General features: G+C 55.7%; 2 protein-coding genes across 3 annotated transcripts; one reads left to right on the top strand and one right to left on the bottom strand.

Annotated features, from left to right (window-relative positions):
- Positions 1–597: 597 nt before the first annotated feature.
- SGCA (sarcoglycan alpha) lies at positions 598–10,573 on the top strand. Of its 2 annotated transcripts, XM_032872126.1 has the most exons (10): positions 598–696; positions 1,748–1,867; positions 1,969–2,123; positions 2,285–2,357; positions 2,693–2,891; positions 3,290–3,452; positions 4,589–4,797; positions 5,006–5,032; positions 9,978–10,170; positions 10,428–10,573. In XM_032872126.1, exons 1-9 carry the CDS (start codon positions 663–665, stop codon positions 10,156–10,158), a joined length of 1,161 nt encoding a protein of 386 aa, XP_032728017.1. In that variant the 5' UTR covers positions 598–662; the 3' UTR covers positions 10,159–10,170; positions 10,428–10,573. The 2 variants fall into 2 exon arrangements, with proteins under 2 accessions (XP_032728017.1, XP_032728018.1); XM_032872127.1 differs by lacking the exons at positions 3,290–3,452; positions 4,589–4,797.
- An 8,471-nt stretch (positions 10,574–19,044) lies between these two features.
- COL1A1 (collagen type I alpha 1 chain) lies at positions 19,045–35,222 on the bottom strand. The gene is given in 52 exon segments (XM_032872121.1): positions 19,045–19,243; positions 19,362–19,604; positions 19,923–20,113; positions 20,228–20,510; positions 20,606–20,713; positions 21,009–21,062; positions 21,367–21,474; positions 21,590–21,643; positions 22,039–22,146; positions 22,235–22,288; positions 22,395–22,502; positions 22,620–22,727; positions 22,814–22,975; positions 23,126–23,179; positions 23,309–23,362; positions 23,451–23,465; positions 23,467–23,559; positions 23,792–23,845; positions 24,018–24,071; positions 24,269–24,376; positions 24,817–24,924; positions 25,203–25,301; positions 25,394–25,438; positions 25,881–25,934; positions 26,036–26,089; positions 26,194–26,247; positions 26,446–26,499; positions 27,098–27,196; positions 27,285–27,338; positions 27,508–27,606; positions 27,879–27,932; positions 28,012–28,119; positions 28,259–28,312; positions 28,443–28,541; positions 28,639–28,683; positions 28,773–28,871; positions 29,132–29,185; positions 29,353–29,397; positions 29,513–29,566; positions 29,685–29,729; positions 29,831–29,884; positions 30,134–30,187; positions 30,308–30,361; positions 30,872–30,925; positions 31,128–31,181; positions 31,347–31,391; positions 31,659–31,730; positions 32,804–32,905; positions 33,011–33,046; positions 33,154–33,188; positions 33,275–33,469; positions 34,993–35,222. Coding segments are annotated over 52 exon segments (4,383 nt in total). The 5' UTR covers positions 35,084–35,222; the 3' UTR covers positions 19,045–19,096.
- Between the last annotated feature and the right edge of the window lie 25,726 nt (positions 35,223–60,948).

The raw sequence follows: 60,948 nt of genomic DNA, 5'->3' as shown, positions 1-60,948 counted from the left end.
CCCTCTGCAGTGCTGTACCCGGGGGCCCAGCGGGCACCCAGCTGGGCCTAGCAGAGGAAGTCAGCGCAGAGAGCCTGCAGGGAGGAGAGGAGGCCTGTGTTTGCCAGGTGCGTGGCCGTTGGCTGGTCTGATGAGTGCAGGAAAGGAACTCCAAGCAGCGGGAACAGCTTGTGCAAAGGACTTAGTGGTGGGGGTGGTGGAGGGGGCAGCAGCAGATTGATGCTGGGCAGAAGCCTGGGGTAGAGTGTGTGTGTGTGTGTGTGTGTGTGTGTGTGTGTGTGTGTGTGTGGTTGGCAGGGGTGAGAGGCAGGGATTCTGGGCAGGATGGCCAGGCCCAGGCAGGGTCTAAAAGCCATCAACAGCTGGGGCCTCAGGGCAAGGGGAGCCCTTAGTGTTTCCAGGGAGGACTGAGGTTTTCGGATTGGTGGTTTAGAAAATGTTCTCAGGCCACCAGGAGGGGATCCCTGGAGGGACAGTGTCCTATGAGGACAGTGTTCAACCTGGATTCAGTGCCTGTTTAGGTGGGGATGGGGAGGGACCCACTGGCAGAAGCTGGGGCCAGCTGCTCTGGGCCCTCCCTTCCACTCTCCCTCCCTCCCTCTCTCCTCCCCCCTGCTCCTGTCTCTGTCACTCACAGCCGGGCAGGGCAGGCTGGGGCAGTCATGGCAGCCGCTCTAATCTGGATTCTTCTTGCGGGCAAGTTGGGGCGTTCTTCTGGGCGAGGCTCAGGACGAAGGGACGGGATGTCCGAGTGGAAAGAGGTGGAAAGACAGAGGTAGCTCAGGGGAGGGGTCTGGGGCCAGGACCAGAAGGACCTTGGGGTGCTCATGCTCTGTCCAGCGGGAGGTCCAGGGAAATGGGGCTGGGAGCAGGGCTCTGGGATGTGGGGGGCACGGAGAGCTTCAGAGAGCTCTGAAGGGTTGGGCGTCCTGGGCAGAGGTGGGTCTGACTGCACAGGCCCGGAGTGTCTTTGGCCCTTTAATGGGCTGGCTGGTCGGCCTTCTTGCTAGGCCTAGGCTAAATTTGGCCTTGGGAGGGTGTGGGGGCCCGCTGGGGCAGGTCCCTTCCCTGGGGCTTAGGATCCCTTTTGCTCAGCATTTATTGGCTTCTAGTGTGGGCCCCTTCCCCCCTGTGTGTTAGGGGAGTTGGGAGGGAGTACCAGAATGGCCACCCACCTCCTTCAAAAGTTCCTTCCCTCTCCCCCTCCCCTCCAGCCTTCCAGACGCAATGTGTTCTTTTTTTAAAATTTCTATTTATTTATTTATTTTTTTTTTGAGAGCGAGAGCAGGGAGAGAGACAAAGCACTTGTGGGGCAGTGGGGAGGGGCAGAGGGAGAGGAACTGAAGTCAAGGATCTAATGCTTAACTGACTGAGCCTCCCAGGCGCCCCTGACACCCACATTCTTAGAGTTCTTTCACAAGTGCTCGTAACCCGCATCCACCCCCCACACCCCCACACCCCTCTCAGCCAGACAGCAGCCCCTGCCCAGTGTGACCCCTCAAAGGGAGCCTAAAATGTGGACTGGGGGTGGGAATTCCCATGAATGGGAAGTGACAGAAATGTCTGGGACTTGTCACTGATCCCGGTGTGTGTGGCATAGCTAGGACCCCACCAACGTCCTTTCCTGGGAGCCCCCCGTCTCTTAGGGGCACTGGGAGCTTCTCCCCTGCTCTAAGGGGAGAGCACTGGGAGCTCTCCCCTGGACTAAGGCTGATGTGTGTCTTTGGGGGATATGGGGTCCCCACAGTTCTCCTGGCAGGGCTGGGGGATGCCGAGGCCCCACAGACCACCCTGCAGCCTCTTGTGGGCCGCGTCTTCGTGCACACCCTGGACCAGGAAGCCGTCCTGCGTCATCCTGAGCACATCGGTGAGAGGGGCTTGGAGGGCATTGGTGGGCTGGCGAGGCCCGGCCAGGGGCCGGTGAAGGTTCCTGTCACTTCTCCCATTGCCTCTCCTCCCTTCCACCAGATGTCCCCCACACAACCCCTGTCACCTACCACGCCCACCTCCAGGGACACCCAGACCTGCCCCGGTGGCTCCGCTACACCCAGCGCAGCCCCCGCCAGCCTGGCTTCCTCTACGGCACCCCCACCCCCGAAGATCGTGGGCACCAGGTCATCGAGGTACCGGCAAGGACCCCAATGGCTGTGCCCCCTGTGGACAATGTGCATGCTCATTTACATAATTTAAATGCTCTTATTTGAGGGTGTCTCAGTCCCCCTCAGGTTTCCTCCGTTACCCCCTCCCTCAGCCCTCTTTTGCATCCCCCACCCCCCTGCCCCAGGTCACAGCCTACAATCAGGACAGCTTTGACACCACCCGGCAGAGGCTGGTGCTATTGATTGGGGATCCAGAAGGTACCGTCAGCCCTGCCGAACCCCTGCCCCACCACCCCGCCAATGCCAGTCTTGGGGGGAGGTTCCCTTGGAAGGAGGGATGGGGGTGCCGAGACACTTGGGAGCAGTAGGAGCAGGGGCTCCTGGGAGGGCTCCAGAGCTGTCTTCTCAGCCGTTCTGCCCATGGTCTGTGGGGCCTTGGGGAGTTGCTGAGGCTGTGGGAAGGGCATTTGAGGCCTGTGAAGGATGGGAAATTAGGGAGGAAGGGAGGAGTCTGAGGGGGCATGGGGAGGAGCTTGAGTGGGGGAGGCTGGGGAGGGTCCCTGCGGCTTCAAGTGCCAACCTGGTCTTTGCAGGCCCCCTGCTGCCATACCAAGCTGAGTTCCTGGTGTGCAGCCACGATGTGGAGGAGGTGCTGCCTTCAACGCCTGCCAGTCGCTTCCTCACAGCCTTGGGAGGGCTCTGGGAGCCGGGAGAGCTCCAGCTACTCAACATTACCTCCGCCTTGGACCGTGGGGGCCGCGTCCCCCTTCCCATTGAGGGTCGCAAGGAAGGGTAAGTGTGCAACCCAGGAGGACTTCCTGGAGGAGGTAGCAACAGCTGGCCTTCCGGAGGGGTGGTCATGGAGCACCGTCATGCACCTTCATATACCCACGTGTATCTCCCAGTTTCACATTACCGTCTGCTTTCCTCCAGCCACACCCCTTCATCTTCTTGCCTTTCCTGGGCCCAAACCCTAATTACACTGAACTCTAGACTCCCCGATAGCCCACGAGAACATAAAAGGCCCAGCTATCAAAAGACATTCCTGGGAGTATAAGGCCCCCCAGAAGAATAGGGTGCTCTGTGTGCTCTCGCCATAACCCAGGTCTCAAGGTGGTCCTGCAACCCCAAATCTCCAGTGTCCAGCCCTCCCCCCACAAATGCTAACTGTGGCTTCTGTCCGGGCCCAGGGTTTACATCAAGGTGGGCTCTACCTCACCCTTCTCTACTTGCCTGAAGATGGTGGCATCTCCAGACAGCCACGCTCGCTGTGCCCAGGGTCAGCCTCCACTTCTGTCCTGCTATGACACCTTGGCGCCTCACTTCCGCGTTGACTGGTGCAATGTGTCACTGGTGAGGAGGGACCCTGGCTCCGGAGGTGGGAATGGGGCATGATCCCCATCACAGTCTCCTCCCTAGCCCTGTTTCCACCCCGTCTCTCCGTTCCTGTTTCTTTCTGTGATTACACACACGCACGCACGCGCGCGTGCGCTGAAGTTCCACCTCATTCCACAAGAGGGCGACAGAGTCCATAATCCAGAAAAGCGATCCCGGGGTCCAGAAGTCTCCTATGCGCCCAACCCAACAGCTAGAATAATCACTCCAATTGGGGGCAGTTCCAAAAACCCTTTCCCCACTAGGGGACTCTTTGGGACATCTCTGTCTGCTTCCTTCTAAGGTGTCACCTAGCAAATCTGCCTGCAATAAGTAACAGATAGCTCTACCCCAAGTTCTTTTTTTTTTTTTTTAAAGATTTTTATTTATTTATTTGACAGACAGAGATCACAAGTAGGCAGAGAGGCAGGCAGAGTGAGAGAGGGGGGAAGCAGGCTCCCTGCTGAGCAGAGAGCCAGATGTGGGGCTTGATCCCAGGGCCCTGAGATCATGACCCAAGCTGAAGGCCAAGGCTTTAACCCACTGAGCCACCCAGGCACCCCTCTACCCCAAGTTCTAAACCAAAGATACTCACTACTGCGCTTGGGGATACTGAGCACAATTACTTGGGGTCCGTAGAGATGCTGACTCCCCGGGCTGGGAACCACTGGAATACTCTGTTCCTGATAATTGACCCAGGGACTGATGAGGCAGGGACTGATCCTCAACAATGTCCCTGAGCACGTGCTGTGTGCTGGGCTCTAGCCAATCAACATGCTTTACCCTCGCCCCCACCCCAGAGACAGGGGCCACCATCAGCATTCTGCCTTTCCAGGTGAGGGAAAGGAGGCACCTGGAGGGAAGTCACCCAGCACAGCCCTTGTCAGAATCAGGATTCAAACCCAGGCAGTCGGGCCCCAGAGATGTGCCTTACCCATTGTATGGACCTGCCCCTCCTCGCCCTTCTCTCCGGGTTCCTAGTCCAAGGCTTGTCCTGTGAGCTCACCCAAGCAGGGGGAGACAGGCAAGAGGAAACCCTGTGGTAGTGCCCCATCCCCCGGGGGTCTCTGTGTCCAGCCGACAGCTCCTCGGTGAGCCCTGGGCTCTCTGAGCAGGTGGATAAGTCAGTGCCAGAGCCCGCCGATGAGGTGCCCACCCCAGGTGATGGGATCCTGGAGCATGACCCGTTCTTCTGCCCACCGACTGAGGCCACGGACCGAGACTTCCTCACCGACGCCCTGGTCACCCTCCTGGTGCCCCTGCTGGTGGCTTTGCTGCTCACTGCATTGCTGGCTTATGTCATGTGCTGCCGGCGGGAGGGACAGTGAGTGCGGGGGACAGAGAGCAGGGAGGGCACTGTGGCTCATCCCCCACGGGGCTCCTTGTGGCTGCTGTGCTGCCTGGGGACACAGACCCCTCAGGGAGTGGGGTCCTCAGCCAGGAAGTGGATGGGGACCTCTTGCCTAGCCTGGCACCAGGGTGGGGGGGGTGTTGTGGGTAATAGCTAATCCCCCTCCCTTGGCTTTCCACAGGCTGAAGAGAGACCTGGCCACCTCAGAGTGAGTAGGGGAAAGCTGGGGGGCTGGGTGGGAGCACCCCTAGACGGCCAAGCTAGACCCCACCCCCAAACCTCCATGAGCAACACACATTACTCTGGGCTGATGGGGGCCACACCTGGCCTCTGAGCTCCAGGTCTCAGCTGGCTGGTTGCTGGGCCTGACCTCTCCTGGCCCGGCCTTCTTATTTTCTGGGTCTCCGTGGAGGACTGTAATCTGGGGTGGGGCACAGGAGGGGATCCCTGCCAAGTGTGCAGACCTGTGGCCACCCTGGGGGAAAGAGTTCGAGAAGCCACTGAAGAGGCTGTGTTCACACACGGACACACACACGCACACACACGCACACACGTACACTTCCCCGAGTCATACAGTAGGTATGGTTCCAGGCTGGTTTCTGCCACACCATCAGCGTGAGGCTCTTGGGCCCCGGGTTCCTCCACCTGCCAGATGACGGGGTCATTGAACTAGTTAATGTCTGTGGTGCTCCCAATTCCTCCAGCCCTGACCCCAAATCCATCCCACTCTTCCTTTGCTCAGGTTTGCACTCCCCGACGGCCTTACCCCCCTTCCCAGCCTCCTTCCACTCTCACTCCCTTTAGCCCCAAAGATTCCAGGAGGCAGGTGTGAAATAAGTTAGGCTCCTTTTATTTCCACTGCACTGAGCCTGTGGCGGGCCTGGCACCCCTGCCTTCTTGCCTCGCCTGCCTCATTAATTGCGGCGGCCTCTGGCCACCCTGCGGCCCTCCTTGTGTAGCCGCTTGTGCCCTCTTTGGGAGCCCATTAGCAACTGGCGCTGCCCAGGCCGGCGCTGCCCAGACCGGCGCTGTCTCTGGCCCCTGAGCTTGATCTTGGAGGCAAACTTCTTGCCCATGCGGAAGGAGCCCGAGGCCCCCTTGCCGGTCACCTGCTTGAGAATGCCCTTGTCCACCAGCCCCTTGAGCACTCGCTTGAAGCGCCAGGCATTCCGGGTCATGTCGTAGCCCATGGTGGTGACCGCCTTCTTCAGGGTGGCTAGACTCACACGGTTGTGCATGCCCTTGTCCGCCACCACCTCCAGGATCACCTTGGATATGCTGAGCTTCCGTCGGGTTTTGGGGCTGGCGCGGCGCCCAGTCACATTCTTGCTGGGGGCCCCGGAGGCGCTGGCCTGCCGGCCTACACCCTGCGGTGGGTTTGAGGCTACCAAGGGTGCAGATGGGGGTGGCGCCGAAGTGTCTTTCTGCATCTCTCCCTGGGGCGGGTGAAGGGAACTAGGTGCGAGGACCTCCAGGGTGACGGCTGGACGTCTCCACTGGGTTGCTCTTCAGTGGATGAGGCGAGTCTCTGGTCCTGGTTCCCTCAGAGGCTCCCGCGGAGGGCTCCAGCCCCAGCCTCCCCCTGGGTGGCCAGAAGTAGGACCAAGGATGATCACCCACGGCTGGCCTCCACAGATTTGTGCCTCAGGTGCAGGGGGTGGCAAGGGTTACCTTTGTGGTGACCTCAGGGGGACATTGTGAGGTCACCAGAATCCTATGAGGGTCACAGTGGTCCCATTGTTCTTTCCTGGGAGGTGCCCAGATAGTGTGGGCATCTGACAAGCCAGGTACCCTGGGAAGGAGGGCGGAGGCCAGGTGGGTGGACGGCTGGAGTCACGTGGTGTGTCAGGCACGGGTGCGAGTGTTTAGAAATGTATGCATCAGAACCAGCAGATTTCAGGATGCTCAAAGACCCCAATTTTTTTTTAAAGATTTTTTTTTTTTTTTTAATTGAGAGAGAGAGAGAGAGACTGAGAGTAAGTGGTGGCGGGGAGGGAGGAATAGAGAAGGATAAGCTGACTCTGCCCTGAGCAGGTAGCCTGACATGGGGCTCTGTCTCAGGACCCCAAAATCATGACCTGAGCTGAAATCGAGGGTTGGACCCTTAACTGACTGAGCCACCCAGGCACCCCATGAGACCTCAGTTTTAAACCCACCGTTTTGACGCCACCACATCAACCCATTAAGTTGAGGAATACGAACATTTTTAGCATCAGAATTATACCCACATTTCTGAATCGTTATGGGAAAATATTTTCCAGAGTAAGCAAACTGTCATGACTTGCTCTACCCAGGTCAGTTTGATTCCTTGGTGAATTTGATCACAAAGCCATGGAAACACTCTTTTTTTTTTTTCCCCCTATTTTCATTTTTATTTGATAGAGTTTTTTTCCCATTTGGAATGAGTGATTTTCCATGTCCGTTTTCAAGGAACATTTTATTCCTCAATTTTTTTGGCTCGTGCCAAATTTGATCAATTATACCTTCTGCTATTGTGGAAATTCTCTTCTGACCGGTGATTTCGAGCATGGCCTGTTCTGCTGGCTGGGTTCTGGACCTCGGAAGCGCTCAGGAAAATCTGTTTCCTCCATCAATGTTGAATCTATCAGCGGGCTTACCGTGTGCCCTATCAGCCCTTGTTGGTTTTTTTGTTTGTTTGTTTGTTCAATGTCTACCATTTTTCAAATTATCCACAACTGTGGCCTGTATCAGAATTTGCTGGCCAGAAAGTCCCCCTGCCTGACCCTCTTCTGTGGTCTGTGTGTCAGAGACAGGGCTCCAGGGCTGTGTATGTTGGAGGTGGGGAGTGTGTGTGTGTGTGTGTGTATGTGTAGGAATGCCTGCCTATTTGTTCGTCTGCCCAAGTGCTGATGTGGAAGGGCTGTGGGGGAAGGCAGCAGTGGGGCTGGCTTCGGCTCCTGCTCTGGAAAAACATCCCCAGAGCATTTTCCACCTGTGTGTGTCGCCAGAGTAATGAGACCCAGATGCAGTGCCGAGGGCGGGGAGGGGGCCCCCTAAGGCCCTTCCCTGGCCAGGGCATTACCTGCCTGGCTGTCTCTGGCCTGAAGCAGCCCCATGCTTCTAGCTTCCTTTTTCTCTCAGCCTCCCCTTGCCTGGGAATGGAAAATTGCGTTTTGGACTACTCTGCTTGCCAAATTCCAGACTCAAGAGCTCATCTTGATCCTCCCCTGGCCTTAGAGGGGGACTCCACCTCCTCCCGCCAACCAGACAGGACTTGGTCCTGCCCCCCTCCCTCCCTGCCCCGAGGAGCAAAGGGGCCCATTCAGCCTGAAGCTCGAAAGTCTGACCTGGCGTCTAATCTCGAGGGCTCGAGCTGGTGTTGGTGTCCGTTAATTGAGACTCGGACAGGGGTGGGGATCATTGCCCCTCCCTCATTTGATCAGTAAGCCAGAGGCGAGTAGGGTATCTTCCCTCTGCCTGGGGTCCCCACTCCTTTAAGGAAACTTAATTCTTTTTTTTTTTTTTTCTAAGACTTTTTTTATTTGAGAGAGAGAAAGACAAGGGGGGGGGGGGGCGGCAGAGGGAGAAGCAGACTTCCCGCAGAGCAAGGAGCCCCATGTGGGGGTCGATCCCAGGTTCGATGGATCATTCATGACTTGAGCCGAAGTCAGACACTTAACTGACTGAACCACCCAGGCTCCCTTTTTTTTTTTAGACTTTATTTTAAGAGTTGGTGGGGGGAGGGGCAGAGGGAGAGAAGCAGACTCCTGGCTGAGTGTGGAGCCCCACTCGGGGTTAAATCTCAGGACCCTCAGATCATGAACTTGGTCGAAATCAAGAGTCAGATGCTCAACTGACTGCCACACAGGCGTCCCAAGGAGACTAATTCTTATTGTTCGTAATGAAGAGTCCCGTTTGGACCCAAAAATGTTGGGGGGTTCGTGTAAAGGGGATTGGAAGAACATCCCTTTACTGGAGGCCAAGTACATCGGTGCGCTTCCTATAATAAAACAACACTGATGATAACGATGGCCGCATCACGTTCCTTGTAAACTTAGCTACCTCTGTGATGCTGACCAGGAGACATCGAAGTGTGTTTCCTGTATTAACTCATTCAATCTGTACCCGAACTTCATTACAATGGAGGAAACAGTGGCACGGAGAAGTTAAGTGACTTGCATAAGTTCACATAGGCAGTGAGTAGCAGAACTCACACTCAGACCCAAAGCAAGTCCCTGTGCTTGGTTTCACTGGGCTATTGTCCTTCTCAGAATGAACGGAAGCTTGTCCTGGACAGCAGAAAGCAAGCTGTGAGGATCTCAAATGAGAATGCGGCTGAGCTTTCTGAGAAGAAAGAAGAAAGTCTTCTAGAAAGACTAGAGCTCAGAAAGGACTTCCTGATTGCCCTGGCGATTTCAGGCCCATAGAGGGCGGAGCTCAGGGCTGGCCTCAGGGAGCTGTGGTCTGGGAGAAAGCCAGAGAGCAGACAGTCCGTGTCCAGAGCGGGTCCTGGGGTCGGGTGGGAGAGGTACATGTACAAAGGCCAGGGACGCTAGAAGGGAAGAGCCGGAAGAGGAGATCGTGGAGGTCTGGCCAGAAATAGCAGGAGCCGAAGTGGGAGGTGGGAAGAGATGGAATGGGGCCATTTGCCAGACTCCGAGGGGGATGAGACAGGGAAGACTGGATGGTCAATGGCAGGAGAGAGTATTAGTGGAGGAAACTGAGTGCTAGAAGGGACCTAGAGGGTCATGGGAATGTATGTCCAGCAAATGGTGACCTCCTCAAATACAGATCCACTGTGGGTATCATGTCGAGCATCTTGGGAGCTCTTAGCATGCACCAGGTGCTTTTCTAAACATTTTTCTCACTTAATTCCCACCACAGTGCTAGGAAGTAGGTTCTAGTATTATGCCCATTTTACAGTTGAGGACACCGAGGCACAGCATGGTTCAGTACCTTGCCAGGGACACACAGCTTTGAATCCAGGCTGTCTGCTCCCACAGCCTATGCCTCGGTCACTGGACGCTGAGCCGGCACCAAAGACCCTCCTGTTTGTCCTCCCCCTACGCATCCCAGCAGGTGGAGGACGGCAGCGTGTCTCAGATGCAGGGGCACAGGGAGCCTGCAGGGCGGGGTGGGGCGTGTGTGTGGTTGACACCCAGAGCTGATGACTGCCGGCCCTGTGCCCCCAGCATCCAGATGGTCCACCACTGCACCATCCGCGGGAACACAGAGGAGCTGCGGCAGATGGCATCCAGTCGGGAGGTGCCCCGGCCACTGTCCACGCTGCCCATGTTCAACGTGCGCACCGGCGAGCGGCTGCCTCCACAAGTGGACAGTGCCCAGGTGCCCCTCATCCTGGACCAGCACTGAGGGCGCAGCCAGGTGGGCCCGGGAGTCCATGCCAGCCTCATTTCTGGGGACAAGGTGGCTTCTGACTCGCGGCTGGGGCAGATAGTGGTGGGCAGGGAAGTCAAGGGACGGGGCACACAGCCTTGCCTGCTCCTCTGAAGGAGCTGGCGTGGAGGTGCTCAGCAGGGCCAGGGCTATGCCCCCCAGAGCCCAGCACTCGGGGTTGGAGGGCTGGGCTGGGGAGGCAGGAGCCCCATCACAGTCCCTCAGCCCTCCCTCTGCTGTTCCAGTTCCAGACCCAGCCTCCTCCTCCTCTCTCCCCACACGCGTGGAGCCGCGGATCCACAGCCACATCCTTCCTGGGGATTCCGGCTCCTGGCCTGAGGGCCCCCAGGCTTGGAACCAGCAGAGAAATGGCGGCGGGGGAGGTGAGGGTATCTGGGGTCAGGACCCCCGAATAAATAGTTGCTGCTCTCCTCACCTGTGGCTGCCAGCTCCTCCTCCTCAGCAGCCTCCCACCAGCACTTGCTTCCTCAGTTTCCCTTTCTGCTCCGGGAGCTCTCAGAGTCAGCCAGGGGCTGCCAGCCTGCCCTTCAGACTCTTGGCATTTTGCTGTTTTCTCATCTTCTCTGGAAGAAAGACGGAAGGATCTGATCTGTGGCCCAGGTCTTAGTCCTTGGACAGAACCTGACTGTGGGCATTACTGGGTCATCAGCCCCACTTTACAGAGGAGGAAATCAAGGCCCAGGGAGAGAAGGCAACTTACCCAAGGTCACCGAGCAAGCAAGGGGCAGAGTTTGGATTAGAACTTAGTATGTCCACCTCCGCACTGCCTTCTGGAGGGCTGAAGGGTTCTGGAAGCAAGAGGTCCAGGCTCTTATCTGTCTGGACCCCCTAGAGGAAGAGCCCCTTTGTAACTCATGCTGCAAGGAAGCCTATCCTGTATGTGGAGAGAGCGGTTGGGATACGGGACCCTGAATGCCTGAGCTCAATGACCCAGTGGGCTTCTCCAGGGTCTGGGCAGAAGTTAGGGGACACGGCGTGACCTGGCGCCCTTGTTGAGCGGAGTGTCACCAGCCTGGCCCTGGAGAGCTCAGCTGGCTAGGACGAGGCCTGAGCTTCTTTCTCCCGGACGGCTCCAACCACGCCAGACCAGCTGGGCCCTGCCCACTGCCGCCCTGAGCCACACCTGGTCTCATGTCTGACCACTGTCTTGGGAGGCCAAGCCAGAGATCAGGCCCAAGAGGGGACCCAGATAAAGGAGGGGTGGCAGAGGAGCAGGGACTTATGGCCTACGTCTCAGGCCCCTGGATCTGGGTGGCAACTCCCAAGAAAATCCAAACATCCTCCATGGTGACCTTGAAGTCCCTTTTTGAGTTTGACCCACCAGGCCTGGGATCCACCCACTGCCCTGGGATGTGGGTGGATCCTTCTCCCTTCCCCCAGGGGGCAGTGGGTGGTGGTGGGGGCCTCTCCTGGCCCCAGGCTTGGGGCTGATGAGGAGGGCCAACACCATGGTGGTGCCTCCAGGGCCAAGGGCCCCTGAGGATGGCTAAGTTTCTGAATACTGTGTCCAGGTGTTCCAAAATGTACTGGCAAGGGGGTGGTGGGTGCCCCCTGGGACTCCTCCCCTTTCTCTCATTCCCCCGAATCCCCACCTTCCAGTATGTCCGGAATCCATCCACTTCTTGCGGCCTCCACTCTGATCCTGGTGCAGTCCCAGGGTCTCGCCTCTGGGCCCCTGCAACGGCCTCCCCGTGGAGCCCCGTCCCTTCTGCCCCTCCAGCCTCAATCCAGCAGGAGCCCGGCCCACCCTTTCAGAAGAAAGATCAGGGCATCGTGCCCCCCCAGCTTTTGATTCTCCAATGCCTTCTAGTCACACTGAGAGTAAGATCCGCGCTCTTGACCGGACATGCTGGCTCTGCCCAGCCCTCTGAGCTCATGTCTACCCTTCACACGGCACTGCTCCTGCTTCTGGGCCTTTGCCCCTGCCCTTCCCTCTGCTGGGATCCCCCACTCTCTCCCCCGCCATCCACACAACTCCCCCCTCACTGCCGTTTTGGTCACTGTCCAAGGGGGAGCCCTCAGAAAGCTCCCAACAGCCCCCCTGCTTCCAGGGTGCCCCGCACTCCCTTCGTGCCCTGTTCCAGGCTGGCTTCCCACCCTAGATAGAAGATCCAAAAGAGCAGGGTTCTAGGGCCCCCTCTGCGGAGGGGGGCAGCGCCTGTGCACAGTGGGTGCTCAGGAAAGATGTCCTGAAGGGGTGCCCAGGTCTGGGTGTGCTCAGAGCTCTTAAGGAAGCTGTTCCTCTTCTCTGGTCCATGGGGGTGGGCAAGGCCAATGCTAGTGCTTCTACCATTACGTTCACGTTGCCCTGCCTGCTGGGCATCCCATACCCCCTAGTTAGTTAGTTAGTTGTCCCATAAGCATCTGCAGAGGCGGGCAGAGGATCAGTGCTGGCACAGGGCAGGTGCTCGGTAGATGTTTTGGACTGACTGCCTGTTGGGGTGGCTACCCCCCACCCACACGGGGCCTCTAACGGGACTGTGTCTCTGTCTCTTCATTTCCTCCTTTGCCTCGAGGCCCCTCATCTGCCTGAAACCTGGAGACCTGGAGTTGCACGGAGTTGGCCTGTGCTGGAGGCTCTGAGCCACCAGCCGGCTCTCCGGGGTGCCCCTCCTCCATCCCTGCCCTCTCCAGGAAGGGGCTGCCTCTCCTGGTCTCTGCGCTCCTGCTCCTGCCCCGGCCAAGGCTGGGAGTCTTCCCGGACCCTCGCTTCCCTCCGCTGCCCAGCTTTGCCTTGAGATCTTGGCTCCGAGGAGCACACGGGAGCCTGGCCGCCGGCCTGGGAGGAAGTGGCCCAGACAAGTAGCTGGAAGGATGGCGTGACTGCGGAGGACGCCGAGCCGTGCCTGGGCACACACGCGCGTGCACTCAAGGGGCCCCTGGCAGCACACGAGAAAGGCATGGCTGTACTCAGCACCTCTGTCCTCCCCGAGGGGCAAGGTCCCCCCTCAGTCATGCCCAACCCTCCACAGTCACGGAAGACCAGCCACCGTGGCCCCCCAGCCCCCACCACCCTGAGATGCGGCCCCATGCCCTGCTTTTTCACCCTCAGCTCCTCCGGTCCCACGGCCACCACTGCTCCGGGACCTAGTGCATGGGGCCTCTGCCGTCACCCTCAACAGGGCCCCACCGTGGCCTGACTCTAGACATTCCCTCAGTCTGGGAGGAGGATGTCTGCCGGAGGGAAACACAGGGCCCTACCTACAGCTGGCCTTAGTCCTCACAGGGCCTGTGTCTCCCCAGTTTTGCACACAAACACAGCATTTACAGTGTGGGTTTGTTGGGGTTTGGGCTCAGAGCAAGCAGAACTCGAATCGTGGCTCTGACCGTTCGTTTGCTCATAAGACGTTAATCGTAATTGCCTAGGGCTGTTGGGAGAATTTGTGAGCCCCAGACAAATGCCCGGCATCTGGCCGCTCCCAAAAAAGGAGACATTATTACACATGAAACCTCCTGTGAGCACAGCCAAAACAGAGAGGCCCGTGGGGTCCCCTCGCCCCCCGAGGTCCAGCTTAAGTGAGCTCCGTTTACATTCTGTGCCCTGTGAAGGGTTCATGCTCTGCCTCTAGGTTGGGGGTGGAGGCTGAAATGCCCATGCTTCCCGGTGTCGGTCAGCTGGCCAGTGAAATGATATTTTGAGGTATACTAGGTTAAATAAAACATGTTATTAAAATTAACTTCGCTTGTTTCTTTTTATTGCCTTAATATAGCTGAAATGTAAAATTACATCTGTGGCGAACATACTGTTTTTCCTGGGCAGTGCTGGGTTCACGGCTCTTCCTTTATCTCCACTCCAGATCAACCCAAACCCAGAACCCAGCCCCTTTCCTCGCTTTCTCCAGAATATCTGTTTGCACCAGACCTCTGTGCAGGTGTGAGTTTCCCAAAGCCTGAAGGAATTGTGGGGGGGCCGGAGGTCTGCCCCACAGCAGTGAAGTCACCTAGAACGTGAATATGTGGCCTCCTTGTTCTACAATGTGCTTTGGTCCCCGTCCCACCCCATCTTCCTCTCCCTCCCATGGCCTTAGGCAGAGAAAACCCCAGTCTCCCGCATCGGCGTGCACGAAACTCACCTCCCTCTGGGCCTTTCTGTGCGTGCACGTGCTGTGCGAAGTCTTCGAAGTCTCCATTGTAGAAGGGTCTGATTATCCTGCTAGACCACGGCCATCCTTCTTCCCAGGACTTGCCCCCTGGCCCGTGGACATCTCTCAGCTCTACTTGGTACCCTCTGGAGCGCATACCAGGAAGGGAACGGAGACACGTGCTCCCCAGCACTTGGCCTCTGCGGATCCTGACACTTTAGGTCTGTGGTCTCTCCCCACACCCAGCCTCTCCTGGTTTTTCCCCAACTCTTCCCTGATCAGCCACCCCTGTTCCCCTGCAGGCCTTCCAACGCCCTCTGTCGCCCCTATGCAGACACAGGTCCCTACTGCTAGACCCTTTCCATCTCCTCCTCTGCCAGGTGTGTGGGGGAGCAGTCCTCATACCCACAGACCAACCCCTCCCCAACAATCAACCCCAGCACACCTGCACGTGTGTGGGGCCCTTTGAATACAGCCCCGTTTGTTGATGGGTGGACGGGCCGCAGAGAGTGGGACACAGGGACGTGTGGGCGGCACCCCCCCACCCATTCACGCAGCCTCCCACACTCACAGCCCCGAGCAACCTTCCCCTGGGGGTTCCGGTTTTGAGAGCAGCCCCACATTTCTTCTCCTGCTCACCGCACAACCCTACGTGCCCCCCTTGCCTGAGGCTCCCACACTCCAGCTAGGCGGGCTCCCTGCCGCCCCAACAACCTCTCCCCTCCTCAACCTCACCCATGTCCATCCAGGAAAGTCTTGGAGGCACCAGGGCAGCTGAGGGGTAAAGAGATGACCCCAGAGAGGAGGGGAAATCTGCCACGTTTCAGTCAGGAAAAAAATCCTGCCAGGAGATGGACTCATACCACAGAAGAGACCCAGGATGCTGAGAAAGCAGCAAAAAATATAAAATCCAAATGAAACCTCCTTCTTTTCTAGAATGTTCCATCTGAAGTTGACCAAGAAATCAACCTTAGGAATGTGGCTCCTCACAGAAAAGACAAAGGAAAGTCCTTGGAGCGGCGGCAGGAGCGGCCGGCCCTGTGCCATGACGCAGGGGGGCAGCCGGGCCTGGGGGAGCGGGTCCCTGCAGCTCTATTTAGGGCAGCTGTGATGTCAGCGGAGAGGAGGGCTTGAGTCAGGAGTGTGGCACAAAGGCCCCTTTGTCCCCCTCCCCTCCTGTCCTGCACACACACTGCAACCACATTCTGGCCTCGCAACCAGAGGATCCGAGCTGCCCGGCACAGCCCTGCCACATGGCGTTACCTCGTGTGCCCTCAGACGCATGCACTCGCGTCCCCGTGTGTAGATTGTGCCCACCTAGTGAGGGGCATAGTCCCTTGTTTGTCTGGAGATGCCCGACGCGGTGGCCACTAGCTGCTTACAGCTTTAAAATTAATCACTGTTAAATACAACGTAAAGCTGAGTTCTCCAGGGGCACCACCCACGTGTCAAGTGCCCCTGAGTCACGTGTGGCTAGCGGCCACGCTAGTGAGACCCCCAGAGAGAGTGCGCTTTGAGGGTGCAGAAGGCACTGGCCTTGAGCCTTCCACGGCTGCCTCTCCCCCACGGGGGCTGGTTTTCATTGCTCTTCCTCTTGCTCCTGTCCACAACAGCCTAGAAAGCTCCTCCTTGCCACCTCACCCCCTTCTCACTTTAATCTCCCCAGTCTCTAAGCCTGGCCTCTGGCCTTAGTCCGACCGCTGGGCCTGAAGAGCATAACGGGGGGGGGGGGGGGGGGGGGGGGGGGGGGACGGCGGGGGGAACGAGGGGACACATGGCCGGGAGTGGGGGACGCTGAGCTGGCAGAGATAAGGGCTGTCAGTTCAGGCAGAGGAAGAGGTGTAAAGAAAGGTCTGGATGTGGAAAGTGTGGTACATACGTGGGAGCTGTGGTCACCCTTTCTGGCTGGTGTGATAGGTGTGGCAAGAGAGAGACAGGGAGGGGGGACAGGTGGGTAACAGCCAGGTAGAGCCTTGGTTGCACCCGGATTGAGGGGGGTTGGATGCTGGAGGCCTGGGTAGCCAGGAGTGACCAAGGCATCACCCATCCATCACCACGCAGGTCGGGTAAGCTGCCTATGAAGAAAACCTCATTTACATGTCATAATTTCTTAACCGCTCAAGACTAATTCCCTTTCTACACTGTCCAGATTGTGGTAGAAGTGCTAACAATGAATTATTAAAAGGCACAATTAGTCGTCATGACCACCTGATGACAGCAATGGCATTAGCATGGCTGCCAGTGGCCTCTTAGACTCCGTCTCTCTGAGACCTGAGGGAAGCCCGGGGGGGGGGGCTTTTTTTCCTTCCCGGGGGGGTTTGGGCCCCGGGACCTTGGGGGGGGGGGGGGGGGGCAATGCTTCAGCTTCTCCCTGTCTCCAGGTCTCTGGGTACCTGGTCTGCTCCAGAATTCTGGAGACCTCTGTGTCCCAGTGACTGCTCAGGGCTGTTCCTCTTCCCTGGGATTGGGGATCTGACCAGTCACCTTCCCTCCAGGGACCACAGGTTCTTAGGCAGGCAGGGGGAAGGGGCAGGCAGAGGGAGAGGGAGAAGGGAAGGGAGGGAGAAGGAGGCAGAGGAAGCAAGCATTTTTTAAAAAGGATCAGGCATGGGCAGGAGGCAGAGGCTGGGCAAAAGGACCTGCCAGGCCACCCGGATCCCAGGTGTGAGGGGGACTTAGGAGGCCAAGAGGGACCTGGTAGCTCCCAGGGGGGTCAGGGCCTGTCACCAGCAGAACAGCTCCCTATCTGTGCCTTGACTGCAGCTCTCTGAGGGTCCTAGGGAGGCTCCCTCCCTCCTTCCCTGGGTCCGGAGAGCCAGAGCCCTTCCTCTCCTCTGGGCCCTCAGGGACCCTTCTCTCCTTCTGTTCTGCTTGTTGCTCCCTTGGGGGAGCTCAAAGTGAGCGAGGAAGGAGAAGCCAGACAACCGTCCATGTTTCCTCAGGGCAGAGGCCTTGAGGAAGGGGTTCCCAGGGAGTCCTCACCAGTGCCCCCCCTCCCCACCCCCCCACAGTGCTTCCCACAATGTCCCCAACCCTCTGCACCCCCAGCCCTGCAGGGTGCCCCCACCCGCGGAGAGCGGAGTTGATGGTGTTGATGCCTGAGGTTTGGGCAGCCCAGGAGCTGAAGCGAGGCATGTGCGCTCTTGCTAAGGGTTGCTAGGGTGCGTGTGGCATCCTAAGGAAGAAGGACATTTGGGAGACAGTCTGGGAGGACTACATGAGCGAGGGGGAAAGCGTTTAGGTGTAAGAAAGGCAAGAGGAAGTGGGGAAGCCACTGCAGAGGGTGCTAGATAAAGAGGAGGAGGGAAGGCGCAAAAACAGGAGAGTTCCGCACTCCCCCACCCCTGCCAAAGCAAGCCCCCCCCAGGCTCCCCGCCCCCAACCCTAGACTCCGAGGCAGGAAATCAGGAGGCCACTGCAGGTATGTTTGGGTCATTTCCACATGCTTTATTCCAGCAATCAAAATAATTAAAAACATCTCAAATTATTATACACATACAAAATAGGTACAGAGTCTTGCTTCCTCCCACCCCTTGGGGGAAAAACTGCTTTGTGCTTTGGGAAGTTGTGCTCTGAAACCCAGAGAGAGGACACAGGACAGAGAGGCCGAGAGGATGGGGAGCCGCTGAGGAGCGGGTTTCAGAGAGAGAGAGGTGGAGAGAGGCGGCCAGGGGGGCGGAGAGGGGGGGGGAAGGGAGCACCGAGCTGAGCTACGACACTCTCTCCCCCCAAGTTAAGTAGCACCTTTAGAAAATTCACGAGTCCCCATCCGCAAGGAAAAAAAAAAAAAAACAACCAAAGAATAAAAAAAGACTTTGAACAAAAAAGGAACATTTGCTGGCCTGGGGGTGGGGGGCCTTGACTTCCCTAGCACCAGTGAATCCTTTCCCCGCCCCACCCCGTCACAGAGATGTAGCACCTTTGATATAAAATGGGGAGCCCCTTCCGCCCCGCCCCCACTCCCGCCCCCACGCAGTTGTCCCGGTGACACACGGAGACAAGAAGAGGTAGTCCTTCAGCAACACAATTACACAAGGAACAGAGCAGTCTCTCCCACCCAGCCCTGTCGCACGGGGGATTGACACGTGTCCCTGAATGAATCCGATGTTTCCTTCCGCTTTGTCGTGGCCCCTCCTGACTTTCCTCCAAACCCGGCAGGCAGCGAGGGGCCCGTGGGTCCCCCAGCACGCCCCCTCGAACACGAAGAGTGGATTGTTGCAGGAGCCATGGGGAGGCCAGATGGTGAGGCTTCTTTGGCAGTCTGAGAACCTCAGGTCCCCCCAGGGTTTGGGGGTGCTGGGTGAGGGGAGTGGGCTGGGAGTGTGGGGGTCACTTGGGTGTTTTAGCATTGCCTTTGGTTGCTGGGCAGACAATGCATTGTTTCCTGTGTCTTTCGGGGAGACTTAGACTTGGGGAGCAGTGAAGGGGAGGCCCCAAGGAGGGATGGAGAAAGGAGCAGAAAGGGCAGTGTTGGGGTATGATAAGCCCAACGGGCAGAAAAGGACTTACCCCCATATGGGTCTTCAAGCAAGTGGACCAAGCTTCCTTTTTTTAAAAAGTTATTTATTTATTCTTTTTTTTTTTTGGTTAAGGTTGAATGCGCTTTTGGTTTTTGGTCATGTTCAGTTGGTCAAAGATAAAAACTAAGTTTGAGAGATGAATGCAAAGGAAAAAAATATTTTCCAAAGTCCATGTGAAATTGTCTCCCGTTTTTTGGCTTTTTGGGGGGTTCAGTTTGGGTTGTTTGTCTGTTTCCAGGGTCAGGGGTGAGTGGGTTGGGTGGGAGGGAGCCAGGTTGGGTGGGAGGGAGTTTACAGGAAGCAGACAGGGCCAATATCCATGCCGAATTCCTGGTCTGGGGCGCCAACGTCCAATGGTGCCACATCGATGATGGGCAAGCGGGAGGTCTTGGTGGTTTTGTATTCGATCACTGTCTTGCCCCAGGCTCCGGTGTGACTCTGGGGTGAAGGGGAGACAAGGGGAGAGGGGCGTCACCGGGTGGGAGCGGTGGAATGAGGGCCACTATGGCCTGCCAGGAAAGCTGGAGCCTAGACAGGGGCCTGGCCCGGGACTCACCGTGCAACCGTCGTAGGTGACGCTGTAGGTGAAGCGGCTGTTGCCCTCGGCCCTGATCTCGATCTCGTTGGAGCCCTGGAGGAGCAGGGCCTTCTTGAGGTTGCCGGTCTGCTGGTCCATGTAGGCCACGCTGTTCTTGCAGTGGTAGGTGATGTTCTGGGAAGCCTCGGTGGACATCAGGCGCAGGAAGGTCAGCTGGATGGCCACATCGGCAGGATCGGAGCCCTGGCCACCATACTCGAACTGGGGGGAAGGTGGGTAGCGGGGAGAAGCAAGTGAGTGACCATGCTGGAGCCTCTAGTCCCGGCCTCCCTCCCTCCCTGGAGTCCTCTGAGAGCATCCCGGAGCACCCTTCTCCCGTCCAGAAGTAGCAACCCTTGCTCAACCGTGAGCACCCCATGTCTGAGCCAGGATCAAGGACCCAGGACTCCTGCCTCCCAGCCCAGCAGTGTCCATCCCCCTTATCAGGAGTCTAGTCCACCCAGGACCTCCCCTCCTGACCCTTCTGAGCCCTGGGCCAGCCCCATCTTGGGAGAGCGGCTCCAGGACCAGCGGACGCACCTGGAATCCGTCGGTCATGCTCTCGCCGTACCAGACATGCCTCTTTTCCTTGGGGTTCTTGCTGATGTACCAGTTCTTCTGGGCCACCTGGGGCTGAGTGGGGTACACGCAGGTCTCACCTGTCTCCATGTTGCAGAAGACCTTGATGGCATCGAGGTTGCATCCTTGGTTGGGGTCAATCCAGTATTCTCCTGCGATGGGACGGAGCAAGACGGAGTCAGGGGAGGTACGGGCGGTGGGGCACCCGTGGGCATCCGGGCCCCTTGGGGCTCTGCGCGGTCACTGCGGGAGGAGGCGGCCCTCACCGCTCTTCCAGTCAGAGTGGCACATCTTGAGGTCACGGCAGGTGCGGGCTGGGTTCTTGCGGCTTCCTTCAGGGCTCCGGATGTTCTCGATCTGCTGGCTCAGGCTCTTGAGGGTGGTGTCCACCTCGAGGTCACGGTCACGGACCACATTGGCGTCATCAGCCCGGTAGTAGCGGCCGCCATCGTGAGCCTTCTCTTGAGGTGGCTGGGGCAGGAAGCTGAAGTCGAAACCGCCGCTGGGAGGACCGGGGGGACCAGGGGGTCCAGGAGGGCCGGGGGGACCCTGCACAGAGAGGGAGGAGAGCCGGGATTACCAGGGTCCAAGCGCCCTTGGGGTTGAGGGCCACGGGGGCTGAGGGGGTGGGGGAGGCTACGTACAACAGGACCAGCATCACCAGTGCGACCGCGAGGACCAGGGGGGCCGATGGGGCCTGGGAGACCGTTGAGTCCGTCTTTGCCAGGAGAGCCGGCAGAGCCAGGGGGACCCTGCGAAGGGGAAGATGGTTGGAGGAATTCTGCTCAAAAGCACAGGACCACCAGCCCAGCTCTGCAGAGAAGCCCACTGCCCTCCCGGCCCGGCTCGGCCTCCACAGCCTCCTTCTCGTTCATTCTTGCCCAGATCTCTCAGGAGAGATCGTCCGGGATTCTTCTTCCCTCCTCCCAACCTCTGCCCCCAGACCCTTCTACAGAGAGATAAGGACACCTGTGTCCCAGACTGGGAACCCCAAGTGAGCCTCGGCTTGGGCCCCAGCAAGGGAAGGTAGATAGAGGCACGACTTACTCGGGGACCAGCAGGACCAGAAGCTCCAGAAGGACCTTGTTCACCAGGAGAGCCCTGAAGGACAGAGGCAAAGGCAGTAAGACCCCATGTGCGTCAAACGTGGCCAGCAACCTTACCCCTGCCCCATTATTCTGGACATCTAGTCCCAAGGTGTCCATAAGCTAAGACCCCCTGTACCCCCTCTTTGTGTCCCTCACCCTCCCAGAAACCCCTTGGCAATGTCCATAAATCTTTACACCCCGGTCCCTGCTAGGGAGGAATGAGAATGATTATCCAGAGGGGAAACTGAGGCAACACCCCCCCCATTGTATAACAGCTCAATGACAGCTGGGGGCTGCGGGGTGCTAAGTATACTCACAGGAGGACCAGGAGGACCCTGGAGACCAGAGAAGCCACGGTGACCCTTTATGCCTCTGTCACCCTGTTCGCCTGTCTCACCCTTGTCACCACGGGGACCTTGGGGTCCCTAGAAGAGAAGAGGGAACAGGCTGTCAGGTGGAAGTTTCATTAGCACTGAGTGGGACATAACGCCACATCTGGGCCAGGTACCCAGGACACGAGGGCCAGAGCCAGGCACTTACAGTGGGACCACGAGCTCCAACAGGGCCGATGGGACCAGCAGGACCAGCAGGACCCTGGGGAGAGCAGAGAGTACATCAGATCCTACTACAGCCTGAGCTGTGGGATGAAACAACCCCGCGGCCACGTCGGTCCTTCTTCACATCCTTTCCTACCATGTCCGTCCCTCCTGAGCCCCAGATGAACCTTCAGGGAATTTAGCTTTGTGTGACATGGGGCAAGCTCCTGGGGCCAAACCCCCTTCCCCAGGGGAGGCGATGGTCTATCTGGGAGAGGGGCGCCTCGAGGCTGAGCCACGGCTTGGGTTTTCAGGAGGGCCAGGGGCCCCGACGTTTTATAAGACCCCCTGTCCTCCCCCAGCCTCGGGGAAGTCAGATGTGCATCTGCAGGCCTGCAGGCCGACCCAGAGAGTCCCTGGCCCAAGACGACAGGCCGGAGTCCAGCTACTTACAGTCTCACCGCGGTCGCCGTTCTTGCCAGCAGGGCCGACGGGGCCGGGGGCACCAGGAGCACCGGGAGCACCGGGGGGTCCAGCAGGGCCCGTCTCACCACGGTCACCCTGAGAGCGGCAGAGGAGGAGACAGGGAGTTAGTCCCAGCTAACAGGCTGGGGCGGGGGAGCGGCAGGCGGGGCCGCAGACATCTTACCTTGGGGCCCGGAGAACCATCTCGTCCAGGGGAGCCTTCAGCACCAGGAGATCCCTGCCGAGAGAGAGGGAGGTATGAGCATCAGCGGGGGAAGGGAGGCGCAGGCCAAGGCCAAAGTGGCCTCGCGGAGGGCACTGGCATGGGGCCGGCAATGGCTCACCTCGCGTCCAGACTCGCCAGGGGGTCCAGCCAATCCAGGGGGGCCCATGGGACCAGGGGGGCCACGCTCACCACTGGCTCCAGAAGGACCTTGTTTGCCAGGTTCACCCTGGGGGAGAAGAGAGAGTCAGGCCAGAGACGGGGTAGAGGAAGGGCCCTCGGCCTCCAAGGCTGCAGCCCCAGGGATGGTTCTTCTCGGGGTGCCCTGAGGGGAGGGGGCACTCACAGAGGGGCCGGGGAGACCGGGGAAGCCTCTCTCTCCTCGCTGACCGGGCAGGCCGACCACACCACGCTGTCCAGCAATGCCTTGAGGTCCAGGAGTGCCAGGAGCACCCTGGGTGCAGAGAGACGAAGGTGAGGTGCCTTGCCAGGGCCGGGGAGTACGCCCCCGCTCGGGACCCCTCGGGAGGGCGCACTTACAGCTGGTCCATCGGCACCAGGGGATCCTTTCTCGCCAGCGGGGCCGGGGGGACCGGGGGGCCCGACTTCACCGGGACGTCCAGCGGGGCCAGTCTCACCACGGGGACCTTTGCCGCCTTCTTTGCCAGCGGGGCCAGGAGGGCCAGGGGGTCCAGCATTTCCCTGGGCAGGGAGAAGAGGGGCTGTCAGGTTCCAGTGGATTCTGGAGCCCCGCGGAGGCCTCAGAGGGGTCCAGCACCCTCCCCTCCCCTGTGCCCCTCACCACCTCCCCCCCCACCCGCAGAGCTTTGAAGTCTCCACCACAGTACTTACAGAGGGGCCGGGGGGACCGACTCGGCCAGCAGCACCAGGGAAACCGGTAGCACCCTGGCAGAGGAGGACAGAGAGGTCAGAGGGAGAACACCCCCACCCCTGCCCCAGGCTGGCCTGGCCGCCCCTCCCCCCCCCACACAGCTCGGCAGGAGCCCCAGCAGAGAAGCAAAGTGAGGTACTCACAGGGGGACCAGCGCTGCCGCGAGCACCTTTGGGTCCAGGAGCACCAACGTTACCCTGGAGGACAGCACAGAGCCATTAAGACCAGGCCGGTCCTAGCCCCAGGTCCACCTGTGGCTCAGGGCTGAGAGGGTGAGATACTCACAATGGGGCCGGGGGGGGCCAGTGGGGCCAGCGGGGCCTGGGGGACCGGCGTCGCCTTTAGCACCAGCATCACCGGGTTCGCCTTTAGCACCGGGTTGGCCATCAGCACCCTGGGGAAGGAGGGAGGGCGGTGAGTGGAGGAGCAGGGTACGGCAGCGGCAGCGCTGGCCCATCAGGGTCCCCCATGGGACTGGGGAAGGGCAGCCACTCCAGGAAGAATAGGACAAGAATCCCTCCCCCGCCTCCTTCCCTGACTCTGGCCCACGCCTCTGTCCTTATGCAGTCTCCCAAGGTCCAGTGTCCCAGTGGGGGACGGAAAATGGTGGGGGTCTTGGTACTCACAGGGGGGCCAGCGAAGCCAGCAGGGCCAGGGGGACCAGGCTCACCGCGGTCTCCCTAGAAGAAAAGGAGGCAGATTGATGTGGGGTCCTGGGCTGGGGTGGGGCAGAACTGGAGGGGAAGACTGCCCGAGGAGCATTCCCCAGGGCCCAGAGCAGGTGAGAGGGAAGGAGGAGGAGGAGGCAGGAAGTACAAAGCCTGGGGCAGAGTGTGGGTCTTCTGTACTTACGGGGGCGCCACGAGCTCCAGTGGGACCAGCAGGGCCGCTAGGACCTGCTTCACCCTGAGAGGGAGGGACAAGAGGCTCAGGTCAGGGAAGGAAGTACCCCAACAGATGACCCCAGGAGAGCCTCCCCTGTCTTCTGGTCCTCCCACGTTCAGGTCACCAGCTCAGAATGGCAGGACCTGCCTCTCCCTGGGAGCGTGCCCAGGCTTGCTGGGGAACCTGTGTGTTAGGGGGGACAGTGGGGGCCACCTCACCTTGTCACCAGGGGCACCAGCGGGGCCAGGAGGACCAATGGGGCCAGTCAGACCACGGACACCATCTTTGCCGGGAGAACCGTCAGCACCTTTGGGACCAGCATCACCCTAAAGACAGAGGAAAGCCTGAGACTTGCAGTGGAGGCGGACAGGGAGGTGACCTGGAGTGTCCTCCTGGTGTCTGGGACCCCTCCCCAGCTCTGCCCTACCCCGGCCTGTGCTTGGGACTCAAGATCTTTCAGAGCAAAAGGTGCCTGCTTGGGGGCTGTGGTGGAACTTAGGGCAAGAGGCCCATGCCTTGTGTAGAGGGATGAATAACCATCTGTCAGGTCACCCTTACTCCCGTTACCATGGTGATTCGTAGGGTGGGAAGAGCCTGGATAGGCTGGTAGAGGGTTTATCAGCAACAAGGCCAGAGGGGAAGAAGAGAGGATTAAGGAGATGAGGAAAAGAGCCCAGGGAGGGTAGAGAGAGAGGCTGGAGTGTCCCAAGCAGAGGAAGACAGAGATGGGAGCCCCGCATGGCTCAGGGGACGGGGCTTAACTTACTCTGTCACCCTTAGGACCAGGAAGACCAGCTGCGCCTCGTTCACCAGGCATTCCCTGAAGGCCAGGAGCGCCCTGGCTACCTGGGGCTCCAGGGGCACCAGCATCACCCTAGGGGACAAATAAGAGGACCGGTATGAGGCATGGGGTCCCAGGAGTGGGTCACAGACCTGTGCCCCCTCTTAATACCTCCTGGTCTCGGTGCCCAGGATAAAGATAAGCACTAGCTAAGAGGAAAGCCTCCTAGCCCAGAACTTCGGGCTGCACACAGATCCCACTCTGTCGTGTCCCCCTGCCACCCCTCCCTCATATCTAGGGGGCTTTGGCCACAACCAGGCACCCGCCCCTGCCTCAGAAGGGGCTGGACCTGGTCCCTCTGTTGCCCTCACCTTAGCACCGTCATTGCCAGGGGCACCATTGGCTCCCCGGGGACCTGCGGGGCCGGGGGGTCCTTGCACGCCACGTTCACCGGGGAAACCTCTCTCGCCCTGGAAGAGAAGGATGGGGCGCATGATGGCTGCTCCTGAGACAGGGCCAAGAGCAAGGCATTCAGGCAGGAACAGCCAGGAGCTCTACTTACTCTTGCTCCAGAGGGGCCGGGGGCACCAAGATCTCCAGGAACACCCTGAGGGGGAGGGAGGACAGAGAGTGAGCCAACCCCACCTCAGACCTCCCCACTGGAGAGTGTTCTTGATGCCCTGGGGGCCGGCCCTTGGGGTCTGTCATTGGAGACCAACCCCTTCTTTGCACTGAACTGGGCTTAGCCCTCTCATCCTCCTGGGGTGGTGTCAGAGACAGCCCCCTCCCCAAACTCTGGGCTGAGGGAAAAGTCAGAGTGAGCCCCACAGCTCAAAAAAAAAAAAAAAAAAAAATCATCCGGACCAGCACCCGTGTAGTCCCGTCCAGATCTTATCGGGCAGGTGTTACGCTCCCTGCTTCCGGGAAGTCCTGCAGGTTGTCTAACCTGGATCCCTCTAGCGGCTGGTTATCTGTGCAGGGAGGCAGGCTGGCCTCTTCCTCTAAACGCCCTGTGTTCCCCACCTCTCTGGCCGCCCGCTACCTCTCACCTGTTCGCCGGGTTTGCCAGCTTCCCCAGGAGGACCAGCGGGGCCAGGGAGACCCTGTAGATGGGAAATGAGGGGGGCAGGAGGCGGGTGGGATTAGAATCTGGAAAAGAACAAGGGGGAACCCAGACCTTCACCCCCTGCCAGGCAGGACTCACCTGGAATCCGGGGGAGCCAGCGGGACCTTGTTCACCTCTCTCACCAGCGGGGCCCTGTCACAGAAAGAACGCTGTGGTCCCTGGAAGGGCCCAGTGAAAAGGGGGGCGGGGTGTCTCCACAGCACCCCCTCCCCAGGCTGCCTGCCCGGGACACTTACGGCAGGGCCAGGGGCTCCCTGAGCTCCGGCTTCTCCATCTTTGCCAGCAGGACCCTATGGGGAGAGAACGAAGGACTCAGGGTCGGGGAGGAGGCGGGGGGACAAGGACAGAGCAGACCCCCGCTGCCCTGGTGAGAGGGGGACCCCTGCTGCCCTGGTGAGAGGCTGCGGCCTTCTGTACCCCTTCTGCAGGGAGGGGATGTATCACAAGCAGGGGCAGTGAGGGGACAGGGACCACGGGGAGCTACTTACAACAGCACCAGGGGGACCAGGCACGCCTCGTTCTCCAGCCTTGCCGGGCTCTCCCTGCAGGGAAACAGAGTCAGAGTCAGCGGGGCTTAGGTGGGAAACCAGGCCTCTTGGGTCCTTTTGGTTTACCCTGAGGGACATTTTTTAAGGGGTTTTCTTTTCTCCCAGCTCTGGTCCTGGGGAAATGCTTTGCTGGATGTTATTGCTGGTTCCTTCGTATCTTCCTGAGCCCTCTCTCCCCAGACCACCTGTCCCTGCAGGCTGCTGTCCCCACCCTCTCCCTTCCTTCTTGCCACCATATGCCTATGGTGACCCGAGCTGCAAAGGGCTTTCATCCCCTCTGGTACTCCTTTACAACCTCAAAGAGCCCACCCAGATGTAGGGTTGACTAGCATTAAAAAGGCCCATTTTATCCCTGTGTGTGTGTGTGTGGGGGGGCTGCTCCAACAAGACTTTTTTCCAAGGAGAGAGCAATGGGAGTAGAGCTAAGAGAGGTCTCATTTTTTGGATAGGGAGACTGAGCCCCAGAGAGGGGCAGTGAGTGGCCTGAGGCCACACAGCAAGTCAGTGGCAAAGCTGGGACTGGCGCCCAGGACTCCAGGACTTCCAGGAGTGCCTGTCCCTGTCTCTGGAACGTTCCTCAATGAATACTCACAGCAGCACCTTTAGGCCCAGGGAAGCCCATCACGCCAGCCTGACCACGGGCACCAGGGGGGCCTGGGGGTCCGGGGCGACCATCTTGACCAGCAGGACCCTAAGGACAGAAGGCACAGAACCAGAAGTGAAGTCGGAGGGTCGGTGGTTGGGAGGGTGGGAGGGGCCCTGGGGGGAGTGATACTCACAGGGGGGCCGGTTTTGCCATCAGGACCGGGGCTGCCGGGACTTCCAGTCAGACCCTAGGGGGCAGCAGACAGGTGTGAGCCAGGTGGGGAGAAGGGGGACAGAGGAGGGGAGGGGGCACCTCAGGAAGCAGACCCGTGGTCCTGCTCCAGGGCACCTCATTTCAGACCCCACACAGGTCCAGCAGGGTCCTGGGACAAGTCCGACACAGGGGTCAGGGCTCACCTTGGCACCGGGCAGACCAGCTTCACCAGGGCGACCAGCTTCACCAGGAGAACCTTTGGGGCCAGCGGGGCCGGGGGAACCACGTTCACCAGCAGGACCCTGGTTGGGGAGTCATAGGGACAATCAGGGTCTTAGGTCGGGGCTTCTTTACCGTGGCCCAGCGTCTTACTCCTCCCGGGGTGGGGGCAGGGTGGGGTTGCTCTGAGGGGCACTGGGGCAGGTGGAAGGTCAGGGTGAAGTCCGGCATGGAGAGCCTGCAGCCGCACGGAGCAGTACTGACCAGGGCTGGAGGTGGGAGGCGACTACACGGGGGAGAGGAAGGTAATGCCTGTGGCGCAGCAGGGCACACCCCAGCCGTGAAGGGACATTACCTTGGGACCAGCAACACCATCTGCACCGGGGAAACCGCGGCTACCAGGTCCACCCTGCAGGAGGAGAAGAAGCCAGTGAGCTCCGACATGGGGGCACCAGGCTGGCGCTGGGGGCAAAGAGGGGGACACTTACACGCTCGCCAGGGGGTCCAGGCAGGCCAGTGGGTCCGGGTTCACCTCGGGCTCCTCGCTTTCCTTCTTCCCCAGCGGGGCCAGGGGGTCCTTGAATACCAGTGGGTCCCTGGAGAGGGCAGAGACCAGGGGGCGGCCAGCAGTGAGGGGCAGACCGGGTGCCATCTTGCCCCTGGGTTCCCATCCCCTCCCGGGGTCTCCCTCCGGGGCTTCCCAGGACAGACAGGTCCACGTGCAGGGACACTTACGGGCTCTCCCTTGGCGCCAGTGTCTCCTTTGTTGCCGGGAGCACCAGGTTCACCCTGCACGAGGGAGGAGAAGAGGATGAGGCAAGAGTCTGGGGGATCCTGGCCTGGATCCTTCTGCTCCCGAAGGGAGGGCCACACCGGAGCCAGCGCATGGGGCGAGACTCACTGGCAGAGGGATACTTACGCTGTTACCCTTGGGACCGGGAGGACCGCTGGGGCCCTGGGGTCCAGAGGGGCCTCGGGCACCGGGGAAGCCGGGAGCACCAGCAATGCCAGGAGCGCCCTGTGGGAGACAGAGGAGGTTGAGCCCAGGAGCACAGGGCAGGGGGTCTGCAGGAGGGGGGTCACAGGGGTGGCTCTGAGACCCCTGGGGCACTTACGTTAGCACCTTTAGCACCAGGTTGTCCGTCAGCACCAGGGTTTCCCTGTGGCACAGAGAGAGAAGCGGGTGAGGGACAGGCCAAGACCGGGAACTTGGAGGGAGGCCCCAGGGCGCTGAGGAGGCGACACTCACAGCAGGACCAGCAGCACCAGCAGGCCCAGGGGGGCCGGGCTCACCACGCACACCCTGGGGACCCTCAGAGCCTCGGGCTCCTTGGGGACCAGCTTCACCCTGGATGGGACAAAAAGGACATGTCAGGAGCCAACCTGGAAGCCCAGCTCCCCTTTGGATGTGTGTGTGTGTGTGTGTGTGTGTGTGTGTGTGTGTGTAGGGAAGGGACAAGAAGACCAAGAATCATTCTCCCATATCAGAGAAGGGGATCCCAGGACAAAGGGGATAGGCTTCTCTGGTCCCTCTGGTTTGGAGAGTGGGGAGACACCCCCCCACCTTGGCCTGTGGGAGCCACGCTCAGAGGAAGGCAGGGTGCTCACCTTAGCACCAACAGCACCAGGGAAGCCAGGAGGACCAGCGGGGCCAGTGGGACCCTGTGAATGAAATGGAAATGTCAGCAAGAAGGAAGGCAGTAGCTGCAAGTCACAGTCGGGGACAGCAGAGGGCCTGGGATTCTGAGCCCCATGCCGCCCCCACCCCAAGAGCTGACACCAAGAGCCCTCCCCACTCCCAGGCACCGAGATCCAGAGGTCACACTCACGGGGGGGCCAGCAGCCCCAGTAGCACCATCGTTTCCACGAGCACCCTGCCGGAGAGAGGGGAGCCCCAGTTACCGGCGCTGAGCACAGGCCAGTCCCTGTAACTGGTCAGGAATCCCCTGCCAGGGCCCAGGTGTGCCCCAGGGGGCCAGGAGTACTTACAGCAGGACCGGGGGCTCCGGGGCGACCTCTCTCACCAGGCAGACCACGGGGGCCCTGACGACAAAAGCCAAAAAAGCCACGTGAGGTGGGAGACACACCCTTCCCCCGCCAAGCCTCATCTTGGCCCCTATACCCTGCACCCTCTCTTCCTTCTAGAACTGGACACACTCACCATCTGACCAGGAGCTCCATTTTCACCAGGACTACCAGGCTCGCCCTAGAGAACAGAGAATAAAGTTAGGAATTCGTTCACACGTTGTGAGCTGGTGGGGGGCTGGGGGGGAGGGGGAGGCCCACGACATTTGGGCATCTTCTTACCTTGGGACCAGCAGGACCAGCATCTCCCTTGGCACCATCTAAACCACTGAAACCCTAAGATAGGAAGGGCCAAGGTGAGTACCGATGGAAGGGAACCTTGGCCCCCACTCTGACCTGAGAAGGTGCCTTAGGGGGTCCCCACGGGCTCTGTCTCTGCGCTAGACTAAACCCCAAATGGGCCAAGAGCTCACCCAATCTCTTCATTGAGATTTCTTTCCCAGTGGAGGGGAGTTCTTTTGGAATCCTACTCCCTATCCCTTAGGATTTCTGAGGCTGCCACCCAGTGGCTCAAAGGAGACTTACTCTGTGTCCCTTCATTCCAGGAAGGCCAGCTGTTCCAGGCAATCCACGAGCACCCTGGAGAGAAGAGAAAAGGAGGAGAAAGGTAGGAACATTAGAAGATGACACTGAGGACCCAGCTCCCAAGGGAAGCCCACCTGTAGAGAAGCCCACGGCCAGCCACGAATTCCAGCTCACCTGAGGTCCAGGAGGGCCACGCTCACCAGGACGACCAGGCTTTCCAGCTTCACCCTGAAAGGGAGAGAAAAGACCATCGTGCCCATGCACCCGTGGGCCAGGAAAGTTTGGGAGGTCTGAGTTTTCTTGGTATTGTTGAAGGTCAGGTTGAGGAGCCTAGAATCTTATCTTTGGATTTGGAGCTCAGCTTATATCTACTGTAAAATCCTTGTTTGGTGAATTTTGAGTCCCTCCAAAGGTATTTCTGTTTATTTCTATATATGGAGGGCAAATCTAAGATAATTAAGCCTAAGGAAGTCATTCACCCTGAGGGATGCGGATGAGGAATGCTTTTAAGGTGGTTGGAGGGTCGGGAGGGCCAGTCCTCCATTGGGAAGACGGGGAAACATCCCACAAGGGCTGAAGGTCGTTTTTCAAGGGCAGTCCCATGCATCAGGGAGAACTTGGCTTCCATTCTTTGAGCATCACCCCCAAAGGAGGTGTGGCACTGGGGTGGAGATTACAGGGACCTAACCCATGGAGGTGTTGGGGAATACATGGGATCTTCTTGCCTGGAATACTTACATCATCTCCGTTCTTGCCAGGGGGACCAGGGGGACCGCGGGGACCCATGGGACCCTAGAGGAAACAGGAAGAAAGGTGATTAGAATAGCCAGGATAAGGGGGAAATTAAAAAAAAAATGGGAAGACAGGGATTGAAAGGAGGAAGTAGGGAAGAGCCCAGATGACAGCGGTGGAGGGGTCCTTCAATGGGAGAATCCATGTATTTGTAGAGAGAGTGTGAGTTTGTATAGGGTGCAAGTTGGGGGGGGGCACTTACTGAGGCTCCAGGCTCGCCGGGCTCACCAGGGGGGCCTTGGAAACCTTGGGGACCCTGGAGAAGAAGGAAAGAGGGATTCAGTTAGAAGGACAGGTCCCTACCAGTCTTTCCCCAGATCACTAATCGATCTCTCAGAGCACCTTTTGCTACCCTCATCCCAATCCTCCCTTCTAAAGACTGAAGCCCAGGATGGCACATGATGACATCCTGGATACTCACAGGTGCGCCAGGGGGGCCAGGGAGACCACGAGGACCAGAAGGACCCTACAGAAGGAAAAACAAAAAGATAGAGAAAGAGGTCATAATGATATCTCTGTAGGGAAGAGCAATGTGGGTGTGGTCTTGCCATCTCCCAGTGGTTCCTGTTGGGACCACCCAGCTGTCTTGCATCCCCTCTGGACTTCAGGTTCCAATGGTCGTCTTGACTTCCTAAGTTATCTATGCCACCCTCATAAGCCACCACTGGCCCATCCCCTCTGGATCCCCACGGACTCCTCTTCTGTCATCTCTGCCCCCCCCGCAGTGGCTCACCATGGGGCCAGGCACAGAGATTCCTCCAGCTGATTTCTCATCATAGCCATAAGACATCTGGGGAGCAAAGTTCTAGGAAAAAAAAACCAAGAGAGAGTGTATGAGAAATCAGTGGAAGGTGGAAGATGTCACTGAGAACGGAATATTGACATGTGCCTCCTGATGTGATGCACTAAGAAGGACAACAACATCCCTTGTGAGACAGTCCTGCCAAAAATGCAGGGCCCAGGGGCGTCTGGGTGGCTCAGTCGTTAAGCGTCTGCCTTCAACTCAGGTCATGATCCCAGGGTCTTGGGTTCGAGCTCCGCATCGGGCTCCCTGCTCAGTGGGAAGCCTGCTTCTCCCTCTCCCACTCCCCCTGCTTGTGTTCCCTCTCTCACTGTGGTTCTCTCTGTCAAATAAATAAATAAATAAAAATCTTTTATTTTAAATGCAGAGTCCCACTCTAATTATGAGGATACATCCGGCCAAACCAAATTGAGGGACAGTCATAAAAACAGCTGGCCTCTACCAAGCAACTGGCTTCTTAAAAAAATTTCAAGGTCGTGCAAGACAAAGAAAGTCCGAGAAATGTTCCAGAGTAAAGGAAACTGAAGACACGTGACAGTTAAGTGCAATTCATGATCCTGGATCAGGGTGAAAGCTGCAATAAAGGGCATTATTGGGATGTTGTTGAAATTTGGACAGGGGCCGTAGGTTAGATAATAGTTCTGTACCAATGTTAGAATTTTGGAATGTAATCATTGTGCAATGGTCGCGTAAGAGAAAGTCCTTGTTCTCAGGAAAGACACACTAAAGTATTTAGGAGCAAAAGGACATGACATCCGCCAACTCAAGCACAAATGGTTCAGAAGGAAAAATAGCGACAGTTATATGCATACATAGAGACTGATAAAGCAAATGTGACAAACTGTGAAGTGTATGTGAGAATTCTTGGCATTAGTCTTGAAACTTTTCTCTAAGTTTGAAATCATTTCAAAGTATAAAGTGTGCCATCTGCCAAAAAACCCACAAAAAAAAAAAAAGAAAAGAAAAGAAAAGAAAAGAAAAGAAAAGAAAAGAAAAGAAAAGAAAAGAAAAGAAAAAGAACAGGAGGTGAGTGGAGCACATAGGGCCTGCCCGGACTGTCTTGAGTCTTCACTTACTCCTCCGAGGCCAGGGGGTCCGGGGGGTCCGGGAGGTCCGGGGGGTCCGGGAAGTCCAGGCTGTCCGGGGATGCCATCTCGGCCAGGGGGGCCGGCAGGTCCCTGCAGCAGGAGGGGAGGGGGGAGTGGGGGGGCGGAGGTGAGCGCCGGCCTGGAGCCACACCCACTTGCAACCCCTACAGCCCAGCGAAGGCCACGCTTACTTACCCTTGGACCTCGGGGGCCAGTGTCTCCCTTGGGTCCCTATGGGGGTGGGGGTGGGGAGAGAAGAAACAAAAGAAGCCGGGTTAGAGACGGGAGGCGCTTGAGGACCCTCGGGCGGGTGGCAAAAGTCGAGGGCAGAGGATTACCTCGACTCCTGCGGTTTCTTGGTCCGTAGGTGACGCTAGGGGAGAAGAGACTCAGGTGAGCTGCGGGGTCTGCACCGGGTGCTCCCGGCGGCCCCGCCATCCCCCATCCCCAGGCCCGTACCCTCGCCGTCGGGGCAGACGGGGCAGCACTCGCCCGGGGGGACTTGGGCGCCGGGACAGTTCTTGGTTTCGTCGCAGATCACGTCATCGCACAACACGTTGCCGTTGTCGCAGACACAGATCCGGCAGGCCTCGGGTTTCCATACGTCTCGGTCATAGTACCTGAGGCCGTTCTGTACGCAAGTGACTGGTGGGACTGGGGCAAGAGGGGAAAGGAGGGGCTGTCAGCGGCGCTCGAGGCCCCCCACCTCGGGGCTCCAGGGACCCCAGCTTTACCCGTAGCCTCTCCCGTCGGTCGTAAGGACACTTTTAGATTTTCCATTTTCCGCCTCCTCCTCCCCGTCCCCCCTCCTTTCCCTAAATCCTTAAAAGCTCATCTGCTCCTCATCAGGGCCAGTGACAGGGCCGAGGCGCCTGGCCAAGGCGGCTATAACTCTTTCCAGTTCTCAGGAATTTAAACAAAGCTTTAGGCCGGAGTTGCTTCCAACTCCAACCCCAGCCCGTCGGCGCTGAAGCCAAGTGAAATAAAAAAGCCATTGGGAGGGGGTGGGGAGGTAGAGGGAGTGGGGACGAGAGAGACCAGGAGGGGCCCCATCCAGCGGGGGCGTGGTATGGGTGGAGACGGGGGTGGGGTGGGATGGGGGGGGGGACCGGTAGGAGGAGAGAAGAGAGGTCCAGCCCCCATTCCGCCCCATCCCAGGGCAGGTGGGATAGCCTGGGCGGGGCTAGGGGGATGGGGCGGGGCCTATTGGCCTGAGGTCCTGCCCAGGGTCTTGTATGGTACCCCCAAAGTAGGATATACCCTAACCTCCAGCACCCAGACATCTCAAAAGCCCTCTCTCGGGACAACCCCTCTTTCCTAAAGCTAACCAGGGTCTCTGGGTCACGCCTTAGCCAAAGAACCAAAAAGTCCGCAAACAGTTAAAGAAATTAGCTAACCACGCCCACCGCGCGAGCGTCTACTCAGACCGCCACTAGGTGGCGGGCAACACTAAGCAATTTCCTGGAACGGGCCACTTCTTTTAGAGACTGAGGCTACCCAGTCCCCAGCTTTATTTTCCAGGACTAGAGGTGGGGTCCACAACTGGCAATAACGCCCATCCGCTCAATGCAGTTCCTGCGCGGGGAAGCGCGGGACGGGGAGGCGCGGGGCTCAGTGTGGGTCAGCAGAGGGCGCAAGGACCCCACCCTGCCGAGTCCGCGCCAAAGTTTCTCATCCTCCAACCCGCCCACTCTCCGCGCCCCCTCCCCCCTCAGCCCAGCACCCCCGCGGCCCCAGGAACACTGTCTAGCCTGCAGAGAGGGCAAACAATCTTTCCTTATGAATCATCCCACAGCCTTCCCGATCGCTTTCACATCTTGGGTTCCAAACTCCCAGCACAGCGCCTCCGTCCCATCTTCGACGTACTTTCCCCTTACCCGGCGCCCAGACCCCCCATTTCCCCCGTGGTACTCCACAGTGCTCGCTCAGGATTCCCTCCTGTGTCAACTCCCGCGGCGCTCCATCCTCCGCTCTCACCACCCGCGGACGTTCATCTACAGCCCCCACCCAGGGTGCACAGCCTTCTCTCCCACAGCGCGCAGGAAGAGCCCTCCCCATCTTCCTGCCATCCGAGTCTCCGGAGCATCCCGAGTCTCAGTTTAAGTCGCAGACCGCCGGGACCGAGCGCAGGGCCAGATACCAAGTACCCTTGGACTCCCCCAAAGTTTGGGACTTACTGTCTTCTTCTTGGCCCTCCTCTTGGCCGTGCGTCAGGAGGGCGGTGGCCGCTAAGAGGAGCAGGAGCCGGAGGTCCACAAAGCTGAACATGTCTAGACCCTAGACATGTAGACTCTTTGCGGCTGGGGTGGGGGTTAGCGTCCGCTCATGCGTGGCCTCACACTCCGCGTGCCTCCTGCTCCGACCCCGAGGAGAAACTCCCGTCTGCTCCGACGACTGGCCCGGGCCCCTTTTATACCATCCTGATGGAGAGCAGGGAGGAACTCTGCCCCTGGGAGAGGGGGAGCCGGCGGCCCGTCCCCCAGCCAATCAGAGCTGCCTGGCCCGGCCCCCAATTTGGGAGTTGGAAGGGAGAGGGGGAGGAGGAGGGAAGGGAAGGGAGTCCACCGCACATCTCCCCCCTTCCCAACTCTGGCTCCCCAGCCCCCCAGCCCAGCCTGGGCCAGAGATGCTGCTGCTGAGGTGCTGCTAGGTCCCCAGTATAGGGTGGGCTAGAGAGTGGGTAGTGGTGCCCCTTGGGCTTTCTTCCTGGGGCTCCCCCATTGGGAGGAACTGGACCTGGGGAGCTGGAAGGGGAAGCTTCCAGTGGTCTGGAGAGGGTAGTCTTGGCCATGTCTCTCTCATTCACCCTACCGACATCCTTGGCCAGAACTAAGGGATGGGTATGAAGGGGCTGGGTTCTCCTCTAAAACAGAGAAGAACCAGAGAATTGAAAAGATGTTCCTGTTTAGGGGTGTCTTCTGGTGTGGCGGGGAGCTTAGACATGTTTTGAGAAGTTAGAGTTTCCTTTGCAGACATTAGGAATGAGATACTTGGGTGGGGGTTGTTGGCAAGAGGGGATTTATTTTGAGGACATCAATTCTGCCATGCTTGAGGATCCAAGATGGACTCAGATGCTCTTCCCCAAACCCAAGGTGGGACTGAGAGAGATGGGGTAGGGAGGTTGAGACACTGAGTGAGAAATGTAACTGTGTGATCTCTCCAGAAGGAAGCTTGGGGGGTAAGTGATAGGGCACCAGAGTGGTGATGGGAAGCTGCTGGGACTCTTCCCCCCCACCCCGCCCCAGGCTAGTGAGGTTGCACAGGAGCATTGTAGTCACCAGTGACCTAGAAAAGGGTCTTGTGTGAGAGTAGGCCCAGGGCGGTGGCCAGGGCCTGTCTGAGACCCTCTTATTCCGCAGAGTCTCCTTCTGAGAGCTGCAGGGAGCAGCTGGTTGTACCTGGACTCAAGGTTGGGGCATATGGGGGAATTTGGGTGTCAGGGGGGAGGTTTGCCTTTGGGAGTTTGGGATGGAATTGCAGGGAAGGTTCAGTGACCTGATTTTAGAAGATGTTCCCTGCTGCCCCACCTCTTTCTTGAAAATCCAGTGCATTGCTCTCTGCCCCTGGAAACCCCTGAAGGGGGATGGAGACCCCAAGAACAACAGGCTATATTTGAGGGGATGCCCCCAGAAGCCAGTGTCCTCCCTTCTCCTGGTCCAAATCTCCCAATAGCTCTCTACTGTTGGCCCTACCGAAATCTGTGGGCCCAAGAGAAGGCTGTTGGGGTCCCCTTGCCATGTCCATCAACTCCAGTCCCTCCCGCTTGGGTTCCCCCACCCCCATCACTCCAGAGCTGCAAACGTGGAAGCGGGGAGTCCCGCCTCCCCCAAACCATCCAAAATTCCATTGCCTCCCCCCCGCCCCTCTCCACGCCCTCCCCCAGCTGGTTTTGTGCAACGAAGGCAAAGGAAAAAAAAAAGACCAAGGGAACAGAAGGGGAGGGAGCCACGTAGGCCGTGGGCAGCCAGGATGAGCAGTGCGGGTGGGGCAGCGGAGGGAGAGAGCAGGGGCTATAATTAAAGGGAAAATATAGAGTTTCCAGAGAGCCGACAGCAATGGAGGGACAGGCCTTCATCAATTATCCCCACCATGTGGCAGCAACTTGTGGCCCAAGATCTGCCCCCGCCTAGTGCCAGCGACTACAGTCCGGACAGCCCTGGGTTGCTGAGATGGCAGTTCCTGTCCCCACCACTCACGTCCTGGGGGTCAGGGACAAGGGGGATGAGGGGGACAAGGGGGACAAAGATCCTGTCCCTCTGTAGTGGCTGTCTGGGGCGGAGTGTCACAGGCTAAGGATGAGGGTTGCTGTGACCTGCCCACCTCTCTGGTTGAGTTCTGGAAGCCAGGACAGGACTCCAGCCTCCAGTCCCCTCCCCCGGTGCTCCTGGTCCAGGTATCCCAGGCCTGTCTTAAAGAAGACATTGAGCCTTTCAGATGACAAGGAGGAGGTTCTAAAGGATGTTCAAGGACCCCTGGGGTTGGGGGGGGGTGCTTGTGTGTGGTGTGTGACAGCCACGGCCCCATCATCCAGTTTCAGCCCTCTGTCCCAGGAGTCTCGGGCGGAGGCTTTCCAAGCATTCTTTACACGTGGCATAGAGCTGAGGCTCTATCCTCCTCTGCCACTTTCGACTTGAAACGCTTGGCGGGCGCCCAGCCCGAAGATGTGTCTTTAATTTCTGCAGCATGACAGTGAGAGGAAGAATGTGCTTGGGGTCTCCTCCCAGCCTGGCTGGGCCTCCTTGGGCTTGAGACTTGGTGGGGGGGAAGGGGAGGGAGGAGGGGCAACGGAGGAGGGAGGGAGCTGGGAGAGGGGAGGAGACGCCACCTCATCTTGAGGAAACTCTGAAGCTCTGGCTTCTTGTGGAATGTTAGACTTCGTGGGGCATTTGGAGTTTGGGGGGAACAAAAGCCAAAATCTCCCCCCACACACACACCCCCGAGCAATGGTAAAGTCATCAGCACTTAGGGAAAAAAATTCCTCAAGAAGAAAAACAGAAAGAGGAAAATGCTGAGCTCTGAGTTCTCTCCCTCTCCAAATTTCTCCAAGTGCCCTCCCTCCATGAGAGACGGGGCAGGCCTGTGACCCCCAGCACCCCCCTCCCTCGGGAACCCCCAAGCCCCCAGTCTGGACTCTGTGGTTTGGGACTAGGGAGAAGTAGGGCACCCAGTGGTGGTGAGGGGAGATTAGCCCTTTCCAGCTACTCTGAAGTTCTCCTGCCCTCCCTCCCCAGTCTTGGCCTTCCAGAATGCTCCTCTCCCCCACCCTGCCCCCAACCCTGGGAGAAGGTTGAGGAGACAGAGAAGGGGAGGGGTCTGAGAGTGTGGCCGCGATTCATAGCTTGGTCTCCATGGGTCCCCATCACGGAGCCCTGCTCTGGTTCTGTTGAGGGTCCCTGAGGGCAGACCCCAAGTGTGTGGGGTCCTTTCTCCCTCCCTTTGCTCAGCCTCGCACTGGCCAGGCCCTTGGGTCCTCAACTAAGTTCCTTAAATTCCAGGCACAGCTCTCATCTTTCCCAGCCTCAACCTCAACCCAAGTCCCTCAGCCTTCGGAGATGTCCCTCTGTCTCTTCATCTTTTCCAGGTTTAGAGGAAAGAAGAGGAATGAAGTTTGTCCACATGTGCCTGTGAGACATCCAGTTAGAAAGGTCGGGGCAACCCTTGGGTGTCTGGGTCTGGAGCTCAGAGGAAAGACAAAATGGGCCCCCCCCCCCCCCCCCGCAGGACGATGGTGTAGAAGGAGTTGTCTCCGGACCTCGCACGGAGGGAGGACTGATGAAGGGCTGGAACCTTGGAGGCTGAAGGGGTGGGAAGTGGAGGAGGAGCCCCTCTGCACAGGAGACAGGACAAGAGTGGGAATAGAAGGGCCAGAAGGAGAGGGAGGTCTGTGTCATGTATGCAAGGGAAGATTGTTCTAGAAGGAGGGAGAATTAGATGTTGCAGAGAGAATTAGCATGGTAAGGGGCAACATGCTCCCTCAGTTTGGCAGAACGGTGGTGACTGATTAGTGCCCCATAATTTTTGGTGGAGTGACGGGTGAGGAAGCCACCGAAGGGAGACACGGAGCAAGTGGGAGCCCAGGAAATGGGGTTAGAGTGCAGTGAGCTTGAGCTTGGAGGAGGAGTTTGGCACTGAGGGGAAGAGAGTAAGTAGATGCCCATCTTCCCTCCTGTCAGTCTTTCTTTCCCTGATCTCCCCCACTCTCACTGTCTGTCTGTCCCCTGCCTCCCTCCTCTTTCTTCTCCCATGGCACTCTGGTTCTTTCGCCACCCTGCCCTCTCCTGAGCTCTTTCTCTGGGTCCCTTGTGCTTTGGGCTCTCCCTCCTCTCAGATACCCACATCCGGGCCCAGACAGCACCTCATTCTTTTCTAGAGTGTGCCCTCAGTCCAGGCTTTTAAAGAGAAAGCTTGATTTCTAGTCCTGGCAGGGTCTGCCCCGTTCTTGGGGCCAGGGGTCCAGTCCAAGAAGGGGAATGTGGAGGCAGAGGAGCCAGGGAAGGGGCTGGGCTGACCTGGAGGAGAGGGGCCGGAATGTGATCCATCAGTGACATTAGGACTCCCCAGGTCCATTCCAGCCACCTCGCTGAGTCCCCAACGGGTCCCAACTGAGAATAGGTGCTGGGTGGGCTCTCGCTTCTGCTCCGTGAGGAGTCAACGCCCATCTTTCCCGCTGAAGCGTGAGCGCCCAGGCCCAGGACCTGGCGGGGGCTCAATCGCATCTCTAGCCCTCACCTGGTCTGGGGGTGCAGCAGGTTTTATTGAATTGCTATTTGCCTCTTTCTGATATGGTTCTGTTCTGTACTTGCTTTAGCCCCATTGTCTTTCCCCACTTCCATCCTCTTTCTTATTCTTTTATGCCCCCACCCTACTCCCATTTCTCCTGTTCATGTATTTTCTTTCCTTCTCTTAGATCTTTTTCTCCCCTTCATTTCTCTCCTCTGTGCCGCCGATCCCATTGTCCTGACCCCTCCACCCACACTCTCCTCTGCCCTCCTTCTCTTTCTCTCATATTCTCTTCCGGTATCTCTGGCTCCTCCGTCTCTTCCTGGGGCTGTCTTCTGAGGCTTCGATGCTGCAATGATGTTGCCGGGTGCAAGCTTCCACCCAGGGCAAGCTGCCAGCCTAGGGGGCGGGGCCGAGGGCTCCGGAGGCTCACATCACCGCCAGAGGTCTTGTCCAAGTGCCTAGGAGGGGGGTGCAAAGGCTTCTTTGAAGTTTGGATTTGAAAAGAAAAAGAGCAAGGGTTAGGGGGAGCCTCTGGGAGATAGAGGCTCCTGTCCAGAGCCCAGCTGCTTCCTTCACCCCGTCCCCCTGCTCCCACCCGACAAAGAAACCTTGGCCACAGGTGTCTGGTGCCTTCCTGTTCTACCTTGGCCACCAGTTTTTCCTGGTAAACCTGGGATCTTGGAGTTCCTGGGGGTGGGGTTCAGTAGGGGATGGGGGATCCCAGTCTTCTCACTGGTACAAGTCCTGAGCAGAGCACACCTTTAGACAGAATGCGGCTTGGACTGAGAAAGGATCCAGATTGGTCATTCAACCATATTTATCTCTCAGGCACTTTGCACTGGCACCTGGGCAGTAAGTGCCTGCCCTCATGGAGCTTCTGTCTGGTAGGGACAGACATGAATGACATCGCATAAATAAACACGTCATTGCAGCTATAAAGTCATGAAGGAAAGGAACATGGAGCTCTTGGTGGGATGTCTCCCAGGGAGTCTGGACCTGAGGGCCCAGTAAGGCTTCCCTGAAGAGGTTGGTAGATGAGCTAGGGACCCCTTAGGTAAGGGGTAGGTGGCAGGGTGGGGGTTTACCATGAGTGTCATGGTATATATGCGCAGAGGGGAACATGGCAAGTTCTAGATGCCCACGGAATCCAGAGACAGCCAGAGTGACTGTAGCACAGGAACCAAAGGCCAGAAAACAATGAAGGCATAGCAGACGGTTAAGTCAGGTCCTTAAAGCTCTGGGCCCCCGTAGAAGGTCTGAAGCAGGGAGGGACAAAGTCAAGTCTGTGTTTGTAGAAGATGGCCATTGTCACTTGGGAGGGCTCTGGTAGAAGTTAGCCGCTGCAGGGCTGAGAGATGTTGGGAGCCTGGACCAGGTTGAAGGGGATGGACATAAAGAAGAGAATGGAATCAGGAACCCTTTGGGAGGCGGAGTTTAGAGGCGCTGGGGTGGGTGGATGTGGGAGTGTGGCGATGCAGAGCAGGGATGATTCCTGGTCTTCTGAGAGACTGGCTGCTGTGGTACCCTGGAAGGGGGAAGATTGGGTAAGGCCCTGCGTAGGGAAGAACATCCTGAGTTTTGTGTCTGTTGCGAACACTCTGGTCAATTCTATTCAGTGGATGGTTACCGAGGACGTCCTGGGGCCAGCCCCGTGCTGAGGAGTGCTCTGGGGACAACAGTTCCGGTCCTCGGGAAATGGGGAGTCCAGATGGGGAATAAAGGAAAGACAGAAATATCTCTCACCCAGGGCAGCACTAGCTGTGTGATTTTGTGTAAGTTTCTCCATCTCTCTGATCCTCATTTCCCCAATCTGTGGAATGGGGTAGTAGTGAGACCACCTTACCAGCTTGTGTCATGCTTGATAAATGGAAGCCTCCAGGGAGAGGCAAAGGTGATGAGAGAATGCCAACAGGAGATAAGTCATGTTTTAGGAGGAGCTGCTTTCGAGCTGAGCCTTGGAGGTGAGTGACAGGTTTTGAAGGCAGGGTTGGCATGAGAGGGAGGGCACCTACCAAACCCGAGAAACTTCCCCCTGACCCCAACAGAGATAGAGGTGGTGGAGAGAAGACCTTGGGCAGAGGAAACATGGAAGATAAGGCTGGAAAGTTAGGCTGGGGCCAACTTCTAGAAGCTGGAATTCTGGCAGAAGAATTTAAAATCTATTTGGTTGCCACAGAGAGTCAGTGACCGCTTTTGAGCAGGGTATGGTTGAAAGCCTTTTGCCAAGGACTTGCTCAGAAAACCTCTACCTCGGTGGCAGCAGAGCCCAACTAAGAAGGCTGGAGGGGGGGTGATGGGGAGAACTAAGGAAAGTGGGTGGGCGCTGTGGGTCTCAAACCATCAAGGAAACTTGGCTTGGGAACCAGCAAAGAGGTAGACCAGATGACCCCTCCAAAGTTGGCATTCCATGGCTGCTAGACTTGGGGACTTCACATTCTTTCAAAGTGAAAATATGATACAACAGACGTTCAGGTAGAATGAAACTTTGAGCTCACTCTGCCCTGCTCTCCCCCACCCTCCCCACACAGATGAGAAAACTAAAGCTCAGAGTAGGGAATTGACCTGCTTGTGGTCACACAGCTGAGATGGAGGGGTCCAAGGCAAGATCCCTGCTACACTTCAAGATCCGGAGTGGGGGGCGGCTGCTGGAGAGCTGGAGGGGCCAGGAAAGGAACTGGGGATGGAGGGGGAGGGGTCGACCTGTACAGGAATCCCACATGATACCAGTCCAGGCCTGGCGAGGACAGGGCAGGAGAGTTGTTCCCCAACTCCCAGCTGAGCCATGTCGCTGGAGGGGGAAGGGAGCCTGCTGGGCAGGGTGGAACTGCCACATGGAAGAGGCTTGATGGGAACCATCTGGCCTGGCTGTAGTGTGGGCTGCAGGGAGGGGAGGAGCAGGAGCCGGGAGACAGGCCATGGTGGGCGGGTGGATGGCGGGTTGGGGCTGGGAGTGGCTGGCCCGGAGGCCCCTACCTTCCAGACTGCTGCAGCCCAGATGCCTTCACAGCCACAGCCTGGCCCATCCAACCCGCTGACCTCATTCCCAGCTCCCCTCCCTTGCAGGCCCCCATCTGTCTGCCACGTAGACTAAAGGCTTTACTGCCTCTTCTGCTGGGGGGGGGGGGACTGGATATAGGCACCCTGAGCCCAGAGCTCTGCCAGGTCAGGCAAACTTGGGAGGGAGCAGTTGTATGCTCTGTACCTCCAAACTGCTCTGGGCCTCGGTTTCCCCTCTCCAGAGAGGAGGCCCAGCAAATGGAGGGGCCTGGGGTCACGGGAGAAACATGGCAGTGAGGGAAGTTGGAGTGGGTAAGAACAAAGCGGGGGGGCTCCGTGGAGATCATCAAAGCGGTCCCCCTGCATCCTTAGGGAAGGAAGGTGTGATTTTCAGTCCCAGGAAGGGGTAGGGGCAGAACATTTTCCTCCTCTCAAGCCATTCTCCAGGAAGGGAGTTCCCTGAAGGTTGGGGAAGGGGGTTGTCCCTGGTAACAACCAGACTTCACTGTGCCTGTGGCAGTGGGAACACAGCCTGGGGCTAGGATGGAAGTGGGGAGGCCCACGGTGGCTCTTCCCTAAGACACCTCTCAGTGACCTTCCCTGAGCCTCTCCAGGGCTCTGCTTCTTGACCTTCTGCCTTCCCCTCGTCTCCCTACCCCCCCCACCGCACCCCCCGGGGCCTGGGTCTTCTCTGGCTGCCCCAGCTGAGCAGAGGGCCGTCCTGCCCCCTCTCAAGGCGTTCCTGGCCCGTGAGTCATCGGGAATGTCTGCTCTGGTTGCAGCTTCCCTTCCTTGGCTATGGACCCTCTTTGCCCTCCTCCTCCAAACTCAGAACAGAGGGTGCTCCTCCCCAGGCAGGGAGCTCTGAACGCGGAGCAGAGAGGCCATAGGCAAGAGCCAGGGACGGCCTGCTTAGAGAACTCCCCCCCATTCCCCTTCACCTCTCACAGATAGAATGTCCTGTCCTTTCTCCCATTGCCCAGGTGGGGAAACTGAGGAGGGACAGGTAGGGGAAGGCCAGAACTCTAGGAGGCGGGGCGGGGTGAGGGCTCAGGCGCCTCCTCACTCCCTTTTAGGGCTCAGCTTTGCCAAACTGGGAATGGGCCCAAACCTCTTTCTCGAAGGGCCCTCCCCACGTTTGAGGCCGGGTCCATAGGAAAACTGGAGAGGCCGCAGCTTCTGCCACGGGCTCCAAGGATGACACGTCCCAGCTGGCTGGGGTGGGGAGTCCACGTCTGCAGGAAAGGGGGAAGCCCGATGCTCAGGGGCCCTGCACCCTTTGAGGTTGTTTCCTGCCCCTCCTCCTCTCCTGTCTTCTGGGGCAACGCTGTCCTGCCTCTCCCCACTCCAGCTGGGGGCTGGAGGGGAGACCAAGGGCTGGGGCAGGAGTTAGGAAGAGTTCCCAATCCTTTTCCCCCAAAACGTGTCTCCCTGACCCCCCTCCTCCTTATCTCCCCCACCCACCCCCCAGCCCTGGATTAGTTGTCTAGAGAGCAAAGGTCTTGCCCCCGACATGCCCAGGGACTGGGCATTTCATTCCGGAGGCTGTTTCCCCATCTGCCGAACAGCAGTCCAGTCAGAGAAAATCCCTGCCGGTGGTGTGGGTCTGTGATCTGTCTCATTCTGGTCAGACAGACAGAAGCTCAGGCACACACACACATACACACACACATACACACTCGCTCACACTCCAGAAAGGATTCTTTCACACATACATCTACGTGTACCCCGGACCCTTAGCCTACTTCAGTTTGGCAGACACCCCCCACGTCTATTTTCCTCTCTCTGATGGCTCCCCATTTCTTCTCTCATTCCTATCTCACCCCAACTCCCCACCAGCACCCCTGTCCATTTTCCCAGTCCTGGTTCTCCTCCTCCCAAGGTCACTGGCCGGGCAAGGGCAAAGCGGGAGCAGTGGGAAGGGATATCTGACCCTGCCAAAGCCCATCCCGCCGCCCCCTCAGGTCAGTGGCCTCCTTGTGAGGTTCTGGGTGGGACGGGGTCTGAGAGGGGGAGGCATCAGAAAAGCTTGCTCTCGCCCAGCCAGCTGGGGACCTGCAGAAGCATGTCCCCTGCCTCTCTTTCCTGAAACTCACTAACATTCACTTTCAAAAACATCGGTCCCACCAACATCCTGGACCTCCTGTAAATGTGATTATTTTAGCCGCTTGTGCTGGCTGCTGTGCCTCCGGCTGCACCCTTCGAGGAACTTCTGCCTAAGGGAAACTGGTCAGAGCTCAGAAAGGACGGTTCCAGGGGATGAGCTATCTGTTGGCCAGGAAAGTCGTGCGAATTGGGCAGCAGAGCGCACCCCTCCGACCCAGTCCAACTCGGGGATAACCACAAACATCTGTGCCAGGCTGGGCCGTAAGCACTTTACACAGTTGAACTGAGTCCTCCTCACAAAGCTCTCCAAGGGGGGTGATACTAGCGTCTCCAATTTCAGAGGAGGAAAGAGAAGCACAGAGAGGGTAAGTCAGTTGCCTGGAGTCACAAAGCTGGCAAGTGGCTGAGCTGGGATTCACACCCAGGCAGCTGGGCTCCAGAGCCCCACAAGCTCCACCACCACTGGACAGGTCCAAGAGACCCAGAGTGGATGCCAAAGGATGCCCTCCTGCCTTGCCCGAAAAAGTGGCTGTTTGCACCAACATGCACGTTTCCTTTGTGCGCATGCGTGGGAAGCATCGTGGTGTCAGGTGGTTGGAAACAAGCCCCGCCACAGCTGACAAGCTCTTGAGAAGCTCTGTTTGCTGGCGGCACCTCACACGCCATCTCATCTGATCCTTCTGACAGCTCTGGGAGGTCGGTCTTAACACCTCTCTTGTCCAGATGAAGAGCCCGAGACCCGGAAGGATGGAGGCATTGCCCTGAGACACAGTTCTTAGAGCTGGGAGAGAACCCACGTGCCCCGACCGCCAGATCAGGCTTCTTTCCATTGCCTCATGTCTCCCGTGTTTGCAAATCCATGCAACCACCAGACACGCAGAGCCATGTTCCACAGACCACATACAACATGGGAACAAGGACGGCCTCGGTTGTGCTTGTGGTGCTTGGCTCCTCCTCGCTGACAATCCCCCGAGGAAGGTCTTATGCCCATTCTGTAGGTGAGGAGAAGCCCCTGGATGGGGACGCCCCCAGCCAGGACCTGGTGAGGCTGTGACCAGAACCCAAGTCTGCCTGGCGCGGCCACAAAGCCAGTGCTCTTGCCCCCTGCTCCCCACCCACCGCCGTCCAGAAGCATCCCTTGCCCACACCACGTCCACCCTCAACATACACGCAGGGAACAGGTGCAGGAAAATCACAGCCATGACGCACCCATGTGCCACAGGCTGAGTTATCTGGTGTTTTCTGCATGTAGGACACTGTCCTAAGGGCTGATACATGTGAGCTCACTGAGTGGCCACAGCAATCCTATGATACAGTGTTTGTTTTTGTTTTTGTTTTTTAAGATTTTATTTATTTAATTTGACAGAGAGAAAGATAGTGAGAGAGGGAACACAAGCAGGGGGAGTGGAAGGGAGAGAAGCAGGCTTCCCGCCGAGCAGGGAGCCTGATGTGGAGCTAGATCCCAGGACCCCAGGATCATGACCTGAGCTGAAGGCAGACATGTAAGAACTGAGCCACCCAAGCACGCCTACAGGTTTTGTTAATATCCTTATCCTCATTTTACGGATGAAGATACAGGCTCAGAGAGGTTAAGTAACCTGCTCAAGGTCACACAGCTAGGAGTTGTGAAGCTGAGATTTGAACCCAGGTTCTCGCCACCATGCCTTAGGCCTTTCTCTAAGATGAGTCAGGTACAACTCGTTCAGCCAGTCAGGAACCACTGCGGACTGCCCAGTTGTGCCCAGTGCTGTGCCAGGCCCTCTGCACACCAAGGTGAGCTGGTCCTCCCCGCCTCCTCCACCTGCCCCTGCCCGGCACCACAGAGTGGACGGGGGCGGTGCCGGCTCTCACTCTCCTTCCTTCCCAGGGAGCCTCCTCCCAGCCAGCTAGGACATGTGGATTTTGGCTCTAGTTTGCATTTGACACCTAGTGAGGGAAAACACTGGGGCAGTGCCAAAGCCTGAATGAGAGCAGAGAGTCAGGGAGATGCAAATGGTAGGCCAGCTGGGGGCCAGGGCTGGGTCAGCTGGGGGCCAGGGCTGGGGTGGGGCGGGCAGGGGCAGGAGTGGGTGGGACAGGGGCTCTCTGCTTCTGCCTCTGTTTTGGTCTTATGCTCACATCTCTTTTGTATCTCTCCATCTCAGTTCCTCTCTTGGCATCTCTGGAAGATTCTCTCCCTATCTGCCTCTCTGTGTGTATCTATCCCTTCTCCCTCACCTGCCCTTCCCTGTCCCCTCACTGCTTATCAGCTGCTCCTCAGACCTCGTGAGGACAATGGATCAGAGGCTTGCCTACCCACCCTAGAGTGGATATCCATATCTGAGCAGGGCCCACATCCAGGGGACCCATCCCCTCGGTCCCAGGACCTTTCCTACTGGTTTCTTTCTACAAAGGGCACAGTCCTCTCCTCTTCAAGCCCGAATACCAATATCTGAAAGTCAGCCTAGGCATCACAAGTTGGCATGTCTGGAAGGTGTCCTGCCTCCTTCAGACTGTGTCTCTCCCATCAGACAGGAGGCTCCCAAAAGTAGGAACCATGTCACCTCATTTAGACTAAAGGCTCCCTGAGGGCAGGCTTTGTGTTTCCCCACCACACTGGGGTTCCTTGAGTTCATAACATGGGTCCTCCATCAGACTGGGGGCAGGACCTTTGTCTCCTCCTTCTGGCTTCTCCTGGGCTTAGCTTGGGCTCTCTGCTTTGGAGAATATTTAGCTGGAACGGAGGGACTGAAGCGCAAACCAGCCTCTCGATCTCCCTTCAGAGTCTATTCAAACTTTAATGTTTCAATAGTCCCGTCTACTCAGGTGAGCCCAACTTCTGTTCCCTCCTTCCCAGATGGGTCCTTACTTCCCTGGAGGAGCTGGAGATAAGGAAGGACAGGAACATGTGCAACATTTCACATAGAAATCTGAGGGCAAGAATCCTACCCCATCACCAACATTCTGACATCCCAACCCCACCTAATATCCATGCTCGGCCGCTTCCTGGGAGCCTTCCTGCATCAGCAAAGCCCATCCTTCTTCTCATTTCTGGAAATATTTAGAACTCATCTGTCTGATGGGATCCTAATGCAATTTTTAAAAATAACCTTTTTTTACCTGGGAACAATTTCAGATTTACAGCAGAGTTGCAAATGAAACATAGAGATTTTTCCATACACCCCTCATCCAGTTCCTCTCCGGGTTCATAGCCTACAGCACCATAGTCCATTTGCCACAACCAAGAAGCCAACGTTGGTACATCACTAATAACTGAACTCCAGACTTTATTGGGATTTCACTAGTTTTTCTACTAATGTCCTTTTTCTGTCCCAGGATCCCATCCAGGATGTCACACCATATTTGGTTTTCATGTCTCCTTGGTCTCCTCTGGCTTATGACCATTTCTTTGTATTTCCTTATTTTTTCTCCACCTTGATAGCTTTGAGAAGTCCTGATTAGGTATTCTCTAGAACTCCCTAGTGTTATTTTTTAGCAGCAAAAAACCTTTCTGCAAACAAAACCTTGTGCAGAGCCCTAGCATGTGAGCAGGTGAGAGGGGAGCTGTTCTGGTCACAGAGATGAAGGGAAAGGGTTTGGATGAACCTGAAGACGAATCGCCATGCAGCCCCCAAGAACTCTAAGAAACTCTTAAGGTGTCACGGAACCCCATTTGAAAACCATTCATTGAAACCAAGCTCTGCTTGGTCCATGACCTGGACAGGTCATTATAGACTCAGGCTCACATACTTTCAGTGACGGGGCCATCACTACCTTTAAAAGAAGCTCTGACGGCTGGAAGGACTTTGAAGTCTGCCTTGCCCCGCCTCTGCCATAGACACTTCCTGGGGTGTGCAGCCCAGACACCTGCTCCAGGACTAAGACACCCACCCCCCACCCATGGATAGCAACATGGGAGGCTGCTGGCTCCCCAGCCCTCTCCAGGAATCACCGTCAGCCAAAGCGATGTACTTCACCAGAGGTCGTGCTCCCTCTGCAGAGGCAGTGGACCCATGACTGGTTGATGTGAGGAGACAAAACTCCAACCCTTGTCTCAAGGCGGCCAACTTGAAGGGCCGCCTAGCTCCAGAGCTCTTGGTGGGATCGGCCGATGCTTCTATTTGGAATGTGTTGTAGTTAACAACCTCCCTCTGTTAAGTCCTGGTTCATTCACTCCCCAACAGATTCCTGCACATAAAAGTCCATTTCAGAGTCCATTTCCCAGATACCTGTCCTAAAACGGGTCTTAAGTACCAGGAGTGGCCCAAGAGAGCAGACTTTATCTTTTTAAGATTTTATTGTTTTTTTAGGTAATCTCTAACACCCAACGTGGGGCTTGAACTCACACCCCCGAGATCAAGAGACAGGTGCTCTACTGACCAAGCCGGCCAGGTACCCCAAGAAGCAGTTTCTGCAATAGGATTTAGGACCCAGATCAATTGTGGGTCAGTCTCATGCTAAGGGAAAGCCGGAGCAGATAGACAGGGTTCGAAAGGCACAGGGAAGTGTACATGCTGGGATGTCCTGTAAAACCAGAAAGTCACCAGGGAGCTGCTGGAGGACCATAGTGGACACTACCAAGTAACCCCATTGCAACTGCTGGGCCAGATGGGATAGCTTTAGTAAATCTAAGGAGCTCACCTTGGGTGCATGGTGTGTGGCCACTGGTCCAGCAAATGCATTCTTTTCCCTTCCGGTCAAGAGCAGCAGAAACAATCTGCATTCACTTGGAAGGGATGGTGGTACACATTTGAGGTCTTGTCCCAGGGTGTATTACCCTCCTACTCTCCGTGACAACATAGTCTGAAGGGACCTGAATCATCAGGACATTCTACAGAATATCAAATTGATCTAATTTGACAATCTACAACTGACATCATGTTAAGTGAACCAGAAGAGCAAGAAGCGGTGGGAGATTTCATAAGAGATGTGCATTCCAGGAGATGGGTAGAAAAAAAAAAGTTACCAAAGTTTAGAAGCTCTTAACACTGGTGAAGCCTTTTAGGGGTTTAGAGGTCTTGGGCATGTGTGGACATCCTTCCAAAGACAGGGAGAAATAATTGCTTCTTGTACTTCTCACCGCGAATAAGAAAGCGCATCTTTAGGGCTTTGCTAGTGCTGGAGAAAACCTATTCTGCATTTGGGAATATGGCTCTGACCCATTTACAGGTGGCATGAAAGGCTGCAAATATGAGTGAGACCCAGAGGAGGAAAGAGCTCTGTTACAGTTCTGGGCGTGGCCACTGGCACCACTGGACCCACAGACCCTATGGTGTTAGAGGTATTTGTGACATCAAAAAAGACTTTGACACCCCAATATGAGAATCACAGTGTAGACCCCTAGGGTTTTGGGGAAAGGCCATCTGCATGGGAGGATTATATGCTGTTTGAAAAACAGCTTCTGTATGCCACAGGGCTCTGGTGGAGGCAGAGTACCTAAGTAGGGACATCAGGGGATGACGTGATTGGAATTGCCCATCATGAGTTGGGTTCTGACAGACCCTTCGTGTTTCCACAAGTCTCCTTCAAACGCAGCTGCCCAGGTTTCTGGTCATTACATTGCCCTAGATCTCTCTTGGATGTCCGCTGATGTGTCGATCCCTGTTCCTCCCACGAATCATGTCACTCAGCCAAGAACACTCACTTCCAGCTGGAGGTGGCCAGAGACCAGTGTAACAGGACACCCCTTACCCTCATCTCATGACTCAGACAGTAGGCTTGCTGGCTATAGAAATTTTCCTTAAGTGTGGTCCATGGACCTTTGCTGGAGATAGTGGGGGCTCCCTTGAGGTCTACAAGTGGTCCGCAGGTGGTGGAGATCTCCAGGAAAAAAAAGGCTGGAATGATTTTACTCATAGCATTCAAGCGCAAAAACTGATTAAGATTTTCACAACAATCCCATTATGTCCTTAATAACTGTCACATTTTTCAACATCGTGTCATGAGCTGCAAGGTTTGCCTTTGGTCGATCCTTCTTGGCAGTTTGTCGCAGGCGATATATTTTCATGTCATTTATGGGTTTTGGTTATTAGTTTTGTAATGTGTAATATCCTCAAATAAGTCAACAGCTCAAAAGTGGCTCAAAAGTGGCTCGAGAAGAGTGATGAAAATAGTAATCCAAATACTACAAGTGAGCACAGTGTTATAAAAGTAAATAACGAGCAAGAATCTAGTTTGAAAAAAATGTAAATCTCTAAGAACCGGGGCACATGTGATGATTTCACACAAGCAAATGAGAAAGGAAAGTGTAAATACTGAGCTTGATATTGAAAACCCAACACTGAACTTCGCCAGACCAGCTAACCAGCCCATCTTAATCCCCAGTGTGTTATGTGTTATGAAACTTTGTCAAATAGTGGCATAAAGCCATCAAGATTTTAACATCATTTTTAAACAAAGCACAGTGACCTTTCTGGTAAACCATTAATGCTTTCTTCTTTTTTTTTCCCTTTCAGAACAAGAGTAAAATAAGCTTTCCAGGACAAAATTGATGGATTTTTTTCCCCCCACTAAAGGCAAGAAGAAAAACAAAATGACGCAGGCAGCATTGAAAATCGCACTCCTCTTAGTCAAACATGGATACAAGTAATGTTATCTGAGAAGCTTGTGGAAGAACTGTTTATTCACGACACATTTTTCCCAGAAAGAAAGCAGAACCAGCTTTTGGCAAACATCCTTTATCGAATGACAGTGTTGGACATCACATAGTAGCAGATGCATACATTATGAGAAAATAATTCGGTTTTAATAAACCCAGCCATCTCACCCTCCTCGTTAAAAATTGAACATTCCTGCTCCTCTAAGGTTAGGTTCGGACTATCACAGATGAACATACTGCCATCTGAGCAAGCTGTTAAAGATCTTAGAACTTGTCTCAAGTGGCATGATCCGTGATTTTATTTTATTTTTATTTTTTTTAAGATTTTATTTATTTATTTGACAGACAGGATCGCAAGTAGGCAGAGAGGCAGGCAGAGAGGGGGTGGTGAAGCAGGCTCCCCGCCGAGCAGAAAGCCCGACGTGGGGTCCAATCCCAGGATCCCGGGACCATGACCTGAGCCGAAGGCAGAGGCTTCAACCCACTGAGCCACCCAGACGCCCCATGATGGGTGATTTTAAGAAAGCGTTTCAACTCATCTCTTTTTTCAAACCTTCCTATGGGCCCATGTGTGTGACATGGGTTTAAATTAATGACATGCAGGGGCGCCTGGCTGGCTCAGTTGGAAGAGTGTGCAGATCCTGATCTTGGGGTCACAAGTTCGAGCCACACATTGGGTGTAGAGATTACTTAAGTAAATAAACTTAGGGGGAAAAAATCCCATTTAAAATCAATAATGTGCAGAGTCCAACCATACTTAGGATGTGTGTGGTTCGTGTATCTGAGAAAAGCATTTGATAACTTTTAGTTTTATCACTAAAAATGCCTGCTTCCGGAAAAAAAATTCTTTGCTTACGTGAATTATTTCATGAATCATGATATGGATTGAAAAGATGGTTTGAGGTTGCCTAGGTGGCTCAGTTGGTTAAGTGTCTGACTTCAGCTCAGGACGTGATCCCAGAGTCTTGGGATCAAGTCCCCTGTGGGGCTCCTTGCTCAGTGGGAACTCTGCTTCTCCCACTACCCCTCTCCCCTGTTCATGATCTCTCTTTCTCTCTTATGTTGTCTCTCTCTCTCAAAAAAGTAGATAAAATCTTAAAAAAAAAAAACTAGAAGAAAGAAAAGATGGTTTGGCAATCACTGCTGAGAGAACACCAGCAAGGGTCCCCTCTAAGGAAGAAAGAGGCTGTGCCTGAAAGCCAGTTTCTATCTGTTTCCCGATCCACCCCCTCATTTTGGCAATGTCAGTGATTGTCCCCCCATATCCCTTGTCCCCTTCTCTCTCAATTTTTCCCAGAATGCATCACCACTCAGAAATAAAACTACATTTCCCATCATCCCTTTCAGCTAGTTGTGGTCATGTGACAGTGTCCTGGCCAATGGGATGTGAGCTGAAGTATGACTTGCAGGTCTTCATAGGGAGTGGGCATGCCTTTCCACTCCACTTTCCTTCAGTTCCTGCTTGGAATCTAATGTCATGGTGAGCCACCTTGAAGCATGCCAGTGAGGGCAAGACCTAAGGGTAGCAGAACAGTAAGATAGAAGAAGCCTGTATCTCTGGACAAACTAATCGAGGGAAGAACCATCTTCTACACCTAGACTATCTATCTCAGGAATACCATCCAGAAGAGAAATTGATTTCTTTCTTGTTTAAGCCACTGTTATTTTGGATCTCTGTAATGAACAGCCAATAGTGGCACTTAAGACCCATTCTAAGATCTTAACATGGCACTCTGCTCAATGTCTGTATTGCCCAGACATAACCAGACTATTACAATGTTTACTGTTGGGGATCAACTTAGCCAAATTACTAAAACCAAACTGCGTTGCGACTGCTCCATTATGTCTCAACGCTGGGTGATTCCTGTTTCTGTGCAGAATGGAATCAATGCCATATTATTAAGATTAATATAAAACCACAGCCAAATATTACATCAGAACTTAAAGAATTCTTTCTAGAGTCAAATTAAACCAAGGAGAGGATTACAACTGTGTCTGCCACTCTCTCTCTCTAAGTGAAATAATCTTCTTACTTTTAGAAGGTTTGTCCCTATTGACCTAGTGTCCGGAAGAGTGGAAAAGAGTCTGCAGGGAGAAACAGCACCGTGATTTCTGGATTCTTCTTTGGTCCGAATCCACAACCATCTGACAGCCACCAAACATTTGCTGCCATTTCTAATAACCTGTAATTGTGGCTTAGGATTTTCTAATTTAGTACAAATAAGGGGTAAGAAAAGAAACTGACAGGATGTAAAAACCCTTCTGGTCTCTTGTCTGAGGGCATAGACACCGGGGTGGAGATTTTCAGGAGGTATCATCCCTCTCAGGATACAAAACAGTTATCTTTCATATTACTTGTACAAAGCTGCATTTTTTTTACTATTTTAGAAACACAATGTTTTTTTTAAATTTGCTTAAATGTGGTGGTTGGTGTGTGAGCTCAATGCCTATTAGGGGATTGCTGATGTAAGAGTGTGAGAAACATTCTTCCAAATTGCCTAAGATTGCCGGCACATTCCAGGGTAGATAAAGAAATCCCTAAAGCAAAGGCAGGAGGCTCCTAAGACCTGGCATCCCGGCTTATCCAGCGCAGACCCACGGGCCAGCTGGACTGACCATCCTCGCCTCTCCCGCTGGGTCACGAGCTCCCGCTCACACAATGTCCCATCTGCTCCACTCCAAGTCCAAGGTGGGAGGTACCAGTGTTCCCATTTTACAGAGGAGAACCCAGAAGCCCTGGGGAGCTTCCCCTGCAAAGCCACCCAGCTTGTGAGGGAGGAGTGAGGAAAAGAACCTATGACTTGTTATGCTCCTCAAAAGGTTCTTCCTTGCAAAACTACCTAACTAAATCCTAAACGTGGCTATGGTTTACTTGGGACTTATTGAGTACCAGGCCCCTTTGCTTATGTCGCTCCAACCTTTACAACAGCTCTGTAAGATAGATAGATCCTTAGCTCCACTTTACAGACAAAGAAACTGAGGCTCAGAGAGGTTAGATAACTTGCCCTGGGTTGCATTGCTAGGGAGTGGCAACACTGGTCTCAAATTGAGGTTTGACAGCCAAGGGCGGGCTTTTAACACCCCACCCCCAGACCTACATCTCTTGGGTTCCGGGTTCTTCTCCCCTAAAATCTGGATCCTTGCGCTCGGATCCGCGTAGCGCTCTCCTTGGCCCTGTCCCGCTACCTCTACCTCTCCGAATCCTCCTCCTCCAAACCTCGAAACCTCGAAACCTCGAAACCTCGAATCCTCAAGTGCTCGCAGCAGCCTCCTACTCCTCTCCCTGCTCCCGCCCTTCTCCAACAGGCCTGGGTGGTCTTCTGGGCGCATGCCTGCTCTTTCCTCCCCGCTCTGCGCCCCCCACCCCGCCGCCCGCCTCCTGCCCCGGCAGTGACGCCCTTCGCCTGGGCAAGGCCCTAGTCCTCGCTTCCCCTGGGGCCCAGCCTCCCTGGCTCCCGCGTCCACAGCTCCGGGCTCCAAACGTGCGGGCCCCTGGGCGTTGCCCCCTCCTCCGCCGCATCCCTCCAGCCCGTGTCCCCCCCCCTCCCCCCCCCCCGCCCCAGCCCCCCGCCCCCGCCCCCGCCCCCGCCCGGATTCCCTCTGCCTGCGTCCTGTCCAGCTGGATTCCCCACCAACTCCCGCCTGGATCCTGCCACCTGGGTCTCCAGCGCCCCACCCCCATCCGGCCCACCTAGATCCCCCTCAACTCCCCGCGGTCCCTTCCTGGGCCCTGAGGGCCGGCGAATGAGCTCACCTGGACCCTGACACCCCTGGGGGCCTGGCCCCCTCCGGGTGAGCTCCCCCTGGCCCCACCGGGCCCAGCTTTCCTTGGTTTGAATCTTGTGCCTAGAGGGCTCCCTTGGCTCATTATATACACACACACACACACACACACACACACACACGCTTCCATCATCCACCCTGCTCTGGCCAGTGACTGTGTCCAGTCACTTGTGTCCAGTCACTTCTGTAGACTCATTTTCTTCCATGTCTCTACAATCCGGGGGCTGTCCAGCCTGTCCCCGCTGTGTCCGGCTTGCATTTCGGAAACGGGCCCCCACCCCCCGCCCCCAGAGCGGCTTTCAGGCAGCGTGCCCAGGGCCCCTCTGCGCAAAGGGCTCCCTTCGCGGTGAGGTCCAGGAGCCTCGCACGGCGGGAGCCCCGGTGACCTTGCCAACCCTCCGGGGCTCCAGGGGCGATTTGAGGCCTTCCTGCCTCCTGCCCCTCCTCTGCCTGGAACATTCTCCTCTCCACCTACTGGCCTCCTTTCTCATCCTTCAGAGACTCACCCTGGCTATCAGCTCTGCAGGAAGCTGGCCCTGACCAGCTAGCCCGCATCAGGCTTCCACAGGACCCACACTTCCCCTAGAGAGCCCAGGCTCTGCCTGGAGATTTGCCCTCCCCCATCCCACCCTCCTGCTCCGAGCAGCTCTGGGAGCATCGGGACTATCTGTCCTGTCCATCCTGGCTCTGCCAGCAGCCCAGGGCCTGGGATGCAGTAGATGCTCAGTGAATTTGGTAGGAGCTGAACCGTGGAGCTCTAGAGTGCTTGGGCTCAGACTTCCAGTCCCAACCCTAGCCCCTCCTTTAACAGCGGTGTGACTCAGTCTCCTCATCCCGGAAATGGGGATAATAATAGATCTTTCTCATAGGGTTGCTGTGAGAAGTTAAAGCACTTAGAACAGGAGCTGGCATAAGGAAGCCTATGTCATACGTTAGGTAATATGTAATTACTATGAATCTCCTTTGTGTTTTCGGTGTACTGTCCCTTGTATGTATCTCTTCCACTAATAGATAAACCTGGCAGTCTTCTTCCTTGTGGTGTCCAACCTAATCTTTTCTCAATTCCTGACTCCTCAGGGCCCTGCCCAACACAAGGCATGGGGGCATCCTGCCCCTGGAATTGAGTATTCTGTGAAGTTCACCTACCCAGCCCCAGTCAGCATCCTGACCTCTGACACTGTTCCCACTTGATTCCGGTCTCCTGAAAGTTCATGTGCCCCTGAAAGCCAGACCCCCGTCCCCAATCACTCAAGGGCAGTTGCAAAATCCAACAGGAGAGTTTCTGTCTTCTGTCATACCTCGAATCCCAGGGTAGAGCTGCCAGCCCTCAGCCCAAGCTCAGAAATTCCAAGGTTCCGAGAGCTCTAGAAAGAGCTGTGGACTTGGAGAGAGGAGCCCTGTGGCTCTGCCACTGAACGGCTGTGTGACTTTGGGCAGGTTGCTTTAGCTCTCTGAGACTTACTCTCTAAGCCTGTAAAGTGGGAATCATCGCCCCCCCGATGCCCTCATAGAGTTGTCCCGACGTTCAATTGCACAAACCAGAAACAAGGCACATTGTAAATGGAGGTTGAGGGAAGAAAGGCAAAGCAAAGTCACCATGAGGTTGGAAGTGGGGAGCGGGACCAAGTCTGCAAATGGCTCTAGTCAGGGCTGTGCCAAGGGTGTGGCCACTGGGCTGCGGGCTGGGCAGCTCTTATGAGGCGGGGTTGATTGGGGATAAAGTCTTAAGCCTCCGAGCTTTGCCCAGAGTCACTCAAGGACTTCTGTTTGGCAATTGTCTCCCTGCCACCTGCTCACCACTTCTCCCAAACTACCTTCAAGTGCGCCTGAAGGCCCCACACTCCCACTGAATCCTGATTCCCAGAGGCCCTGTCATGTCTGGCTGGCAGCTCCAGCTCTCTCTCCCTTCCTCCCCCTGAACTCCAGCCCAGCTGAATGAGGAATTCCTAACATTAGTCATGATTCTTTTAGTGGTAAGTGCCAAGAGCCTAACTTAAAGTGGCTTAAGCAGAAAATTAAGGATGTTTGGCTTACTGAACCCAGAAGTCCAAGTACAGCTGGGTCTATGGGCTAAATGATATCAAGAGGCGTCGGTTTCTCTGTATCTTCTTTTTCCTTTCCTCTAAAATGGCTTTCTGTGCCCTGAGACAGTCCAGCTCCATAGGGTGGTCTCAAGCAGCCCCAGGTTTATTTTCCAAAAGTTAAGCAACCCCAGGAGAAAAACAGTCTCTTTCACAATAGTTTCAGAAAAAGAATCCCAGTGTTGACTTATATTGGGCTGACTTGAGCCCTTCCCAAACCAATGACGGTGGCCAGGCGAATGAAATATGCTAGATGACCTGGGCATGTGCCCACACCAGCAACACATGGACCAAGTGTGGGGGAGGGGCAGCTCCCCCAAATAAAATCTGGACGCTATTTCTGGAGGAAAGAGGAATGAATGCAAGGGAAGGCAGAAGCCATAGATGTTGAAAATATCCTACCCCTTGGCTGCTAGTATATATACACACACATACTTTTTCCATACACATAATTTTTATAAGCTTTTTTGTCACCATGTTTTTTTCTTCTTGTTTGGAAATAATTTCAAATTTACACAGAAGTTCCAAGAATAGCACAGACATTTTTTTCCCCTAAAGCGTCTGAGAACAAATTTTCAACATGATGTCCCATCGCCCCGGAATAGGATAAATCCTGGGAACAGTGACGTTCTCCTAAATAACCACGAGGCAATCAAAGAAATTAGAGATGCATTATTGTAATTTATTCACATCTCACCATTTGTCCCAATATTGTTGTCTGTGGCCAAAAGATCCAATCCAGCATCACAATTTAGATTCAAGTTGTGCATTTGCAGGCAGGAGCATCACAGAAGTGATGCTGTGGTCTCACGGCTCCTTATCGGGTGATGCATGATTTCCCTTTCTCTCATTACTGACGATGCTCACTTTGATGGCTTAAGATGTTGTCTGCCAGGTTTATCTATTGTAAGGTTATCCCTTTTCCTAGTTTAATGTTTTCTCATGGGGAGGTACTTTGTAAAGTACTATGCAAACTCCCATTTGTCATCCAACTTGGATATTAATTTTAGTAGCCATTGCTCTCTCTTGGCTGAAATATTGTTATTATGATAGTTGCCAAATAGTGACTATCTAGTTCCACCATCCCTTCTGTTATTCTACTCAATGGAAGTCTTCATCTTTTCGTCATTTATTTCTTCATTTATTTATATCAGTGTTAATATCGTTCTTTTGATGTCCAAATTGTCCAGATTCTGTCCAGATTCAGAACCTCTTCAAGCTGACATCTGTGTCTTTTGGATTTGTCCCAGTTATGGACTGAATTATGTTCCCCCAAAGTTTTTGTTGAAGCCCTAACCCTCCATGTGACTGCATTTGGAGATGGGGCCTGTAAGGATATCATTAGGTTAAATGGGGTCAAAAGGGTGGGCCCCTAACCCAATAGGACTGGCGTCCTTATAGGAGGTGAAAGAGACACCAAGATGGCCAGAGGAAAGCACATGTGAGGACACAACCAGGAGGCTGTCATCTGAAAGCTGGGAGAAAGGCCTTGGGAGAAACCAAACCTACCAGCACCTTGACCTTGGACTTCTAGCTTCCAGAACAGTGAGAAAATAGATTTTTCTTGTTCTAGCCCCCTAACCTGCAGTATTTTGTTCTGGCAAACTAAAATAGTCCCTATTGTTCTTTCAACAATTCCTTCCTTTGTGGTATAAGATGTCCCAGGCTCATTTTGTATTTTCCCTGCCCTGGGCCTGGAGCCAGCCCTTTCTTCAAAGACTTCTGGTTCCTTTTAGTGGAAAGGGGTACTTAGAAGCCAAGATGTAGGTGCTGAGTGCTCATTGCTTTTGGAATGTCACTGCTCCCAACCCCTCTCAAAGGACAGAATTAGGGAATACATACACCTAGACATATTCCCATCTACATGTATTTATTTGTTTATTTTTATACATTGAAAACTATAGATTGATTCAGATACCCTCCACAGGGCTCATTCTAGCTTTCTCCTTTTGCTTACATGTAATGTCCTCCAACAAAAAACCTGGCTTCCATTGTCTTTAGTATATTTACTTCTTTGATCTAGTCCCCTGTTTGTAACCAATCCCCATTTCTGCTGCCACTTTGTCCTCATGTGGATCCTATCTACTCTCTGCACTGGGCTCTGTTACCTCATTCCAGGTACCTCTCTGCAGGAATGCCTTTCCCATGCCACTCAGGCTGACTCCTCACACTTGGTTACCCGCCTCTGTGGATACCTTCCTTACTTTTCTTAGTCTGACACCCCCACATAGCCACCCCATATACATGGAATACTTCTTAAACATACCATGACTGTGGCTTCCCAATGCCAGGTTATCCCCACACAGGGATGCCCTCCTCACCCAGGCTCTAATAAACTGGATGGAACCATTCCAATGCATGGACCCCTATCACCCTTTTCAGATTGACTGCCCATGCCAGCCACCCCCTCCCTGAGGTGGATACCCTCATCTCCCTCCTCTGGCTCTGAAACCTTCCTTTGGACCACTGTGGCTTCCACCAACACAACCACTGGCACCTACTTTGCTCTGTCCTACTTAATGATTTTAGGGCTAAATTGTTCAGGTAGAGAAGGGAAAGCAAAGGAAAGGAAGGAAAGGAAAGGAAAATAAGGGAAAGATGGAAGGGGAAAGAGACAGGAAGAGGAATTTTAAAAACTGAGGTATAGCATACTTACTTTAAAGTGCAGAAATCTGGGCACCTGGTGGCTTAGTTGGTTAAGTGTCTGTTTCTTGCTCAGGTCATGATCCTGGGGTCCTGGGATGGAGTCCCATGTCAGGCTCTCTGCTCAGCAGGGAGTCTACTTCTCTCTCTCCTCCTGCTTGTACTCTCTCTCTCACTCAAATAAATAAATAAATAAAATCTTTTTTTTTTTTTTAGTGCACAAATCTTGGGGCACCTGGGTGGCTCAGTGGGTTAAACATCCAACTCTTGATTTCGGCTCAGGTCAAGATCTCAGGGTCGTGAGATCGAGCCCTGCATTGGGCTCCACACTGAGTGTGAAGCCTACCTGAGATCCTCTCTCTCTCCTCTCCCTTACCCTCTGGCCCTTCCCCCACCTCTCACTCGCACTCGAACACACTCTCACTCTCTCTCTCTCTCTCTCTCTCTCAAGTAAATAAAGTGCACAAATCTTAAGAGCATACTTCATGAGCTTTTACAAAGTGGAATTTTGCCAACACCCTAAAAGTCTCCCTCATACACCATCTGATTATTGCCCTCCCCAAGATAACTAACTTCTAGCACTATGGAATAATTTTGCTTATTTTTAAACATTATGTAAATGAGATGCATAGTTTATTCTTTTGTTTGTGACTAACTTCATTGACTCAATGTTATGTTTGTGAGATTTGTCCATGTTTTTGTGCATTGCAGTAGATGGTTCTTTGGCATTGCTGTATAGTATTCCATTGAATGAATATTCCACTATTTATCTACCCATTCCATTACTGATGGTTACTTGGATTCTTTCTAGTTTTTTTACCATTTGGAGTAATGTGGCTAAACTCAACCCTACAATGCCCTTTTGGTGCATACATGTGTGCATTTCTATTGGATACATATTTGAGGATGGAATTACTGAATTATAATGAAAGCATATGCTCAGTTTTCGTAGTTATTGCCAGGATTTTTGTAAAGTGTGGGACAAATTTACCTTGTCCCAGCAATGTGAGAGTTCCATTGGCCTCATCTTTACCAACACTTAGTATTATCAGTCTTTTAAATTTTAGTCATTCTGGTGAATGTGTAGTGGTATTTCCTTGTGGTATTAATTTGCATTTCTCTGATAACTCTGTTGAATGCCTTTAGGGGTATATATTAGCTATCTGTATACCTTCTTTTATGAAAAGTATGTTGTCCTTCCCATTTAAAAAAATGAAATTGTC

This window comes from Lontra canadensis, unplaced genomic scaffold (genome assembly GCF_010015895.1).
Source record: "Lontra canadensis isolate GAN:19392208 unplaced genomic scaffold, GSC_riverotter_1.0 scaffold43, whole genome shotgun sequence".
Classification (NCBI taxonomy): Eukaryota; Metazoa; Chordata; class Mammalia; order Carnivora; family Mustelidae; genus Lontra; species Lontra canadensis.
The sequence above is the reverse complement of the archived record's forward strand: the minus strand, read 5'-3'. Positions and strand labels throughout refer to the sequence as shown.

Bases quoted from the DNA above. Each gene is read 5' to 3' on its own strand.
- SGCA (XM_032872126.1), top strand. From the start codon at position 663: ATGGCAGCCGCTCTAATCTGGATTCTTCTTGCGG. The intron at 4,798-5,005 runs GTGAGTGCGGGG...GGCTTTCCACAG, and splicing joins TGCTGCCGGCGGGAGGGACA to GCTGAAGAGAGACCTGGCCA. The intron at 5,033-9,977 runs GTGAGTAGGGGA...CTGTGCCCCCAG, and splicing joins AGAGACCTGGCCACCTCAGA to CATCCAGATGGTCCACCACT.